General features: G+C 44.3%; 4 protein-coding genes across 6 annotated transcripts in view; all 4 read right to left on the reverse strand.

The window, feature by feature from the left end:
- Positions 1-484: 484 nt before the first annotated feature.
- Positions 485-21128, reverse strand: LOC117038852 (transmembrane protease serine 12-like). Its single transcript, XM_033135807.1, has 10 exons — positions 21049-21128; positions 19736-20004; positions 17690-17832; positions 16722-16959; positions 12993-13104; positions 12790-12908; positions 9274-9475; positions 6716-6984; positions 5311-5453; positions 485-1159 (listed from the first exon to the last, which is right to left on the reverse strand). Exons 2-10 carry the CDS (start codon positions 19983-19985, stop codon positions 914-916), a joined length of 1722 nt encoding a protein of 573 aa, XP_032991698.1. The 5' UTR covers positions 19986-20004; positions 21049-21128; the 3' UTR covers positions 485-913.
- Positions 21129-26725: 5597 nt separating this feature from the next.
- LOC117040734 (transmembrane protease serine 12-like) lies at positions 26726-40762 on the reverse strand. Of its 3 annotated transcripts, none has more exons than XM_033138703.1 (5): positions 40645-40762; positions 36598-36685; positions 31788-32053; positions 28499-28641; positions 26726-26992 (listed from the first exon to the last, which is right to left on the reverse strand). In XM_033138703.1, the coding sequence occupies exons 1-5, from the start codon at positions 40745-40747 to the stop codon at positions 26756-26758; spliced, it is 837 nt and encodes a 278-aa protein (XP_032994594.1). In that variant the 5' UTR covers positions 40748-40762; the 3' UTR covers positions 26726-26755. The 3 variants fall into 3 exon arrangements, with proteins under 3 accessions (XP_032994594.1, XP_032994592.1, XP_032994593.1); XM_033138701.1 differs by having other exon boundaries at positions 36481-36685; XM_033138702.1 differs by lacking the exon at positions 40645-40762 and adding an exon at positions 36864-37191 and having other exon boundaries at positions 36481-36725.
- A 1852-nt stretch (positions 40763-42614) lies between these two features.
- On the reverse strand, positions 42615-45012 carry LOC117040736 (methyltransferase-like protein 7A). The gene is made up of 2 exons (XM_033138706.1): positions 44269-45012; positions 42615-43211 (listed from the first exon to the last, which is right to left on the reverse strand). The coding sequence occupies exons 1-2, from the start codon at positions 44767-44769 to the stop codon at positions 42975-42977; spliced, it is 738 nt and encodes a 245-aa protein (XP_032994597.1). The 5' UTR covers positions 44770-45012; the 3' UTR covers positions 42615-42974.
- A 19560-nt stretch (positions 45013-64572) lies between these two features.
- The window catches only part of LOC117042888 (methyltransferase-like protein 7A), a 9650-nt gene continuing 2704 nt past the window's right edge, over positions 64573-71518 (reverse strand). The window contains exon 2 of the mRNA XM_033142530.1: positions 64573-64824. Within this exon, the coding sequence (XP_032998421.1) occupies positions 64588-64824 (237 nt within the window). The 3' untranslated portion in view covers positions 64573-64587. The remainder of the gene's footprint in view (positions 64825-71518) is intronic.

Here is a 71518-nt window from a genome sequence, read left to right on the forward strand (position 1 = left end):
TTACGTAGGTTTAAGGTGCCCTTTAGCTCCTAGCTTTCATGTCTCAGGTTTAAGTCTGCCATCCAAAGTACAGATAATAAGACTCATTCTCCTTTTCACACTCAGACCTTGCTGAGTTAATCTGCAACTAGAGGTCTTCCCCCTACAGCTCGCCTTACAGGAGCAGTAGTTTCGATTGCAACATCTTGGCCCAGAGCATTTTTAGTAATAGCTTCTGCAGAATGCAATCTTACCACTATGAAATTACAGGATTGCAAAGGACCCCCAAACCCATTTAATTGAACACCAAATCATTAAATATTTTGCTTTGCTGTAAGAGAAGTTGCAGAAAGCAATTACCGGTAATAACAATAAACATGGAACTACATATAGACAAAATTCTCATTTGTAGATTCTCCATTGGGGGATAAGGAATAAAAAATATTACACTAGAATTTCAAATACAACTGTATTCAACTGAAAATTATGTTTTATTTTTTAAATGATACAGAAAAGCATGGCAATGGTAGGCATCTATCATGTACATTTCTTATAGAATATGGAAATATACATTTGGGATAGGGTCATATGAATTTTGTAAATTAAGCCTCTGAAGAATTAAAACATTTCTTTCACATATTAAATTACAATTTTCTGCATGTTTTTGAGACCATGCTCTTTTTTCATATTGCAGCCTAGCAGTACAATAGTCACAATATAACTTACAGCCTCCAAAACATATAAATGTAACTGCACAATGCCTTTTGGAATGACATTTTTAATGAATGATTTTTCCATTCATTTTGGACAAGGTTAAACAACTGAGTACAAAGTATTCATTATTATAAAAACAAATGACTCCATATACTTGTTTTCAAGAGGAATGAATACATTTTAAAAGGAAAAGTATAAAATTCCAAAACAACAGGACTTTTCATAGAACAAGATGGAAGGTTACCAATCCAATGGTCAAAAACATGAGAATGTGTCGAATGCTCATAGTAGAAGTTCTGCTGAATATTGCGACTGCTTTATCTATCCATGGTCGATAATTTTTTGCACGTATATAGATTCCAGGAAGTTTGGGTCGGCCACAGCCAACACCAAAACTGGTGATTCCTATCAGATAAAACTTGGTGTAATCTGGAAAGTAACACACCAGAGGTCCTCCACTGTCCCCCTGGAACATGAAAAACAATAAGTTTTAATTTGCATCTCATGAACAGGCAAAACAAAATACTGTACAGTTTTCTAGGAAATATGGATCAATTGGGAAAGCCTGAATCAGTAATCATGCTCTGCCATGTTTCTTTGCCATGTTGCTGTCTGATACAGGTATGCACACAAATGTTTAAAGCAAACAATTTTTATTTATACACATCAGAAACACACACATGCATGCACCCTTCAGCTTTCAGGGCTCGGACATAGGACAGATATTAACAACCGACAAGCTCTTTTCATCCATCTGTTCAGTTAAATCTTCCTTTTCTTCATACTCCATTTTCTCCTGCAATTTCAAAAGTACTCTTCCATCTACTGATGCTTTATCAAAATTACCACTAGTTATATAGCACCCTGTAGAAAACAAAGAAGCTCTTTAGTAACAAGGGAAACCAACATTCTAATAAAACACAAACAAGCACATCATTCAGATACAAAACTCTCACCTGCAGAATCTCCTCCAGCTCTTCAGTTAAAGCTTCCTTTTCTTCATGCTCTATTTTCTTCTGCGATTTCAAAAGTTACACTGCCATTCACAGCCTCAGGTAGTGAAATGGATGTGGCCTCATCCATTGGGATTTGAGCATTAATATTATATACTTATATATCTACAATCCCACTCTAGACCAGAATTGCTGGAATTTGCCAGGAACATGGTTTCAGCGTTTGGATCCTGTCCTGCTGTAAACATTGTTGCAGGTAAGCATGTTGATGTGAAGTCGTCCTCATCCTTCAGGAAATGGGTACACACACACACACACACACCCCCCACAATAGCCTTCTGGGTCAGAATCACAGCATTTACAAGGATTGCAGCTTCAAGTTCAAGGTATGGTCCCACTGCAAACATTGTTACAGGTAAGCTCTGGGTTGAAACAGGTATTCCCCCACCCAACATCCCTGACTCTCCCTTTTCAGGTTCAACAGTGATGGCTGCCAGGGAGTATGATAAACTCAAAGTATCTGCCTTCTTGACCTACTGTACTCTCCTGGTGCTCTTCTTCAAAGTGCCTAGTAGGTAGGTTAAGTCCACAGGAGCAACAGCCGGCTTTGATGCTGCCATGTTCATCCTCAGAACATGTCTGGGTATGCAACTAAGCCCTCCTGCCTCAAGCCCAAGTTCCTCCACCCTCCTGATTGGTTGAGGATTTCAAAACCTCATACTATTGGTCTGCAGTAGCATGCTATCATCGGAGAGGGGTCACATGACACCCTCCCCCCCCAAAAGGCATGTCACGGCAGTAACTTTTTCTTTTTAATAGGTTTTATTAATGTTTGACATGTTCCCCTCTCTATTTTCATCTTCCGTGGGCACACGAAACAAATTGTAATTATCTTGATTTTCTACTGAACCCCCCAGAAAGAAGGGCTTTTTCGTTGGCCAGGTTCAACGCAAATCCATCGAACCTCCTATGGGGAAGGTTTTCAGGCAGGGTGGAGGGCGAGAGGATTTGTCCATGCGATGACCATCAGGTGGAAAGCCTTGTTTATATGGTTTTTCACTGCAAACTTTACGTCGATCTCCGCCGGCAATTCCTGGACCAGCTCTGTATCCCTAGAAGGAGACCAGAGCGGGAAGTCTTGCATTTCCTACTAAAGGGAACTGACCAGGAGCTTACCAAATTGGTAGCTCAATACCTACATTTGCTCTTTTCTCGTCGTAATATTCTGCAGTCGTCTGAGTTATCAGGAGTCCCAGAGATGTGATCGTGGACAGTGGAGTGTTGTCTCTTTTCTTTTCTAATATAATTTGCCCCACTGTGAAAGTATTATTTCGCTACTGTTTTGTATGTATGTATGTTTGTTTGTTTGATGCCAATAAAAGGTTGATGATGATGCTTTATTAATGTTTGAAAATATATATACAAAGTATAATCGATACTTGAAAATAAAATAGCAATAACATTTTCCACTGATAATTTGGTTAAGTTGCATTTTCCATTCTCTTGGAAAGTGCCGTTGCCTCTTCCCAAGTGGGAAATCTTGGTCATCTAGAAAGGTATTTCAATTGTCTCAGGGGCCCCTTGTAACAGGAGATCATGTTGTGCCTGGTGACAACTCGTTACCTGTGTCCTTTGTCATGTTGCAGTCCTTCCATCCATCTTGGACCTTAAGATGGTCATCCCTTGGTTCTAAAGCACCATCCATCAGATTATCTTTTTCATTTAACTGGATTTCTCTGAGACCCCAAAACTGCCCAGCTTTTTTTAGTTCTTCCCATGGAAGTAAACCTCGTTAAACTTAGATTGCCCTTTTTGACCCTCTCCAAGTTTGCTATTTTCTTTGGGTTAGTCAGGGCCTCTGAAAGGAAGATTATCTTAGTGTTCTCCCTTAAGGAAGCTTTTAAAAACGTATTTTGAACCGCTTTAGGCAAGGAACCCAGGGTTGGTATATGGGCCTAGCAGCTCAAGAGCAAACTACAAAGGCTGGCTTATCTTGGACCATTATATCACTGCTTGAACCTTCCCCCCCCCAGATGTTTCTTGACACATAGGTAGAATGGCCAACAAAATACAGTGGTACTTTGGTTCTCAAACTTAAACCGTTCAGGAAGCGTTCCAAAACCAAGGCACACTTTCCCATAGAAAATAATGCAAAATGGATTAATCCATTCCAGACTTTTAAAAACAACCCCTAAAACAGCAATTTAACATGAATTTTACCATCTAACGAGACCATTGATCCATAAAATGAAAGCAATAATGTACTGTACTATACAATAAACAAGACAATATTGTAGATGATAAATATTAAAATTATTATTTTTTCTTACCTGCACTGATGTTAGTCATTGTTTGGAGTGGGAGGCGGCTTTTATCCATTTCCGCAGTCACACAATCAATCAGTGGCTGAACTAGGTTCCACACAGTCACAAAAAAAAATCAACCGAAAAAGCCTCAAAAACAAAAACGCAAAATAAATAGCAAAAACAAAAGCACCAAACTTAATCCGTTCCAGACGTCCATTTGACGTCCGAAATGTTCGAAAACCAAGGCACAGCTTCTGATTGGTACAGGTGAAACAATAGCCGGCAACCACATTGGACGTTCGGCTTCCAAGAACCGGAACACTTACTTCTGTGTTTTCAGTGTTTGAGAATCAAAGCATGTGAGTACCAAGGCGTTTGAGAACCAAGGTACCATTGTATGTGCGCCTAACACCTATCACAGACACGACCTCACACCTTCAGATCATAGTAAAATTCAGGGAACCAATCCTTTCCTCAGGACAGGTAACTATTAGTGTTTAATAATGTCAGGGTAGGCTGGTGTATCTGCATGAGAAAAGGGTAGATTAGTGAGGAACCTCCCAGTGAGGTCCTTGTGCTGACCTATTGATATTCCCTCAGTGTTAGACCAATACTCTTAGGGTTGCTGGCCTCAATTCCACCTCTTTCTCCATTCCTCATAGTGGGGAAAGAGTTAGCTATTCGAGATAGAACTAGGATCTTTCCTATCATGTATGTATTTCCTACAATGAATACAGCTTTCGTGTTTTTCCAAAAACCCTGAGTCTTAATGTGATCATATCCAGGATACTCACCTCTAGCAGGGATTCAGTATTCAGTTCAGCTTCGGTCAGCTTTTTAACTCAAAACACCAACATTTTATTCGTTCCTTTGATTTCTGCCTTCTTCATTTCCTAAACCTTGCTGTCTTTCTGCCCTCCCCATTTTCACAAACATCAGTCATTGGCATCTGAGCATTCCCACTGTGCATATATGCTGCCACTTGCAGTCTTGCTACTTAAGTGTAGGCTTTTGGTCTAGGCAACGTGTGTTTGAATAGTAACTTACCCATTTTATTCTGTACCATTGCAACTGACACTTCTAGCTACAAAGCCACTTTCTCTGCCATTTTGTTAAAATAAATACTATTTATCTCACAATCTACGAGTCTTTTGCTAACTCTCCCAAGTAAGAAAAATAGCTTGGCGGCATGCAATGATTTCCAGATTAAAGATTCCCAAAACCACATTTCTGTGAGTGCAAGCATAACATGCTAGTTTGCGTACACATGCAAATAGGGAGATGGGAAGCCTGGTAAAAAATGACACGCTAATATATTTTTGGCAGTATGTTTTTAAATATAATTATTTCCTTTTTACCTGGCAGCTATCCACATGTCCAGTTTCAGAACCAGCACAAAGCATATTCCATGATACTACGCCTGCATACCAGTCATATCTATTGCAGATATATAGTGGAATAACGTCAACTTGAGCTTCTTGTAATATAAATTTTCCTCTACCTGTAATGAACACAAAACACTGTTAGAAGTATGCTTGTGTTTCTTTAGCGCTGTGTAATATAAAACTGCTAGCTATGGCAGCTCTTGGGACAGGACAATGATAAAACTCATGAACTGTGCTACACATCCCCTGTGAAGTCTATTTCCAGTATTCCACAGAAGATTGAAGTCTATTTCCAGTATTCCACAAGAAGCTACAGTTAGAACTGGATATGGAATAACTGATTGGTTCAAAATTGGGAAAGGAGTACGACAAGGCTGTATATTGTCTCCCTGCTTATTTAACTTATATGCAGAATTCATCATGCGAAAGGCTGGAGTGGATGAATCCCAAACCGGAATTAAGATTGCCGGAAGAAATATCAACAACCTCAGATATGCTGATGACACAACCTTGATGGCAGAAAGTGAGGAGGAATTAAAGAACCTTTTAATGAGGGTGAAAGAGAGTGCAGAATATGGTCTGAAGCTTTTGCATTATGGTGCTGGAGGAGACTCTTGAGAGTCCCATGGACTGCAAGAAGATTGCCTATCCATTCTGAAGGAAATCAGCCATGAGTGCTCACTGGATGGACAGATCCTGAAGCCGAGGCTCCAATACTTTGGCCACCTCAAGAGAAGAGAAGACTCCTTGGAAAAGCCCCTGATGATGGGGACAACAGAGGACAAGATGGTTGGACAGTATTCTCGAAGCTACCAACATGAGTCTGACCAAACTGCGGGAGGCAGTGGAAGACAGGAGTGCTTGGCGTGCTTTGGTCCATGGGGTCACGAAAAGTCGGACACGACTAAACGACTAAACAACAAATATAAAACTGCTAGCTATGGCAGCTCTTGGGACAGGACAATGATAAAACTCATGAACTGTGCCACACATCCCCTGTGAAGTCTATTTTCAGTATTCAACGGAAGATTAATAATTTTTTAAAGCATTTTTAGAGTACATTTAAAAGCACACAGTGTGAATGCAACGAACACACACACACACAGAGAGAGAGAGAGAGAGAGAGAGAGAGAGAGAGAGAGCTTGAGCTTTGACAGGTACCAGGAATCCTCCATACATTCTACAGCAAACTTAGTTTTCTTTCTGTGCATTGTGCAACATAATTCTGAATGTCCTCACTGGAGTGAATCCAATGCTACTCTGAGAAGGGTTAGCATTGAATACAACTCACTGCAAATATGCTTCCTGAGATCACCAATCTCAATTAGATCACTGAACTGATTTTTAACACAGATTAAAGAACACGTAAGATATTTACCCTTCTCCTCTGTGTTTCCCCATCCACTTATGAAACATGGGTTTTCATCTGCCACTAGTTGAGTAGTGCTGTTAGGTAAGCAGATAGGCTGAATATAATTGCTGTAGCTGATAGGCCTTTTTAGTTTAAACAAGGCAACATCATTTTCATACGTGCTTCTCTTGAAACCAGAATGCATCACGATAGCTCTGACATGGCGCTTTACAGTAGAAGATTCATAGTTATAAAGATGGTGCAAGCCAAATACAACCCTCCAAAATGCTGGATCCCTAAGAGAGAATAAAATCAGGTCATGTCCACATACAGGCATTTTCTTACAAACGGGTGGTTCAGAAATGATTTTTCTGCACATGTGATTGGTTCATAAGACACTTACATACCTTTTTCAGTCACCATATTTGTTGCTGTTCCACTGCTTACTGTCCACATCAGTAGGCAGATCCTGATGAAAAATATTCTGTATTTTATATTGTCCCTCACCCCAACCACTCTTTCTCTGTCCTCCACTACATTTTTGCTCCATTGCCTTGTAAAAAAATGTTCAGAAGTGTTTCCACACTGCAAAATGCTAAAGCAAACGCTACCACCTTTACAACAACAGGCTTGTGCTTTGTGTGTGAGCAACATCTATTTCCATTTGTTTGTTTGTTTTATACCTTAATAATGGAGATCCTGTACAAAAATATTTATCTGCATCTCCATCATGAATGTGGACATGTCTTCTCAATATAATTACCACCTCTTAATGAGACTTCTTTATCACAGTGCAACTGCATCTACTGCTCTTCGATGCTGATTATTTTATTTGCAGGTGTAATTATAAATACTTCTGGCTAAATCATAGTTTCATTGAGCTAACATAAAGGTAAAGGTAAATGACCCCTGGACAGTTAAGGGCCATCAAAGGCGACTATGGGGTTGCAGCGCTCATCTCGCTTCAGGTCGAGGGAGCCGGCCTTTGTCTGCAGACAGCTTTCCAGTTCATGTGGCCAGCATGACTAAACCGCTTTTGGCATAACAGAACACCGTGATGGAAGCCAGAGCACATGGAAACGCCATTTACCTTCCCGCCACAGTGGTACCTATTTATTTACTTGCACTGGCATGCTTTTGAACTGCTAGGTTGGCAGAAGCTGGGGCAGGAGTTTACCCCGTTGCACGGCTTCGAACTACCAACCTTCAAACTATCCCCGTTTGGAGTTGAAAAGTCAAATACACCTTTGGTTAACAGTCAAATGCACTAACCAATTGTACCAGAGACACCTGCAAGAAACTGAATTGAAAAGTATGATTTTCTGCAGTAAACAGAGCCACACCACATTTAAACAACATTCATTGCACCCTTACAGCACACGACTCCCCCCCCCCATAATCCTGGGGACTGTAGTTTGTTTAGGGTACAGGGGCAGTGAGGAAGCAAACTATAGTTCCCATGATTTTGGGGAGAAGTACTGTAACGTGCTTTAAAAATATGCTGTACATAAGAGATAAGGAAGTAACTACTGAAGTTATTCTTTTGCAGTATAAGATGTCTCCAATCGGATCCATGAATGAATCATTCAGGAAGCAGGTTTCATTGCATCTGCTTTGCTGGTGGCCCAGTTCCATCAGGCACCTCCAGCCTCTGAACTATGCTGGCGGGTCAATACAGAAACTGTCTAGAAATCGGTGCTTGAGTTTTGTTTTCCTCTTCCCTCTTCCTCCCTTTTCCCTTATGTGTTGTATTTTTGTTTGTTTGTTTGTAAGCCTACAAGTAGGGAGTGTCTTGATTTGATTTCATGTAAGCCGCTCTGGGAGGCTTCTTGGCTGAAGAGCAGAGTACAAATACTCTAAATAAATAAATGCTTGGCATTTTTCTGCAAACAGATGTGAACTCATTTTGTACACAGAAAGCAGAGTCCTTGCCCCACCCCTCCCATTTCAGATCTGAAAAACCACAACATTCTAGTAGATTTCTGTCCACCACCTTGCCCAAGAAGGGGGTATTTATGACTGGGTGGTAGTTATTTTAACTGCAGGGTCCAGATGGGCTTTTTTTTTTGTAATGAATTCCGCTGTAGAGATCTGGTTATCCATGCCTTGTATTGATCTTTGCAAAGTGTTTGGATGTCTGTGCTGGAATTCACTGCCTGGTGGTTGGAGGGATGTGAGCCTTTGTGTGTGTGTAGAAACCTGTGAACTCCGGAAAAGTATGAATTGCATCCATTGTTCAATCCACTTTTTGCATCTGGTTGCCCATGGGCTGTGAAAGGTTCCCCACCCTTGCTATCAAGCATAGCAGGGAATGGTTTCAGGTGGGGATGGGGGGTGAAAGGAAAAAGGGCCCCCAATTTCTGAACTATCCCCCTGCTTCTGATCTCTGGATTGATGTTACAGGCCTATTGCCTCAAGTGGGTTGCTCCTTTATTGATACAGTATACTGAAACGTTTTGTTCCAGGTCTTTAGCTGTAGATATGGATTTCAAAAACAAGCTAATGTCGTTTTAATGAATATACTTTTCTCACACCTATAATTGGCAAAAAAAGAAGAAAAAGATTGAGAACAGAAATATACCTACGTCCATTTTTTAATGCAGTGTGCTGCTGTCAGCACTGAGTAGTTATTAATCACGGATCCACCACATATATGGTGATATCCTGTACCAAAGCGGTAAACTTGAAGACTAACTTGCCATGGCCATGCCCCTGGCTCAGCGTCACGTCCACCCACAATCCGATTCCATTCTGTCATCTCACCCATCAGAGGCCTTGTCCCGCAATCTAGAAATCAAAACACAGTTATGTTAGTGGTGAAATACGTCCCTCAAAATACAGCAGGCGTTCAGCAACAAATACATTTAAAGCAGATCCTTAGAACCGTTGTTTTGAATGGATCGGTATGGCACAACAATTCTGTTACCGGATGACTTTCTGTTGGGCATTGTGGAGGGAAGTATTTATTTACTTATTGGACAACAAAACCCAACTCCCACTTCTGCTGGCCACTTAAACTTATGCTTCTGCCACCATTCAGTCTCACTCATTTTCTCCAAAACTTTAGCTTAACAAAACTAACCAGGTTTCATTAGCTGATCATATAGTGCAGGGGACTTTTTTAAATATATAGGTAATTTGGCCCAGAGTTATACAGTCGTACCTTGGAACTCGAACGGAATCAGTTCCAGAAGTCCATTTGACTTCCAAAACGTTCGGAAACCAAAGCACAGCTTCTGATTGGCTGCAGGAAGCTCCTGCAGCCAATCAGAAGCTGTGGAAGTCCCATCAGACGTTCAGGTTCCAAAGAACATTCGCAAACTGGAACACTCACTTCTGGGTTTGCAGCGTTCGGGAGCCAAAACGTCCGAGTACCAAGGCATTTGGGATCCAAGGTAGGACTGTATAGGGTTTTGTATGTAAGCAAGCAGAAACTTAAAACTAGCTTGGTGGCTATTAGGCAGTCACTGCAACATCACTCAATGCTGGCATGGTATGTGCCCACTCGCCACCCAAACTGTGGTCTGCTCTGCACTAGCTGCAAACCCCACATAGAGCACATTACAGTAGTCCAGATGGGAAACTTCCAATGCATGTGTCATAGCGGCCAATAAATACACCAGCCATTTGGGCCCCCATGAATAAGGATGATTCCAACAATACCACTAAACTGTGTGCCTGTTCTTTCAGAGGGACTACAAACCCATCTAGAATGGGAAGAGTCCCCAATTCATAGCACCCGGTATCTCAGGATTCAGTTGATTGTCCTTCGTTCATGGGATCATACATTCCACCTCTGCATCCAGGCAGGCACTGATTCAGATTATGCATGGCCTCTCCTCAGATTTACTGGAAAAGTAGAGGTGAATGTCATCAGCACACTGACAACACTCTGCCCCAAAACTCCCGATGACTGCTTCCAATGGCTTCGTATAAATGTATAGCACTGGCGGCAGAACTTGTGGCACCCGGCAGCTAAATTGCCAAGATGGAGATATGTTGGCCCCTTATGCTATTCTCTGGAATTGGCCATGCAGGTAGGAGTGGAACCAAACCACAGAAAAACAATGCTTCCAAGTCCCAACCCAAAGAGACAGTTCAAGAGGATACTATGGCCAACGGTATCAAAAGCACTACTTACAGGCATCTGATTGGCCACAGAGAGAACAGGTTGCTGGGCTTAGATAGGCCACTGGCCTGATCCAGGAGGCTTTGCTTGTGGTTTTAAGTTTACACAATCAACTGAAAGCTCCTTGCTTCACTTAGGTGCTATTTTCTCCCCACCAACACTTTAACTCTACTTCGCTGAGAACTGATCGCAGAAAATCCAAGCCATCAGTCATGACACAACAGCATGCCTACCCCACCCCCCAACCCAACAAACGATTAAAGTCTGCTTTAGAAAAGTTTGAGTATTAAAAAAAATAACAAGCCTATATTCCACATGAAATGAACGTCAGTTAGAACATTAATTATTGTATTCACTGCCAGTTATTGTTTGGTCATGGTTGCTCCACCACAACTTCCTTAAAATCCTGTTTCTCTCTTGTGCCAATGCATATAAAGCCGGAGGTATGAACTTGGCAAAATGCGCCCATTACCATGCATAGGTTCTGGACTACACAGCATCACTTAAGCTGAGACATCATTTGTGAGAACCAGCACCTTCACACACCCAGATTTCTGCTATAACGGAGGCTCTTCTACATAAATTGCAGCGGCCATGTGAGCAGCACCCATTTGGAGGCGGCAAGAGGCCCCCGGAAAAGCTTTCGCATGTAACTGCTCTGCTCCCGATTCGCTTCCCATCTGAACTGCATAAATGTGGGAATGAGAGTGGGAAGCAGAAACCCGCATGTAGGAAACCTGCAGAGCTTGGCTTCTGCATTCGCACCCCCCCCCCAAATCTCCTGGCAAGCGGCTCTGGGGGTGGCATTTGGGTCCCCATGGAAAGACCCATCATGGCAATACAAATCAGGAGGGATGCTTCCCCCCCCCTCCAAAAAAAATCTTTTATTTCCAGCACTGGGCAGCTCAAGATGGAGGGGTATTTTATAAAAATATATATATTTAAAAACATAAAATAACACATCATGTGATCCAATCTCATTAAAAGGAATACATTATATCTACAATAATTTGAAAGGTTAAAATGTGTATACTTCAACTATTCCAAACTATGCTACCCATCCCAAACACAGGGGTGTGTTTGCATGTAAACTTTATTGTGTGAGGAACTCCAGAGTGGCTAGTTAGGACTGCAAGTTGGGTTTTTGTTTTTCTATTATAAAAAGACCAAAACTATTGTGTGAGGAATGCCAGAGTGGCTAGTTAGGTCTGCAAGTTGGTTTTTTTTGTTATTGTATTATTAAAAAGGTCAAAACTAGGATATTTATGGTAACTTGTTTCCCAGTACATTAACAGAGTGTTTAAATCTTGCACAACACCTTGTGAAATCTGTGTCAGCTAGAGATAATAGATTTCACAGCAGAGCAGAAAGGACAGCAACAAAGAAGTTGGCTGGGTGGTAGAAGGTCGCCTGAAACAAGAGGCAGCAACCTTCAAGACTGACTAGTTTTGGGGGGCATAAACCTTCAAGGGTCAGTGTATAGTGCTATAAGTATTTAAAGGTCTCAAATATAGAATAAATATTCATAAATGCACACATATCTAAAAGTAGCCTACAAACAGTGGTCGTTTCCAGGACCCAAATGCCAGGAGACGGGGAGGGATGGGAAGGGGGTCCGCGCTCCTCCCAGCCCAAGCCGAGCCTCCATGAGCCTCGACCTGCAGGAAATAAACCGCCCGCTTGATTTGAGATCCAATGATTGTTTTCCGAGGAAATCAGCGGAGGATCCCTCCGAGGTGCCTTCGCATCCTTCCCTCCCTAGCGGCGACTCCGATGGCGAAGCTGCGCCGCGGCTCCGCTCACGTCCCACCGGAGGTTTTGAAGCGGCTTCCCTCCCCGCTCCCCGCCTTCCTCGGGGAAAGCGCGCTCCACGCGCAGCTCCGCGCCTGCTTTTTGGCGGCGCGCTGGGCGATCCTAGACGCTTCCGACGGTCAGCGCACCGCTCGGGGGGGACGAGGAAAGCCCGGCTCACCCTCCGAGGGAAGCAGAGACGTTAGGTTCAGGGTCACGGCTTGACCCAGCACCAGCGCCAGCAGCGGCGCAGCGGCTGCCCTGCGACGGCTTCGCCGCATCGTCCGTCGAGGAAACTTTCTTCTCCAGTCGAAGTGACGTTAGCGCGGGGGAGGGGGAAGTGGGGGGAGATGCGCGCAGCGGGAACTTCCGCGCCTTCTTTACGCCCGTCGGTTAGATCGCTTGTTCCTCGGGGCGGGAGTCTCCTGTCGGGGATCGATAAGAGAATCCCGAGAGCCGGCAACGAGGGAGGATGGGGACGACCTCTCCCCAAGCCCTACAAAAGCGAAGCTTCCTATTATTTAACCCGACGTAAGGAAAGCAAAAAACCGCCTGGTGAAATGTGAAGGCGATGGCAGCTGATGTGGACTTCACCCATTACAATAAACCGTATTTTACGAAAGTAATCGGGGCTTAGAGAGGCAAAGCGGGGGGACATGGGTGCTTTTAGCAGTTAAAGGGATTTTGATAAACGAGGATATGGTTTTATTATTTATACCCCGCCCATCTGGCTGGGTTTCCCCAGCCACTCTGGGCAGCTTACTGCACATAAAAAATTGTAAAGGTAAGGTAAAGGCAGTGGCGGAGCTTCATACTCATGGAGGGGGCGCAATAGGCGGGGGCGTGCCTGGCGCACATCCCGGGGGCACCGTGCGTCGCCTGCAGGGACATGGCACCCAGCGCGCGCGGGGGGGGGGGGGGGACACAGCCATGATGGCACCCCACCGGGGTCACGCTGCGGGGGCGGGGGTGCGCTCCTTCAGCATTCCTCTTCCTCTGCCAGTGGGTAAAGGACCCCTGGACGGTTAAGTCCAGTCAAAGGCGATTATGGGGTGCAGTGCTCACCTGGCTTTCAGGCAGAGGGAGCCGGTGTTTGTTCACAGACAGCTTTCTGGGTCATGTGGCCAACATGACTAAACTGCTTCTGGCGCAATGCGACAGTGATGCAAACTAGAGCGCATGGAAACCTGTTTATCTTCCTGCTGCAGCGGTACCTATTTATCTACTTGCACTGGCATGCTATCTACATCTACTTCTGCTTCATTGACTACGCAAAAGCATTTGACTGTGTCGACCACAGCAAACTATGGCAAGTTCTTAAAGAAATGGGAGTGCCTGATCACCTCATCCATCTCCTGAGAAATCTGTATGTGGGACAAGAAGCTACAGTTAGAACTGGATGTGGAATAACTGATTGGTTCAAAATTGGGAAAGGAGTACGACAAGGCTGTATATTGTCCCCCTGCTTATTTAACTTATATGCAGAATTCATCATGCGAAAGGCTGGGCTGGATGAATCCCAAACCGGAATTAAGATTGCCGGAAAAAATATCAACAACCTCAGATATGCTGATGATACAACCTTGATGGCAGAAAGTGAGGAGGAATTGAAGAACCTTTTAATGAGGGTGAAAGAGGAAAGCGCAAAATATGGTCTGAAGCTCAACATCAAAAAAACTAAGATCATGGCCACTGGTCCCATCACCTCCTGGCAAATAGAAGGGGAAGAAATGGAGGCAGTGAGAGATTTCACTTTCTTGGGTTCCATGATCACTGCAGATGGTGACAGCAGTCACGAAATTAGAAGACGCCTGCTTCTTGGGAGAAAAGCAATGACAAACCTAGACAGCATCTTAAAAAGCAAAGACATCACCTTGCCGACAAAGGTCCGTATAGTTAAAGCTATGGTTTTTCCAGTAGTAATGTACGGAAGTGAGAGCTGGACCATCAAGAAGGCTGATCGCCGAAGAATTGATGCTTTTGAATTATGGTGCTGGAGGAGACTCTTGAGAGTCCCATGGACTGCAAGAAGATCAAACCTATCCATTCTCAAGGAAATCGGCCCTGAGTGCTCACTAGAAGGACAGATCCTGAAGTTGAGGCTCCAGTACTTTGGCCACCTCATGAGAAGAGAAGACTCCTTAGAAAAGACCCTGATGTTGGGAAAGATTGAGGGCACAAGGAGAAGGGGACGACAGAGGATGAGATGGTTGGACAGTATTCTCGAAGCTACTAACATGAGTTTGGCCAAACTGCGGGAGGCAGTGAAGGATAGGCGTGCCTGGCGTGCTCTGGTCCATGGGGTCACGAAGAGTCGGACACGACTGAACGACTGAACAACAACAACAACTGGCATGCTTTCAAACTTCTAGGTTGGCAGAGCAACGAGAGCTCATCCCATCACAGGGATTCGAATCACCGACCTTCCAATCCGCAAGCCCAAGAGCACAGTGATTTAGAGCACAGCGCCATCCATGACCCCAATATAAAAATGGTAAAACATTAGGCATATTAAAAAATTGCCTTCTGATGTCTTTTAAAAGTCAGGTAGTTGTTTATTTCCTCAACATCTGACTGGAGGGCGTTCCACAGGGTGGGTGCCACTACCAAGAAGGCCCTCTGCTTGCCTGGTTCCCTGTAACCTCGCTTCTTGTAGTGAGGGAACCGCCAGAAGACCCTCAGAGTTGGACCTCAGTGTCATGGCTGGACAATGCTTGTGTAAGAGTAACACAAGTGCCCTCCTACTATTGCCTCTTATAGATGACCATTATGGGGGGAGGAGCGTATCTAAAGGATTTAGTTATGAATCAACTCAGGTGTTTGGGGTGTGTGTGTGTAAAACTCATGGAAGGTTGACTTTGCATCTGGCCAACTGAAACACAGTACAGTACAGTGGTACCTCGGGTTACAGACGCTTCAGGTTACAGACTCTGCTAACCCAGAAATAGTACTTTGGGTTAAGAACTTTACCTCAGGATGAGAACAGAAATCACGCAGCGGTGCGGGAGGCCCCATTAGCTAAAGTGGTACCTGAGGTTAAGAACAGTTTCAGGTTAAGAACGGACCTCCAGAACGAATTAAGTTCTTAACTGGAGGTTGTACCACTGTATTGTAATTCTACAACACTCTTTGTGTAACTTTTCCCATGGATGGCGGTGTATATTGTCCCCCCCCCCCCAATATTATCACAATAACTCTATGAGACAGTTTAGGATGAGAGTTCGTGACAGGCCCAAGGTTACCCCATGAGCTTCATAGCAAAATTTGGATTTGAACCCTGGTTTCTTAACTACTAGAGCACACTAGGAAGAAGGACTTATGGTAGAACGAGAATGTTTCAAGATTTATATGCCACTTTTCCACAGCTGATAAAGCACTTGTGAACAGTTCACATCAGTATTAAACAATAAATTACAACAGGGTGTGATAAAACACTGAAACAATAATGCATCACTCAACAAACCGGTCTACCTTGTACTGATAAAGCTTGGTCCTAAACACAGGCAACTTAGTATTAGCTACCAATGATCTTACTACCGTAGCTTTTAAAATTGTAAATAATAATAATAATAATAATAATAATTTTATTTATACCCCACCCATAAAAATGTAAAATGTACATATATGTACATTCCGCATGTGCTGTGCCTAGAAAGCACAAGTCCTGGCAGTTTCCAGCTTGACCCACGCTTTCTAAGCATGGGCCCTGGAGTTTTCCCCTTTCCAAGGGAAAACCTGCTCTTTAGTGATATATCAGAATAAATGGCAATCTGGGGGAAACCCAGATTCCTGTTCACTCCGACTGAGCACTAAAGAGCAGGGTTTTTTTCCCAGGAGGGTGATGGAAGCAGCTTAACATGGGGAGGTGTGGATAAACCAGTCTGTATATACATATGTTTTTATTGGGAAATCACTTTGGGAAGCGATTCATAAAGGAAATTAAATGAACAGTGCTTCTGGGTTTACATCTTTGCGGATTAAACTTATTTTTGAATTTGTCAATTCAAAGTAGATTATAAAGCATAGTGACTGTTAAATATTGCATTTTGGTAAAGATTTGCAGGAGGAAATAATTGAGTTTAAAAGTGCAATGGAAGCAGAGTTTGCCTGTTCACAGAACAAGATGCATGGTTACCCACACCACAGCTGAAAAAATCAGAACACATGGAATGCTCACAATGGAGGTTTTGCCACGTAGGCGTGAATCTATCCAACTTCTGTATTTAGCTGTATGTATATAGATTCCTGGTAATTTTGGTCGACCACAGCCAATACCATAGCTCGTGATTCCTACCAGGTAAAACTTGCCATCATCTGGCAAATAACACATCAGAGGACCACCACTGTCTCCCTGGAAAGTGAAAAATAAATAAGACAATCTAAGTGTTGTTGACAGTATTCGGAAGGTTTCACATGCAGAGGGATTGAGATACAATCGTTTTCAGTTTTGCCTTTCGGAAATCATCAACAGAAAATACTCACTGCTGGGAAACAAGGATGAGTCTGGAAACAATGAATTGGGTAATCTTCCTTTGTGGCTCAACAGCACTACCAACAGGTAGGCCACTTTAAAAATGTGATCATTTGGGGCGGGTGGGGAGAGGAATTCTAGACATAGGCTCAATATACCTACCCTGAAAATCAAGCTAGTCATACAATAATAGTACTGTACATGATATTCCATTTAATGTTAGCTACCATAACAAGAGCCATGTATTTCTAAAATAAACTCAAAAGTCCCCACTTTCATTCCTCAGCTACTAGTATATTTCAGTGAACCAAAAAAAGGACCAAAAAAGAAAATAGTGGTAACAGGTTCTGTATCTTAACTGGAATTATGTCGTATGCAATCTCAAATCAATATTAGGCACATGAAATTATGGTATTACTTGAATTTTACTGTGATGTGTCAATGAAACCATTTCAGCAAATGAAGAAACAGCAACTTATTTCTATTAATTTTCCAGCTGCTTTGGTAGTACTGTGACTAGTGTTATCCTCATCCATTTATGATATTTGAGCTACCAACAATACAACATGTTTCTTCAATTTGTTTTGAAACAGAATTATCTTCATTTTACCAGACAGGTGTCAACATGTCCACTTTCAGAGCCAGCACAAAGCTGATTCCTTGATAGTCGTCCATTATACCAATCGTAACTATTACAGACTTTGAGTGGAAAAACTTTTATTTCAGCTTCTTGTAATATATAACTTGGTGTACCTATAATGAATACATAAAATACAGCTGGTAGTATGCCTCTGTTTAACATTCTGTAATATATTGAACAATATGAAAAAATGCTGGCTACTGGGACATCTTTTGGTCCAAAGTAACTTTCTTAAGCCTCATGCACCGCAGCCACATCCCCCTTAAAGTGCAAAGAACCTACGGTATGCCAATTGCTAAAACGAAGCTCAAAAGTCATTCCACCATCTTGGAGATGTGATGAATTTTGGTACACTGACCCAAGGTGAATACAGAGCTGCAGATACAGATATTTTTCTTTATGATTTTCAATTATATACATTTCAATAATTTTACAATCATTTTAACATTTCAAAACTTGACTTCCTTCCCCGCTCTTTCTGCGGTTCCTTAAATTTGTATTTTATATTTTCTGCATATTCCAAATTAACTTAATCATTTATTCATCTACTTTCAATGTACACTCTTAGCTGTAGATGCAACCCCATTTATCTTTGAGTGTGCTGCATTCTCCTTTAAATTTTCTACTGGCGCAACCTTTAAATGAGGAATCTCCATGGCTGGGCTTAACGATGGTGCAATGGGTTTAGGCATCAACATGGTTAGGGTTAGAAGTCATGGCAGCAGTGTACTAAGTTGTAATCAAATTAATTACAATAGGACCACAACTTATATGGGGATTATGTGGGATGTCACACAACCTTCCCAGAGCCCAGAATGCAAGGCAGAGGGCTTAAAAACTATTTCTGTCGCGGGAAAACCCTTTCCGGAAAGAGCTTTTAAGTCCTCCACCTTTCTTACCAGGCTGCGAGTCACACAGGTTCTGGAGGTTCTCACAAGTCTCCAGGACACTGATAAGCAAGGCTGCCCCACCCCCCTTTCTAGTCGTCCCCCCCAGTCACAGTGTGTAAAGCTGTGATCAAGTACAGTAGTACCTTGGTTCTCAAACACTTTGATTCTCAAACTCTGAAAACCTGTAAGTAAGTGTTGCGGTTTTCAAACTATTTTTGGAAGCCAAACGTCCAATGTGGCTGCCAGCTATTGTTTCCGGGACGCCTGCACCAATCAGAAACTGCGCCTTGGTTTTCGAACATTTTGGAAGTCAAAGGACTTCTGGAACGGATTAAGCTTGGTGCTTTTGTTTTTGCTATTTATTTTGTGTTTTTGTTTTTGAGGCTTTTTTGGTTACCGGTAATTTGTTTTTGTGACCATGTGGAACCCAGTTCAGCTACCGGTACTGATTGTTTGTGTGACTGCGGAAATGGATAAAAGCGCCCCATCCAAACAATGATTATCATCATGCAGGGAAGAAAAAATAAATAAATTTTCATTTTTATCATCTACAATTCTTATTTATTTTATAGTACAGTACATTGATTATTGCTTTTTATGGCTCAATGGTCTTGTTAGATAGTAAATTTCATGTTAAATTGCTGTTTTAGGGGTTGTTTTTAAAAGTCTGGAAAGGATGAATGATTTGCACTACTTTCTGTGGGAAATCGTGCCTTGGTTTTGGAACAGACTCCCAGAATGGATTAAGTTTGAGAACCAAGGTACCACTGTATGTGAAATGTGCATATGTTGTGGTCCTAAGTTTATTCTGCTCATGGTCAGTTTATTTGTTTTGGCCATGAACACCTATTGAGTGTATACTTGTTAGGAAACCTGGGTTTCCTTCCGAGTAACGTGAAATACTCCCAATGTATTCACAGCAAGGATGTATTCTAAGATCACTAAACTAATTCTCACTCTCAATAATAGATTAGTTGATATATATATATATATATATATGTGTGTGTGTGTGTGTGTGTGTGTGTGTTATATTCTGATTTTGTTCTGTGAACTGCCCTGAGACCTTCAGGTATAAGACAGTATATAAAGTCAATAAATAAAAAATAAACGAAAAGGAAATATTTACCATTCTCTTTTGTCAATCCCCATCCACTTATATAACATGGGTTCCTGTCACTCAAGAGAAGAGGAGTGCTAGGTAAACAGATGGGCTGAATATAGTCATTGTATGTGATAACCTGGCTTAATTTCAACAAGGCAATATCGTTTACATTACTTCTTGTATCATAACGACAGTGGGGCCTGATTTCCATCACCTGGCTGTTTACAGAATGACTCTTGTCTCCATAAAGTCGTCGCAAGCCAAACACAGCCATCCAAAGCTTTGGTGTTGTCCTAGGACAAAATGAAAGCCCTCGCAGAGTCAATCATTAAGACAGGATTGTAACTTCAGAGCAATGAATTTTGTGTCTTGCTTCACAATCTGTTCAAAAACAAACATGAAGCTAGACTCATCAAACACCAAAAGAACCGAAGAGATTGCTGCAGATAATAAAAGCAACATATCCAGCAAACTGTTTACATTCCAAACAGATATAAAGATAGGTAACACTAGTCAGAACAAGCTCAAAACATGCTCAACAAGAGTTTCAATTTAGTTCCCAGAGTCATCCATGACTGGACCTAACAGTCAGTGGTCCCTTTACCTTTACCTTTTTAACTTGGAATCTGGCAAAACTAGGTTTTATTTCACCCAGGTCAAAGACAAGAGTTTGGCACACACACACCATGGTGGGAGTTTCAATGGCACCCCTCTCGGGGCTAGCCCCTCCATAGCTATTACACTGCTTGGAATGCCACAATGACAATTGTGTCTGTAAATAGAGCAATGTTATTTCCTTTCCTATCTGTGCCTTTTTTGCAGGGAGTTGATTTTATGGTGCTCATTATCCCAGGGGGAAATTACATTCAGAAATTTGCCAGAGTGGACTGGGGGACATTCAGTGAATAGGATGGATCCTCCCTCTGGACCGGATAGGCAAAGCATTTCAAGTCTTTTGCCTCTTCCAGGGTTAGGAGCCATTCTCCCCTCCAGTTCTGCCCTGCCTCTGGTCAGGTTGGCAGATTCCCTTTTTCTATGGGTAAAGGGGTGTGTGTGTTCCTTATTCTACCGGTATATAACACTGTCTTTGTGGTTTCTCTTTTGCTTAGTTTTTGCCTCTTCCGTGTGTTTGAGAGGGTTTTCTCCAACAGATATCCATAATATAGCTATAACACTACAAATCACCTGGCCTTGAAAAAGGCTGAAATAAGATAAAGAGTCACATGTATGGATACACATACAAAAAATATTCAGTAAGTACATATACTTCTATTTGATACATATACTTTTCTCACAACAGACACAGAAAAAAGTTAAATATATAAAGATCTGTATACCTGTTTTCAACGCAGTGTGCTGCTGTTAGCACGGAGTCATAATCAATTAAAGATCCAGCACATACATGAAGGTATATTCCATTAGTTTGGCGAACTTGAAGACTAACTTGCCAAGGCCATTTTCCAAGTTTAGCATCACGTCCACCTACAATCCGTTCTTCCACTGTGGTTTCATCTACAAGTGGCCTGGTTCCACATTCTAAATATCAAAATTTATATTGGTTGAGATGCAATCCAGCAATTGGGTTGCATCTTTCTATTTAAGCAAGGACTTCTGTTTGTGCACTGGTACATTCATTGAATTGTTCGGAATACCCAAAACACCTGATGGAGACATTATGCAAGCCTGGAACGGTTTTTTCTGTGAGCCCTAAATCCCCCTGTATCAGAAATTGTGCTTGCTTGACTCAAAAGTTAATAGGGTGAATACTTTAAGAATAATGAACTAATTTAAAACAGAATGGTAATCACTGGGACTTGCATATGCTTTGTTTTGATGGGAATGTTCATATTATATGAAAGGCCCATTTAATACTTGTCAGCCTGAGGCTGTTAGTCCTGGGAGATTTCAACATTCATCCTGATGTCACTGGATCTAGGGTGACTCAGAACTTCATGACCATCAAGGGAATGTCCCAATATGTCATCAACCCAATGCATGTGACTGGACACACTTTGGGCTTTGTTTTCTCGGTGGAGCAGGAAGAGGGTGGTCTGAAAGCGGGAAGAAACTTACCACCATTCCCTTGTCATGTTCAGATCACTTCCTGTTGATATTTAAACTTACACCATCAAAATGTGCAGGATCTATTAGGATGGTCTGATAGATCCAGCTGGTTTCCAGACAGTTCTGGGGGATTTTCCAGTTGAGAGGACTGGCAACTCCTGCTGAAACTATAGTCAATCTACAGAATGCACAAATGACACAATTGCGCCTGAGTACCCTCTCCCATGGTACAGAGCCTGAGACCTCTTTTAGAGCAGAACTTCCAGCCCACAGGCCAATTGTGGCCTAGCAGGGGTTCAATTTGGCCTGCCAGGCCGTTTTCCCCAAACCATGCCCACATGTCCATATGCTGACATCACTGGTGACATCAACTGATAAGTGGGCAGCATGGGCAAAGCAGTGGGGCAGGGAGGGGCAGCTGCCCCCCCATCAATAAAAATACATAGCTGAGGTTCTGCCCACCCCCACAAAAGGCCTGCCCCCCCCCAACAAAAATCCTGGCTACACCCATAGTGGGCAGACCAGGTTTAATGTAAAATAAAAATTAAAAAAAAAATCCTCTTCTCTCAGGCAAAAACATTCCTCTTCCTCCAGGCCTTTTAAACTCTGGAGGGGTGTTATTTTTGTTAAGTTATGTATTTCTGTTGTTTTATATTATAAACCACCCTGTTATCCTTAGATGAAGGGCGGTATAGAAATTTAATTAATCATCCTCAACATCCTGCATTGGCTGCTCAATCCTGATCCTAGCAAAGAACATATTTGTGTAGCCAAGGCAGCAGGATTTAATTCCTGCTCATCATGCAAGAGCTACTTCAAAGAGGCTATTGCAAAGGCTTTAAAACAAGTCATGAACTCCCCTGAGCTTTATTCTATTACTATGTGGTAACAATAGAATATAATCAAGATACCTCTGGACTACGTTCTGTCCTTCCCACCCTCAGCATCCCTCTTCCTCTCTCCACATGGAGCTTTCATTCCTTCAGGGATCATCCCTTCTCTGTCACTCACATCGCCTCTAAGGAATGCTAGGCCTTGGGCAGGGGTGACACTAGGCTTTATTTCATCGGGGTCAAAGACCCAATTTGGCACCCCCCTGCACATGCATTTGCACACACACAGGCCTGGCGCCTCAATGCTCTAGAGGCTTCACCTGGGGTTAAAAAAATATATCCAGCTACCCCCCCCCCCCGCTGTAACTATGGCTCTGCCTAGGGGACTAATAGATCTTTTAAAAACATATGGAAAGAGAAAGAAAGGGATAGCATCACCTCTGATTGCCGTCATGTACTGACTGCTCTGTTCTACATTCACAGTGTGGGGGGAAATAACCCTGGTTATACTGTATTGTTGGGTTGCAAACCACAGCTAGCCTCTGCAATATCACTGATTTTAACCTATCTTAACAGAAGTTAACAGAAGTGTTAACGGAGTGAGCTCCCATTGCTCGGTCCCAGCTCCTGCCCACCTAGCAGTTCGAAAGCACGTCAAAGCGGGAAGGTAAATGGCATTTCCGTGCACTGCTCTGGTTCGCCAGAAGCGGCTTAGTCATGCTGGCCACACATGACCCAGAAGCTGTACGCCGGCTCCCTCGGCCATTAACGCGAGATGAGCACCACAACCCCAGAGTCGGACATGACTGGACCTAATGGTCAGGGGTCCCTTTACCTTTAACAGAAGACTACAGGTACATTATACAACTATTGTAAGATGCTCTCTCTTTTTACCCCAACAGGGCAAATAAGCTTGCAAGAAGATGGGTAAAAATCACATGTTCTAAATTGAGTAAGATCCTATTTCCAAGGAAAGATCCAGAGTTCATGTTTTCCCTCTCCCCCAAGGGACATCAAGAAATCTAAGGCTGTTCTTGTTTTGTATGTGGGTAGCTCATTCCTTCTCTTGAAGGTGCTCTCCATAAAAGGATCTAGCATTGTTTCCAGTCAATTAGGTAAAAAAAAAAGTAAAGGTAAAGGTTAAGTCCAGTCAAAGCAGACTATGGGGTTGCAGTGCTCATCTCATTCAGGTAGAGGGAGCCAGCGTTTGTCCGCAAACAGCTTTCCGGGTCATGTGACCAGCATGACTAAACCACTTCTGGTGCAATGGGACACCAGAGTGTCCACAATGGAAGCCAGAGGGCACGGGAACCCGTTTACCTTCCCACTGAAGCGGTATCTACTTTTGCTGGTGTGGTTTGGAACTGCTAGGTTGGCAGGAGCTGGGACAGAACAACAGAAGCTCACTCCATCGCAGGGATTCGAACCGGTGATCTTCCAATCGGTAAGACCAAGAAGCTCTGTGGTTTTTAGACCACAGCACCACCTGTGTCCCTCCAGTCAATAGTCGCATACTCAATAGGCTCCACAGTCGCCTTTGACTGGACTTAACCGTCTAGGGGTCCTTTACCTTTAACTTCCAGTCACTTTCCCCACCCCACCCCACCCCTAAAGCACTGCAGATAATTTTGCTAGCTCCAGTAGGCTAGAAACCGAATCCCCTCGTTCTCGTTGGCCTTATTTTTCGGATGGCGGCCAAGGGTGTCATTGTGCAGCCCCCAACCCCAGCCTCATTCTTTATGGGTGGTTCTCACCGGACGGGAAGCCCGTGACATCGGAGGCCACTAGCAGCCCCTTTCCAGACCCAACCTCGAAGGGCGCGTGCCTGCCCGCTCCTGACACGTGAGAACCTGACACGTGAGAATGTGCCCGCGGGTTCCGCCGCCCAATGCCAAGCGAAGCCAGGCTTACTCTTTTGAGAGATCTCGGGCGAATCATTCTCTCTAGAGAGATCTCGGGCGAATGCGTCCAGCAGCACGAGCAGCGCCAGCCAGCCAGCAGCCGCCCCACGAAGCCGCCGCATAGTCTGTCAACGACACAAAATGGCGGGCGGCGGGTCTTCTCCCGCTTTTCCCCCGCGCTTTTCTGCTAAGCGTCACGTGATGGCCGCGCGCTACGTTTTTCAGTCGGTGGCGCCTGCGCGTTGGCGCCTCAGCCTTCGCTCCCAGGCAGCGGATGTCCCGACTCGTCCCTCTGCAGAATGGGTCTCCCCTCCCGTCTGCGGAGGTATCGGGAGCCGGTGGAAACGCCTTGCTGGAGAGAGGGAAGGCGTCTTCCATTCATTTCCCTGCTCCCGGCCTTCGGGGTCACCTTGCATGCTGTTCTGGAGGACGGAGACCGCCTGTCCCCTCCTCCCCCAATACTTCTGAAGCAGCTTTTAGGGGGTGGGGACTTAACTCTTATTTATAGATCTTCACAATACCAACTTTATGTATTCCCCCCCCCTCCTTCCAGTCATGTGAGGTAGGAAAGAGATTCGCACATAGTGACCCAAGGTATCTATAATGGAGATTCGTAACTTAGCAGGAGTTTGAACTTCGGTTTCCTCTGTTTCATTTTCTGGCAGGTTTACTGTGCCATTAACAAGCTGAGAGGCAGAAACGCAACAGATTGAGTTTTCCGCTTTGCCGCCTTTACACTCCAGAAACAGTATTCTGGCATATAGGTGATTTTTTGTTTTATCCAACATTCATTACTGGAACAAGCATGGGAAGCTGCTCTGGGAACGCACTCGTTTATGGTGACACAAGCTCTTGTCATGTTCAGAATCAAACACTGTACTTTAGGCTGCTGTATAGAGATGGTAACAAAACAGAATAATTCTATGCCACAGCACTTTTTGACCTCTTTGTATCAAAAGAGCAAGCCTGTATTCAAAAGGGACTGACTCAGCTTACCTCTTGCCAGGGACACAGGTGTATCGGGAAGTTTTTAATGTTTGATGATTTATTATGTTTTTATATTCTGCTGGAAGCTGCAAGAGTGAATAATATTCACCGCACCCCCATGCCCAGTTGAATAATATTCACCGCACCCCCACACGCCCCGTCTTTAAGTTGGGCACCAGCAGCGGAAACTGAAGGATTCCCATAAATATTACACTTGAGTTTCAAATAGGTTGCTGTTCAACTGCAAAATTTATTATCGAACACGGTATAATTGTATGGCATTGTTAGGCAACTGTCATGTACATTTTTCTAGAATAAAACATTTTTTCTAGAATAATAAAAAAATAATAAAAATGGGGGGGGGTAAGATTTGAATTCCATGAATTATGAGTCCTCTGCTTTAACATTAATAAAAATATGTTTGTATCGTATGCTGTGTTTTCAGTGCACGCCTGTTAGCACACTTTGAAGAGTGTGATGGTTGCAATGTAAATCACACACATTAACTGAAAAGTGCATTTTGGGTTCATATTTTTTTTAAATTAAGGGTGAAATAATATATTTGAATCTATTTTATTCTGCGAGCCACACTGAGGTGTCTGGGTATAGGGCAGTATATAAATTTAATAAATAATAATAAAAATACAAAGTATATAGGTTGTTTAAAAAATAAAGGCCTGGATGCAAACTAATAACACAGTCCCTTACATAAACACACGTTGATGGGGATTGGATGAAATGCAATCACCTCTCTGCCATGGGGTGGGAGTTGCTTTGCAGATGCCCCAGAATCATTCATTCAAAAAGTTACTGCCAGTGGTAGCTAGCAGCCACAAAGCAGGCATTACAGGGCAGAGTCAGGGCACTGGCAGTTTTGGGTCTGTTGGACGCAAAGTCCCACAGACTCCCTGAGAGGTTTGATATTAAAGGCCTCTCAACTATAGCAGATGGGAGCTGGCACAGCAAAAAATATCTCTCCCCTCCCCCAACATCTGCCCTAGTCAGCATGAGTGTCAGCAGGACTTTCATTGTGACAACGTATATGTCACTCCACTGCTGTTTCCAAGCCCAGTTTGGGTTGCTCTGTGTGTCACTTTTCATTCCCAATTAAATCCATGGGACAAACTACTGTACACTTTGATTTCAATGGGATCTTAAGGCCTGAATCCAGATCAATGAATGTTGCTAAAACACATTTGCCAAGAGGAAGAATTCAGAAAACAATTTATTCTAGTTCAGTGGAGTAGAAGTTTGCCTCTTTAGAGAATGAGGTGGAAAGTTACCCATCCAGCAGTTGAAAAGATCAGGACAAACTGAATGCTCACAGTGGTGGTTTTGTCAAATACATGTGAATCAATCCAACTTCTGTAATTTGCTGCACGGATATAGATTCCCGGTAATTGTGGTCGGCCACAACCAACACCACTGCTGGTGATCCCTATCAGATAATACGTGTCATCTAGGAAAGAACACATCAGAGGACCACCACTGTCTCCCTGGAGGATAAAAAATAAAGAAGATAACTTGAGTGCTGCTGAAGGTATTCTGGAGATGTAGTGAGCATAGGAATTATGATATTGGGGGCTGTATCTAATGATGGAGCTTTACTAGTGCAATAGGCTTCCATGCACAGTGGAACTTCCTCCCTTCCCTGTGCACCCACAGAAACAGTTCTGGAGGGTTGAAAAACTAAACCGATTTGAGGCATTGGAGGGGAGGAGAGGAAGTGGAAGTCCTGTTTGTGAGTGGAACTCTACTCACACAGTACTGGATATAATTCAGTAAATCCGAGCTATGCCTTCCATGTTATTTACAGGTAGGTAGCCGTGTTGGTCTGCCATTGTCAAAACAAAATAAAATAAAAAATTCCTTCCAGTAGCACCTTAGAGACCAACTAGGTTTGTTCTTGGCATGCACACGAAAGCTCATACCAAGAACCAACTTAGTTGGTCTCTAAGGTGCTACTGGAAGGAATTTTTTATTCCATGTTATTGTAAGCCTCCCAGAGAGCTTTGGCATTGTTGAGCGACGGATTAACTAACTATAAACAAAAGTTATCAAAAGTAAAATACTGATTGCTAGAAAAGATGGATGTGGGAAAGCTGGACTTTGTTGAACAGCACTAACCATAACTGTGTCACTTACAAAAAATGGGTAATGCCTATTCTGGGAATTCCAGCTACAAGCTCAGTAAGCCTGATGAGAAATTTAGTCTATGCATTGAAGTGGGCATGGCGCTCTATCCAGTCTTTGCTATCATAACAAGGCATTATATATACAGGTGTTTAGAAGAATATTCTTCACTCTCTATTTTGAATGCAAATAATATGGTCTAAGTGTTCTGAATGGAAGAAAATAAACACTCTCTGACTGTTCTATAAAGTTCCTCTGTTTTTATCCCCTACCCCACCCCTTAGCAGTCTTTACTGAGGTAAACAAGTTATTAAAAATCACGGTGAAGGCTTTTCTACTTCAGCTGGAAGTATGCCCAGATTTGCACATTCCTAGAAATCTAGTTCCACTAGGGCTGCCATACAAAAAATTGTGGTTCTTTTGGTGTTTTTGTCACACAGAAAAAGCTCAACAAAACAACTTAGGGGTTTGTCTTTTAAAAAGCGCAAGAATTTCTGGGTTTTCCTTTTAAAAAGCTCGTTGGGGGGGGGGATCTTCCTAAAAAAGCCTCAACAACTTTCAGGGTGTCCTGGCTTTTGCTTTTGGCAACCCTAGTTCCACCCTTTCTGCAATTCTTTTGTATTTTCAAGTGTATGCTTGCAAGGGGGAACTTTTTATTATTATTGTTCAGTGTCTTAAGGGATACTTACGCACTATTGTAAATAATAAATGTTTTAGCACATAAATATGAACAAATTTGTATGTTTCTGGAACTGACTGACTATGATGTTACACTGACATATAATTGTGTTACTACCAGGTAGTAAAGTTTGACTTAGCAACCACACGGCAGGAGGTTTCGCCAATATGTTTTTCAAATGGAATTTTACCTGGCAGCTATCGACACTCCCGTTTGCAGTACCAGCACAAAGCATATTCAATGATACTGCCCCAGCATACCAATCAAATTTGTTACAGATTTGCTGTGGAATAATGTTGACTTGAGCTTCTTGTAATATATGTTCAGCTTTGCCTATAATGAAAACACAAGACAAAAGTGGAAGTATGCTATTTTGTTGTTTAATAATCTGGAATGTACAGGGATATTAGTAGCTCTTGGGTCAATACATCTTTCTTAAGCCTACTGCACCAGACCCCCATTCTCCATGTTGCTAAACTAAGGTTCAAGAGTTATGGTGTGTACTTTTAAGAAACTAATGCAGAACTCAATTCCCTTTTCATTTTTCCAGTAGTGCAATTGTTGAATGAGTGTAGCTATGTGTAAAGATAGTACACTGAATTTAGATCCCACCGCAGAGTGTTAGTAGTAGTGTCTACTGTGCAATAAGATGTCATTATGGCTTGGCAAACAGATGTAAATTCAGTAGATTCAGTGTCACATTATTTGCTTTGGCCAGTTGTAAACTGTTTGCACTGCTATACATATCAAAATGATTTTATTATGGCTATCACTATACTATGCATGGTAGTTCAAACAGTTTACGAATTAGCCAGGTTTACAAATTAGCCAGGTTAGTCTGGTGCACATTATGAGAATGATGATGTTTGCACAGGTTTGGTCAGAGCAAAAGCCAGAGTAATTGAGTATCTGAATAACTGGCATATTTTTTTTGTAGAATAGACCAGCATCTACTCCTCCTTGCCACACAAATGACTCATTATATATTGAGATATGAATTCTATCATGTATTGTGCCTTTATCCTCAGATTCCACTTAGAAATACTAGAAGAAACAACACAGCCTGATGGAGGAATTTCCTACAGATGTGCAAGACCAAACCTTTACATATCCATCTCAGGAGCTCTGATCAGGCAACTTCAATCTACTACCCAAAATACACAAACCAGGAAACCATAGGGAACTCATTTTTTTCAGGCATTAGTACCTGCACAGTTGGGGGTGCCTGGATATATAGACTCAATGCCACCAGCAGAGTAATCCTTAATCCTACACACATTTGACTTGTGCAATTTCAATCATATGCAGTTGAAGGTGGGCTAGTTGAAATTGTGCAGGTAAAGTCCCAAGCAAGGCAGAGAGCTTACTTATTTTGTGCTGGGTCTGCTTGGGGTTAAAAAGGTAAAGGTAAAGGGACCCCTGACTATTAGGTCCAGTTGTGTCGGACTCTGGGGTTGTGGCGCTCGTCTTGCATTACTGGCCGAGGGAGCCGGCGTACAGCTTCCAGGTCATGTGGCCAGAATGACTAAGCCGCTTCTGGCGAACCAGAGCAGCACACGGAAATGCTGTTTACCTTCCCGCCAGAGCGGTACCTATTTATCTACTTGCACTTTGACGTGTTTCCGAACGTAAAAATAGCTTTAAAGCTCTCTGCCTTGCTTGTTGAGCGAGACCCGTTCAGCATGCTGGCTGTGAGATGTTCTCATGCGATCTTGCAGGGGAAAATGAACACCACTATCCTTTCAGAGCCAGTGCAGTGAGCAGAATTTACCACCCACTACCCCTGCCTCAGCAGGGCAGAGTGCTTAAAAGCTATTTTTGCTGCAGGTCCATTTGGGTTACATGGTACAAAAAGGTTTTAAACTCTTCACCTTGTTAGGAAAGGCCCACTCAGCATGATGGCTTGGTTTGCTGGGGTGGCCCCAACAGTTTGAATATACATGTTAAGATGTGGTATTACTGTACAAGTTACATACAGATGAAAATCGAAAAATTAGAATATTGTGGAAAAGTCCATTTATGTAAGCAATTGTTTTCATTGGCTACTGGAGTTTAATATATGAGATAGACTCATGACATGCAAAGCGAGATATGTCAAGCCTTTGCTTGTTATAATTGTGATGATCATGGCGTGCAGCTGATGAAAACCCCAAAGTTGAAATTGTTAATTTGGGGTTCTCATCAGCTGTACGCCATAATCATCACAATTATAACAAATAAAGGCTTGACATTGCTTGCTTTGCATGTCATGAGTCTATCTCATATATTAGTTTCACCTTTTAAGTTGAATTACTGAAAGAAATGAACCTTTCCACGATATTCTAATTTTTCAAGTTTCACCTGTATGGGGTACCACTAATTCCGATGAAACTACAGTCCATTGACAATGTCACCCTAACCACCATACCAGCTACCATGGATGCTACAGCTCTTTACACCAACAGCTCCCACAAAGATGAACTGCAAGCCATCAGAAACATCCCCGATGAGGCTACAGAACATCTAGCCACCAAGCCCTGCTACTTTGTACTTTGTCACAAATACTTCAGCTTTGGAGAGAACATTCATTGTCAGATCACCTGCTTGCAAAGCTCCATAAGATGTAAACATCTCCATGGCTGACTTACAACAATCCTTCCTCAGGTCCTGTCCCTCAAAGTCTCTCTACCTGAGGACACCACAGTGTGTAAGTGGCAGCTGGAAGCATGTAAGTATGTGCAGCAGTTAGTGAGTTTCCGATATAAGGTGGTGCTTATATTTCTACTATATAGTTGCACAGTAGTGTCCAGTTAACCTATTGTATGCAGTGGTCCAGGTCCAGATTAATGATGGAGTGAAAGTTACCGAAGTCCTGGTGGAACTGCTCAAGAGCCTCCTGTCCAAGAGTCCAAATGATAAATGTACACCAGTGTATCTCAGACATTCACTTAATGTTGCAAATGGGCTACTGGCAATAAACAGCCTCGGCCCTGTACACCCTGCCCAGGGCAAGGTGGCTGAGGTATGTATGTATGTATGTCAGATGGCTGAGGTATGTATGTATGTATGTACGTACAAACCAACCAACCAACAATTAAAAAATATTATTAATAATATTTCCCTGGAAATGGCAAATCTAGATTAAATGAGGAAAATACAAACTGGCACTGGGATAATGACATCATGAGGAACCTACAAAATACTTGCAGACATGAAGAACACTGATCCTGCAATAACAGCCATCTGGAAGCACCTGTAGGTAAAAGAAAAGCTTTTGGGGATATCCAAAAGTGTTCTTAAGTCAGCCAGGAAAAGGCTGCTATATTGTAGAGCTATGTAAGTGCTCGTGGCAGTGCCACTGATCTGAAGATCCATGTTCTCTCCATGTATGAAATAAGTTGCACTGCTTCAATGGGACTTACTTTCCAGGTAAGTATGCACCTGAAGATAACTTAATTCTCACTAGTAACAAAAGTTAAAAGGAAAAATAAAAGATTTACCATTTTCATATGTGCTTCCCCATCCACTTATGTAACACGAGGTCTCATGAGACAGGGGAGGAGAAGTGTCAGGTAAGCAGATGGGCTGAATATAGGCATTGTACTTGACAGACTTGGCAAGTTGAAACAAGGCAACATCATTTTCAAAGGTGCCCCATTCAAAGTCAGAATGGATTGTGATAGTGCTGACCTTCTGTATTACAGTACGAGAGTGGGGTTTATACAGATGATGCAAGCCAATCACTGCCCTCCAAGATTCTGGACTCCTAGGACAGAATAAAATCCCTTCTAGAGTAAAATAATTAGTGCAGAAGTTCCCATTTCAGACTTTAAAATTTGAGAGTACGGTAACAGCAAAACGTAGTTAATACACATGCAATCATTCCCCTTCAGGAATTCTACTCAAACCATGAACTTGGAATCTTGTCATGGCTCACTCTTCATAGCCTAGGAGTTTTGCTATCTCTGTCATTTAAATAGGATATTAGTTTCATGGAAATTTATTCAGAAATTCTATTCAGAATCAAAAATAAAGTTAAGTGGAAAAAATACAAGAAAATAGGAGGTAATTGAAAGATCGTCCATTGACACAAAGAACTGCACAGATAATTTTGCATTTGACACAGGAACTTTTGAGTAGAAACTATTCCAGAGCACTTTTGAATGGGAAGAGCTGCATAAGCAATTTATGATTCAGTATGTACACCTGTTGCTCAAAGTAGACAATCCCTTTGGACATGCCATAGTGAATCATGGAAGCCATAGAGAAAAAATAAGTGTCATTTGTACTCTACAATGGTACAAGTTTCATGATACGAGGCTCTTTTAAAACCTGAACCTATGGTGAAATTCCTTTTGCTGATAAATCCTACTGTAACTTGTAGATCAGAGCTTTTCAAACTTTTCAAGTTGGTGGCACACTTTTTGGACAGGCATCATTTCACAACACAGTAATTCAGTTTTACTAGAAACTGGAGGTTAAACTAACCCTTTCCAGCCCCTACTTAAGCCCAGTCAAAGGCAACTATGGGGTTGTAGTGCTCATCTCGCTTCAGGCCAACGGAGCCAGCGTTTGTCCAGACTGCTTTCTGGGTCATTTGGCCAGCATGACAAAACCGCTACTGGCACACGGAGGACCGTAATGAGTGCCAGAGCGCATAGAAACGCTTTTTACCTTCCAGGCGCAGTGGTACCTATTTATCTACTTGCACTGGCGCGCTTTTGAACTGCTAGGTTGGCAGAAGCCAGGACAGAGCAATGGGTGCTCATCCTATTGCGTGGATTTGAACGGTCAACTTTCCAATCGGGAAGTCCAAGGGGCTCAGTGGTTTAGACCACAGCACCACTGGTTCTGCTATCTGTAGAAATGAGCCAGAGTCAACAAAAGCTTATGCCGGTAACACTTGTGAAGTCTTTAAGGTGCCTCAATGCTTACTGTTTCTCCTGCAAGAGGCTAACATGGCTGTTCTCCTGCAAAGCCTACTGATGATACATCCAAAAAGAGTTCATTGGGGTGTGCATGTGACCTTTTCATATAATTGGTTGACATGCAAAGTGCACCAATGATGAGCTCTGATCTACATGTACTTTTCATTGCTGGTTCTCCAGCCCCTGCAATTCTGTTGCTCTTGGTCACCAAAGTATGTTGGTGATACAGATATTATTTTTGTGTTGCATGCCACTTAGGTTTTTAGAATACTAAGCAATTTAGAAATGCTTTTAAATAAAGAGAAAGTGCCCTTCATAGCCTCCCCATTCTCAGCTGTCACACTGCACGGCTGAGGGTTAAAATGGCACATTTATGTTGAAAAATTCCTATAACTATGTACTTGCGATGGTGTGCTTTCAAACTGCTAGGTTGGCAGAAGCTGGGACAGAGTCATGGGACCTCACCCCGTCCTGTGGCTTTGAACCACCGTGGATTCGAACCACTGCCCTTCCGATTGGCAAGCCCAAGAGGCTCAGCGGTTTACACCATTGCGGCACCCGCTTCCCTGCAACACACCTCCACAGTGCAGCCAGCACACTAATGTGTCGCGGCACAGTTTGGAAAGTTCTCTTCTAGATATTGAATCCTAAATGAGCCTAGCTGTGATTGAAAAGCAATTAAGTTTCCAACTATAAGGTTAACAGTGGCTTATTAAGGTGGGCTAAATTCCGATTTGAAGGCCAATGTGGGGTGGGGGAGGTAGGCCAAAGGAGTGTAATTTGTTTAGGTGGGGGCAGCTGCTTCATGTGGTGCAGAGCTGCTACAATCAGTAGCCAAATAAGCCATCATATTTCCCAATACTGCAGTTGAAACACCGCTACAAGATCATAACAGAATGTCATTCCTGTCAGGGCATTTTGAAGTGCCACGGTGGCCCACAAAACAACCAATGACAGCAGCTATGCTCTGCTTGAAGTAGTAGGAGAAAATTGTTTTTAGTAAGGCACCATTCTCCCAAAAAACTGTTCAACTTTCTCCCAGAAATGAAAATGCCTTCCTGCTTTGAAGGTTATTTAAAGGGTTATTTTAAGGGTAACTGAGATAAATAATGCAAGTATGTGTGGATAGAAGAATGACACTTGCTTCTGATGTCACAGAAGCATACAGACTGCACCTAGACAGCCTTTCTGTGATTCTGCTCACAGTCACAGATTTTGTGAACCTTCCAGGTGAAAATGGCACGTATCGAAAATTTAGCCTTTACCCTCACAGTATAATGATACTATTCTTATATATGGACTGACACAGCAATTCAGAGTATTTCATCATTATGAGCAACATCATTATTTTTTCTCTAGAACTTGGGCGATTGAGGGCCCATCTGTGTGGAAGAGAATTGCTACCACTCAAAAATAAGTGAATTATTTCTGCATACTCGAGGACTTCCTAGATCTGCAGTATTTAAGTTAAATGAAAAAAGTTAAATAAAAATATATTTACAAACACAAAGACATATTTACAAATACAAAGAAGCAAAAGACTGACATGAATCTGAATTTTCAGGCCTAACAGAATCTTAACATCTTAGCTGAGAAGGAAAAGAAAAAAAAAAACCTGAGGTGGGAAAAAGAAGGAATTGGCATGCTCAAGACCAAATGGTTTGGGACAAGCTTCAAGTGATGCTAAATGATTTCTGCCTTCACTGTGCATGCAAATACCCATGATGGAAATGTGTAGGTAGGAAGCTGCCATACACCATGAATCTACTTGTCCACCTAGATCAGTATTGTGCTTATTGTGATTCTTGGTGGCTCTCTCAGGCAGAGGTTTTTCCCTGCAGCAGGGGTAGGTTGGGAGATGAGGAGGCCCCTCCCTCCTGACAACTCCCCCCCCCCCTACCAGCAAGACCTGAAAAGGGCTATAAGGTTTTATTCTAAGCTGGATAGAACCTTGAACAGGATGAGGCCTTTTAGGGACTGAGGATACACTGCAACATTTTGATTCTTGCTTGTTCTGTCCAATAGTGAACTCAGTGGTTAAGTTCAGGAGTCAAACAGGGATACTGTATTAAAAAAAAATAAAACAAGAACATTAAAATAGCCTGCTGGGCAACATACACTCCCACCTCACGAGAGAGAAAAGAAACTTCAGTAAATGGATGTTGGGCAGATTGTGTGAGTTTAGAAATCGGATCTATCATTGAGTCTAATTCAGCTGTCGAATGGTGAAGATGTCAATTCAGAGGGCAAGATGGCCTGCTTATAGGTAAAGGGACCCCTGACCATTAGGTCCAGTCACAGACGACTGGGGTTGCGGCGCTCATCTCGCTTTATTGGCCGAGGGAGCTGGAATACAGCATGACCAGCATGACTAAGCCGCTTCTGGCGAACCCGAGAAAGAAAGAAAGAAAGACTCCTTTCCTGTGCTGCCCTCCCCACCCAGATTTCTCACCCTTCACTATAAAGTCCCAGGTAATTAAAAACAGGTAAATGTGTAAAAAATAACCATAGTAAGGTGGCATTCCAGTCCATCTTGAAAAAGACACTCTCCTGGAGTGTGGATATATCAATTGTGGGGACTCAAAGCTTGAGGTACACATCTCCACTTCTTTTGTACCTATTCTGAGTATTATTAGCATAATTGTATCACTTTAATAAGACTGCATTATTATACAATACTATATAACCTATTAAGAAAACAACCAAAACTTAAGTACATAACTGTTATGTTCATGAAATAGCTGCTGCAGGAGGACGGTTGGTGGCTATTTTGGAAAGAAGGTTTCCATGGACATATGCCAGCCTGCAGATTCTGTCTACCCAACTTTTTTTCTTGACAAGCTATGTATTCTATATCAACCACATGGAAATTGCCATCAGTAAAGACTGTCCTACAGAAGTATTACAGGGATTGGATTAATTTAAGTGTTCAGGTTTATGTCTTGCAACCAGCCTTGAACTTGAAAACCATAGTATTATATAGCATACTGTAATGGGGAAAGGTTTCAGAAACGGTAGGAAAAATTGAAGTCTTCCCCTCTTCCTCCTCTTTTCCCTGAGCCATGGCCAATGCTATAGGGCTCCTGCTCTGGTATGGTTCAATTAGGCTAGTTGAAGACACATGAACCAAAACACCCCCATTAAGGGTTGGCAATACACAGTACGAAAACATTTTGTTCCAGATCCCCCTTTGTGGGTAGAGACCAATACATGTCCCTCAAGCACAAAACTGACAGAAAAAGATTCAGAACAGAAAAATACATACATATTTACTTTAATGCAGTGTGCTGCTGTCAGCACTAAGTTGCTATTAATTAAAGATCCACCACATATATGGTAAAAAGGTTCTCCAGGAGCGGGTTGAGCTTGCAGACTAACTTGCCATGGCCAAGCCCCAAGCTGAGCATCATGTCCACCTATAATCCGAGATCCTTCTGCTGTCTCATCCACAAGAGGCCTTCTTCCGCATTCTAGAAATAAAAAAAGTTGTACTGGTATTTCAGTGTAATAATAATAATAATAATAATAATAATTAATAATAATTTATTTGTACCCCGCCCATCTGGCTGGGTCTCCCCAGCCACTCTGGGCGGCTTCCAACAAATATTAAAATACATTAAAATATCACAGATTAAAAACTTCCCTAAACACAGCAGGCATTCAGCAACAATACAATATAGCCATTGTTTCAACCGTCCAATCTGACACAGCAGTTCTGTTATCAGACTGCTTTCTGTTGGAGATTATACAAGCATGAAGGCTTCTGTGAACCATTAAATAATCTTATTGTCAGATGCCGGCCTAAAAGAACACACCAACTTGTTTGATTGAGGTTAACAGAGTGCATGCCTCCAGGATGGTGGCCAAACATTTAATAGAAGCCAAAACATAAGAGGCCAATGTGACTGGGACAAGAGTAGCATACAAATTTCTTTCACATTCATCCACCCAGTAATTTAAATGCATCCCCTTCTCTCCTTCTTCTTCCCTCCCCAGATGCATTCAAGTTTAAAAGAAAAAGTCAGTCACACAAATGGAACGTACGTGTGTGTGTATATACAATTTTATTAAAATTATATCCTGCTCTTCCTTACAAAGGAGTTTTATTTACTAAGCTGAATTGCTGCCCAGACTCCAGGCAATGTGTTGTTGTTGTTGTTGTTGTTGTTGTTGTTGTTGTTGTTGTTTTGGGGGTAGGGGTGATTAACCTTTCCCTCCCAACTGCTCCTCACAGCAATTTAGCTTCAGGAAAAGGTTCCAGTTGTTGTGTATGGGACCTTTATTTCTAACTGGGGTGGGGGTGGCAGCACATGGGAAAGAGGATTGTTAAGTTTTCCCACCTCAGCTGCCACTGTTCCCTGAAAATTTCCCCCACAAGGCAATTTGAGTTAAGGGAAAGGTTCCATTTCCACAGATGCTTCTTCCTCTTCTTTTACTACAAAAGGCACACATTTATGAACAGATACAAAGGAGTACAATTTTTAAAATATATTATGGAAGGTATTGTTATAGAAAAAATTGGGGTTGGCTTTTACAGCCCAACTCTCCATCAAGAGATTCAGTGTCCCTTAAGACAATTATCGGTCACAGAAGAATGGATGGAGGCAGGAACCAGTCAAAGCAAGGCAGATCTTTATTTTCCTGTTGCAACAGAGTCCTCCCACAACACCAGTGTGTAACAGCTTTTGAAGACTTTAGAAATTGCCCACGCCTTATTCAAAGACCACCCAAAAGCATCACACAAGCATCACAGATAGAGGCAGTCTACAACAGAAATTTGAGAGTGTGGTTTGTCAAGATTCCTATTTGTCAAGATTCCTTGATGTGTGCTGACTGCCTTATTTTGGTTACAGGTAGGTAGCCGTGTTGGTCTGCCATAGTCAAAACAAAAGAAAAAATTCCTTCCAGCAGTACCAAGACCAACTACCGTAAGTTTGTTCTTGGTATGAGCTTTTGTGCATCCACACTTCTTCAGATATCTGAAGAAGTGTGCATGCACACGAAAGCTCATACCAAGAACAAACTTAGTTGGTCTCTAAGGTGCTATTGGAAGGAATTTATTATTTTTTATTTTATTGCCTTATTCTGGCTAGTTTGGGCCATTCTCTTGAAATGGTAAATACCATAGTTTCTGAAATGATGGCCACAGACCTCCCATATTCATACACAAAATGTGCTCTTTTGATTTGGATTTGAAGGATTTGTAAGTAAAAAGAACTATTGGGAGAGGTTTTTCCAATATATTTTCTCTGCAGAGGAAATAGCTGGGGTCATTAAGAGTCAAGATCAGGCATAGGCAAACTTGGCCCTCCAGATGTTTTGGGACTACAACTCCCATCATCCCTGACTACTGGTCCTGTTAGCTAGGGATAATAGGAGTTGTAGTCCCAAAACATCTGGAGTGCCAAGTTTGTCTATGCCTGGTCAAGATGGCTTCAGGATTGCTCTCCTGTACTATTTCAGACATGTAGTTTATGTATTTATGTATGTGTGTTTACCTTGTGCACTAATGAACATTCATTTTATTTATGACACCTTAGAATTCTTATAACAGTACATAAAAGACAGACACACACAGGCATAAAAAAGACACAGGAAAAGGAAAAGGTAACAATACAATTCAACGAGCTGAGTACTTTTCATTACAAAACAAAATGCTTGATGTAAATTACTACTGTAACATGGTATAAAGTCTAGATCAGTGGTTCCCAATTAGCTAATTACTGAGAATACCCTATTTTTCAAAAGCCAAGCCATGGACCCCCTACTTTTGAAATTTTGATAACGCTATGATAATTGCCTCCGCAAAGCAATTTTTTAGGGTAGCCCCTAATAAGCAAAGATATACAAAAACCACAGACCATAAAAACTGTGATATTACCATGCAAAAACTTAGTTGGGAGGGAGGCAGGGGATGGGGGCTGCGGACCCCCTGGGTGCATTTCATGGACCCCCAGGGGTCCCCAGACCCCTAATTGGGACCCACTGATCTAGATAAAAAACTCACGACTAATCTGAAATCTGATAAGAGTTTCACAATCCTACAACAGAATTAAAAAAAAAAATCTGAGAAGTCCCAGAGCAGATCCAGGCCTGTTTATTGCTGCAACAAAATGACAAAGGAGAAACAAAGTCTAAACAGAGTTGAAGAGGCAGATCTCATTCCATAGAATAGAATCATAGAGTTGGAAAAGACCACAAGGGCCATCCAGTCCAACCCCCTGCCAAGCAGGAAACACCATCAAAGCATTCCTGACAGATGGCTGTCAAGCCTCCGCTTAAAGACCTTCAAAGAAGGAGACTCCACCACACTCCTTGGCAGCAAATTCCACTTCGTCTTTGCCGCAGCACCCTACAAAAACTTGGATCAGAATCCCCACCTGGAAATACCACAATCTCATCTATGCTCAAGATCTAGTTTACAAAATTAAAACTAGAACTTGTTTTTCTTCTTCACATGATTACACAGCATTAAATTAAAACAACAACTGAACACAGAAGGCTTTTGGAAAGGCAATTCTTCTTAAACTTTTCCATTATGAAGAATTATGGAAATCGATTTAATGGGCTATGCGGCTTGCTTCTAAAAGGGAATAACAGCCTTACTTACTGAACAAGTCAGAGATGCTTACAAAACTGATTAAATTTCAAGCCAATATTGCTTGAACTGCTACACTTCAAGTGCATTCTTAAATTGCTGAAAGTGTTATCTTACACCGTTGCAGCCCCAAAGCAGCGCTGACAACCTAACAAAACCTCCGTTCTTCCAGAGCTTAGAAAAGGAATGAGAGAATCTGATGTTACAATCATATGAATTTTAGGGGCAGCGATCGACACCGACCGTGCGCCTGTGGCATTGTTACATGGTAATTCAGAAAATTACTAAATGGGGGAATTACTCGAATGAAATCCACTTTCGCGGGCGCTTCCAACCAGGTTTGAGCCCCGGGGCCTTTTACCCCTTGGGACCAAAACTCCACCACGAACTGCAGAAAGCGCCGTTTGACAGGAGCAGAAGGGAGGGAAAAGGGTAGAGTTTTCGCTGCTTTTTTTGCCTAACAGTAGACGCATGTGCTTCGACCTCCAGGAAAAACAGTAGCCAGGCAGAGTGGCAAACCGAGGGCCGTTTAACTTGGGAAGACATCACAGTAATCGGGAGAGTAGAAGGAAGAGCCGCCCGTGAAGAAACAGCTGAGGATTCCACCACGCCAGGTGGCATTTCCTATGCATCCACGTGCGCGACTCTCCTTGGCATGTCCCTTATGCGCTCTGCGTCCGTTGCACTGGAGGATGCCGGGAGTGGTAGTTCAGAGAGGTACTCCGCGCGCAGGCGCACTTCCGCCCCTCGGCCCTCAACGCGTGAGGGAACCTGCCCTGCCCAAGCGCCCGCTGCCAAACCCACGGGAACTAGGGGGGACGCCGGGCTCACCATGTTCCGGGAGCTTGGAGGGCAGAGCTCCGGGCAGGGGTCCGTACAGCAGCGCAAGGAGCACCAGCGAGGTCCTGGCTGCAGGGTGAAGGCTCCGCCGCATTGTCCGTCGAGGGAGAAAAAATGGCGGCCAACTTTCCCTCCCTCGCCGTCTTTCCCTCTCCTCGGCCGGAGTGACGTTGGGAGCATCACGTGATGGGGGCGCGAGGAAGCTGCGCGCGGCGCTTGCATTTGCCTGCGGGGAAAGGGCGCACGGGACGGAAACGGGGTCCACGCGAAACTCTGGCGGGACGAAACCTCCCTCCCTTTTAACAGCGAGGCCGATCGAGCCGCGGTTGCAAGGGATTTCTGCGCGATTTAAAGCCCATTACAAGAACGCTGAGGGAATACATCCCCAGCCTTCGAGAAATCTTTTTTGGAAGTAAAATTTAAAGTTAAGATTTGACTCAGATCCTTCTTTTTCTGTTTCGTTTTCGATAAAGAATTGCATTGCAGCCGCACCCCCCACACACCTCCTTGCTTTACCAGGTGGTTTGATTTGCGGCAATTGCAGCATTATTATTATTATTATTATTATTAGGCCTTTTTATTGAATTTATATACTGCCCTATACCCAGGTGGTTTGATTTGCAGCAATTGCAGCATTATTATTATTATTATTATTATTATTGAATTTATATACCGCCCTATACCCGAAGGTTCACAGAAAAGAGCAACATAAAAACCACAATATAAATATATTAAAAATCAAAATGAAAAGAACAACCCAATAACCCCCCCCCCAAAAAAGAGCCACATTTTAAAAGGGCATAGGATGTCAATAAGATCAACCAAAGGTCTGGTTAAAAAAAGAATGTTATAAATTAAATTTCCAATAAACAACAAGTCAGCAGTAAGCAGGTGTGTATACAGACTCCTTTGTTTTGTGCATGGAAGCGTAGACCCCACTGCATATACTTTGGTAGGTATATGAAATATAAGTCAAGAAATACCAGAAGATCATGAACATTTATTAATCATCAGCCACCATTACCAGGAACTGCAACATGTAAAAATAAATCCGGCATACTGTTGGATTGTGAAATCTTATTAAATACTGTATAAAGGTTGCACATTGGCAAGGAAGGTACATGTCCATGCCGTTTATTTATGAGGCTCATAGATCCTGGTGATTATTATTCTTTTGTACTATTCCTCATTAAGATTTCCCACTGCTAGACCCTTTTCAACCCCTGGCTCTTTATTCACACTCTTAAACTGTAGGGGGTCAATATGAACCATTTCCAGAACCCAGGTATAAATGCATATTTAACATGTAGAATAAGGTAGTCCTAAAGGCATGTTAAAATACCTTTGGGATAGAGTTTTATCTATAAAATATGTACTGCTATGTCATAAAAAATATATATAAAAGTGGGTTACAGCAATAAAACAACCGCACAGCAAAAGTGATAAAGTTAAATACTGACATCAATTAGCTATTGCTGAAGTAGGCAACTTTTGAACTGGTTCCTGTACCAACCCCTTTACTAGCAGTTTCATCAACAAAAAATTGTAATAGCTACATTACAAACTCACCATTTCTTAATATAGGTAGCCTTATATAGGGTCAGATTTTTTGTCCAACTCTGCCCATGTTCACTACCAGAGGTCTCAGACAATATTTTTTTCCATGCCACCTGCAATTGGGTCCTAGCAGGAAGCCCAAGGATTGCACCTTGTGCTCAGTCACTGGGCGAGGGTCCCTTCCCCACCAATTCATCTGCCATGGCTCTGCCCCTCACAGTCCTGGAAATGTTTCAAGCAAGTGGTGAGAATTCTCCGATCTCTACACCCCACTCACATAATATTTAGGTGCCTGTCAGTAAAAGCTTCACCAGCTGATTTCTGCACATCAAATCTGCGCACAGGCTGGCCAGGTTGATTTCTTTTTCTGGCCAGTTAGCAATGCTATGTGTTTACATTGGGGGGGGGAGGAGAAGAAGCATGCAGAGAACTTTAAAACGGTGTCTTAGTGGTGCTTTAATTTGCAGTTAATTGATTTAAACAAGCTGTAGTTCAATATATTCTAAGATTTTCTCAGCCTGCTCTGCACTTTGGAAAGTAAAACTGAATTCCTTTCAGAGAAGGAAACTTCCTTTGAAATGTGTATATAAAAGGAGAATCCTTAGCATGTTTACTCAGAAATAAAAATTCCCTGAGTTCAGTGGAGCTTTCTCCCAAGTAATTGAGCATACTACTGTATTGCAGTCCGACACAGGAGCTGAACTCAGTGGAACATATTTTTCAGTAAACATTCATCTGATAGGATTGCACTGGTGCATTGAGAATTACTTTACAGCATAACCAATGATATGTGGCTGAATCGGTGTCCAGTGTAAGGGGACGTATATATGTTGCAGCTTTACATCTGAGAAATTTGCTTTGTCAAGATCACTCCAGATCTCTCTTGTTAAGCAGCATCCGTCAAAGAGAAGTTTCCATGTTGGGAAGAGAACTCGCTGCCAAAAGTAGCACCAGCTTGAATGGTCTGCAGCCACATGTTCCAAGAAATAAAATGCTCCACCCTAAAGGAAAGGAGGAGACCATTTGAACAACAAGTATTTCAGGGAAATCAGCGTGTAGGATGTTTTGTGTATGATATAAGACCACTTTCAGTGCCTTAAAATCATGTTCACCAGATATTTATTTCCCCCCAAATCTGACTGACCTACTTGTACTTTGCTTGTTCCTTGCATAAATACCTGTGAAAATGTCAATATTCCAGTAGCTCAAGGGTCTAAGGGCTCCTGGTTTGCAGGTTATACATATGTATGTTATTGAAATCTGTTGCAAGCTGCCTTGAGGATCATTCAGTCAAAAGGCAAGATATACAACTTCTAAATGAATATTAGACTCGGGGCATTCACAAACATGTAAGCCCAAGATCTGATTACCTGCCACTAGCAATCTCCCTTCTGTCTGACAGGGAAATTTAGCACAAGGTTGGGGTCCGTAGTCAGTGGTCCCAAAAGGAATGCCAAATAGACACATGCTTCAGTGAAGCTTTAGGCCTTTGTCAAAAGGAACATACATACAGTCAGTCTGGTAAGACAGATGTCTTCTAAAGGTTGTATAGTAATTGGCTCAGGGATCGCATAAATCCATACCCGCCAACATTTCTCCGATGAAAATAGGGACCTCCTAAGGAAAAATTGGACATTCCGGGATCAAATCAGAAACCAGGACGGCTTCTGTAACTCTGGGACTGTCCCTGGAAAATAGGGACACTTGGAGGGTATGCAATCCTAGGCATGTTTATTCAGAAGCAAAGTCCCATTTAGTTCGATGGAGCTTATTCCCTGATAAACGTGCCTACAATTGCACTGTAACACACAGCTGCCTATGAGGCCTGTTCAGAGCTTGTCTGAGGTCTAGGGTGGGAGTCTTGTTATTGGCATGACAGCATAAGTTTGGCAGGCCCTGGCGAGGGCCCCCTAGCCATCTTTCAGGTCCGGGGCAAGTGAACCCTGCTGCTCCCTTCCTTTGCATTGGCCTGCTGCCTACTACACCCCTTTGAAATTGCATCTCTACCCCACCATGTCTCTTTTGCTGCCCTCTCCCATCTCCCCCTCAAATACTCACCGGCTTGAGGACTCTGCAGACTTCGCTCAGAACACTTTGCATGTCCCGAACGGAGCAGAGGACCAAAGTGGAAACAACAACATCGACGGAAGAATTGGCCACCTCGTGCAGATTCTCTGCTGGGGTCACCAAGAAGCTGTCAAACTGAAGGTGCTGGTTCTGGGCCATGCTTTTGGCTAGACTCCGTTGAAAGTGGGGGTTGGGGTCTGTACAGGTGACCCTGCAGTTGGCCGGAAAGAACTGGAAGTTGGAGCCCGTGCCGGTTCCTATCTCCAGCAGTCGCAGCTGCCCCGAGGGGCCTGCAAACTCCAACAAGTTGCGGAACAGCTCTTGTTTCTGCCTTGACATCTTCTTGTTGTAACTGGCTGTAAACTTCTCCATGAAGGAAGGGAAGATCTTCTTGCAGTAGGGCTGCCATACGCCCAAGTACGAGAGCACGTATATGGGAAGGGCTAGCACCTGGAGACAGAGACGGAGGCAGAAGACCAGGCCTGTTACCATTTCAACTCCTCCAGCCCAGTCTTGATCTTTCGCCCTCTTTTCCCCTCGGAAGTCCAGAAGCAGGGGAAATAGCTTTGAATTCTGTGCAAACGTCGATATAGCCTGTCTTGGAAAAGTTAGGACGTGGTTGGCTTTCTTTCCTCCATCATCGCTTAGTTCCAGTGCAGATCTCAAAGCAAGCTTGTGGACGAGGAGAGAGGAAGCTGCAAACTTCTTGCTGACTTCCTCGATTCAGCCTGAGCCTTTTGATTGCCAAAAGCAGTCTTTGGAAATGTGCCGGAAGGGAAGGAGTGTGGTTGCGTAACTCTTTCTCCTCTGGTGTCCTGAAGAACAAAAGCAGTTTTTTCCTCTCTTAACCCACAGCTTACTCAGATTTCTCCTACCCGGTGTTGTACACATTTGTATGAGAGGGAATAACTTGGGAAGGGCCTGGAGCTGGGGGTGTGGGGGATATCTGAAGGCACACCTATTTAGGGAAGTTTTTAATGTTTGATGTTTTATAATGTTTTAAATATTCTGTTGGGAGTCTCCCAGAGTGGCCGGGAAAACCCAGCCAGATGGGCAGGGTTGGTTATTTATTTATTTAAAGCCTTTTCCATTCACAGGCAGCTTAACCCAAGGGTTTTTTTTTGAGGGGGAGGAGAGGGTTTACGAAAAAAAATCTGTGGAGGATATAATTACATAACTGATTAACATGTAGCCGAATCTTAAGTGTTTAGAACAACAGACCCTCAAACATTTATCTGGTGAAAATACAGACATCCTATTTAATTTTAATAATAATAATAATAATAATAATAATATTCTTATTTATACCCCGCTCATCTGGCTGGGTTGTCCCAGCCACTCTGGGCCACTTCCAACATATATAAAAACATAATTAAACATTTAAAAAACTTCCCTATACAGGGCTGCCTTCAGATGCCTTCTAAATCTATCTATATATAAATGTTCAAAATGGGTCATTTGATGTAGCCGCAATGCTCCGTAACCGCTTGACCGATTCTCTTTGAATTTGGACACAACATTCCATGGGTATATGGGAGTGATCTTGCGTACCTGGATTGCAAATATACCACACCTTTCATAGGTAGAAATATGATTTTACGTCAAAAAATTTTACCCCCTCCAGTGGACGCTTGAAGGTATAGCACATTGCACCCGTTTCTAGCCCCTCCTCTTTTTTGACCGGCATTGCCAGCAGCCAATAGAAAGACAGATCGCCCTAAGACATTGCCCGACCTGTGCGGACCTGCAAAGCAGCGGCGTCCGCTATTTCCGACCTCACGTCGCCCACGCACAGAGTTGAGGCGCGCAAACTGCAAACCGGTAAGCCCCCGTCCACAAGTTGCTCCCTACCCTCGCCCACCTACACAGGCAGCGACTTTTACACAGAGCGAGCTTATTGTGTCCCCACCACCCCCTGTGCAGAACCAAGGGCCGAAAACAAAACTTGACCCCCATTCCCACTTTGTGCTACTTCCTCCGTCGCCTCCACACAGCCAGTCCGCCAGAAAACCACACCTCCGCAATTGCCGCACTCGCCTCACACGTATCCACAGTCGCGGAGCCAAGGCGCACAAACTGCAACCCGCAAAGCCCCCCACCTCAAGTTGCTGCCTCCCCTCGCCCACCTCCACAGGGCTCGACTTTACAACAATGGAAACACTGCCTGTAAAGAGCAAAGGTGGAGAAAAAAGCCGCGGCCGCCATTTCCTCCCTCACCTCCACAACCAGGACGCCGAAAAACAAAACTTACCCAAGTCCCGATTTCGGCCGCTTCCCACGCCGCCTGCACAGAGCCACTCCACCACAAAAACACACTGCCCCAATTGGGGCACTCACCTCGCACACATCCACAACTATGCCGGTCAAAAAGACAAATTTTACCCGCCACCGCCTCCCGACGAAGCCTCCACCGCGTGCACAGAAACAAGCCCGCCCCAAAATGCACTCCATGGCAACACCTTACCCGGCTACACCAGGGGTAGACAACCTAGGGCCCGTACCTGGATGCGGCCCACTCGCCTTCTAACTCCGGCCAACGGACGGTCCAGAAATCACCACGTTTTTAAATGACTAGACTGTGCCCTTTTAAATAAAATGCATCTCTGGGTTATTTATGGGGCCTCCCTGCTGTTTTTACATGAGTAGAAGGTGTACTTTTTATTTAAAATGGATCTCTAAATTCTTTATAGGACATAGGAATTCATTTATATTTTTCAGAAAACATACCCCGTCCCACCACAAACACCTCCAAACTGCACAAAGACAACAACTACACATCAAAACACACTGCAGACATCCTACACTTCAACAAATTAAGGTATAAAAACCATACATTTCCTCTTTTCCACTATACTTCCTTTTCCAATCCACATTATTAGCCACAGCAACGCGTGGCCGGGTCAGCTAGTGTTGTATATTTACTTATCTCCTTGGCTCGAGGGTCACGTAACTCCATACCCTGCAAAATTTATGGGACGTGCTAAGGAAAAGCGGGATCATATCACAACCCAGGACGGCTTCTGTAAATCTGGGAATGTCCCTGGAAAATAGGGACACTTGGGAGGGTCCAGAACAATTTGTTCCTACTCTAACTCGTCCAAGTTGTTCAGCTCAAGTACCAGTATGTACAGTTCTCTCTCTGAAAGCAGCCTTGCAATTTCTTCCCATAGCTTTCCCTTGATGATGTCAATGGAACCTTTTCCCCTCAGGCAGGGATCTGAAGATCTACCTTTTCTGCTCCTGTTTTATGGAGAGTTCTTTTGTGCAAAGGACCGCAGTTACAACGGCAGGTCATTTGGGGCTAATTTGCTAGTTTGGCAAATGTAGCATTGGGATGAAAGGACCTTTCAAGGAAAGTTCAGTTTACCCCACTGTTCACCAACTCACTGCCCAACCCCCCTTCAAAAGGCAGTTTAATTTCTGGATTGTCTGTTCCTTCCAGACATAATCCCCCCTATTCCGCATTCCCATTTTGCACCTGTTTTGATCTTCACCCTCCTGTCCATAGCTTCCTTTTTGCCTCCTTTTCTGCAACCCCACTTGTGCACAGACAACCCTTATAGTAACTGCCAGAACCTTCATCCCCTGCCCCATGCCTCCTGTTCCCTCCTTTTTTGCAGCCCCTCCTTTTCACTTCCACCCCTTTCTCCTTTATTTTTTCAAACTCCCCTTGCACAATCCTTATTTCCATGGCTCCTCCTCCCTCCTGTTCTGCAGATATGTTACCGTACTCTTAAGAGGAATGGAACCTTAACAGCAAATCTGCCAGTTTGTTCAGTTAGAGAAGGCTGTGCGGAGAAGGGAGAGCCTCTCATGCCCCATTCCTTTCCCGGCTGCTCCAAAACAGCCCTGCAATGCTGCCAGTTGAGTCTTAAGTCTCCACCAGTTGCTGCCACCACCACCCAATAAGGGGAGCGGGTGGTGCTGTGGTCTAAACCACCGAGCCTCTTGGGCTTGCTGATTGGAAGGTCGGCTGTTCAAATCTGCTCGACGGTGGTGAGCTCCCATTGCTGTGCCCCAGCTCCTGCCAACCTAGCAGTTTGAAAGCACCCCAGCGCAAGTAGATAAATAGGTACCGCTGTGGCGGGAAGGTAAACGGCGTTTCCGTGCACTCTGGTTTCCGTCATGGTGTCGGTTGCACCAGAAGCAGTTTAGTCATGCTAGCCACATGACCCAGAAAGCTGTTTGTGGACAAATGCCAGCAACCTCATCCTGAAAGCGAGATGAATGCCACAGCCCCAGTCACCTTTGACTGGACTTAACCATCCGGGGGTGCTTTACCTTTTCACCTTTTACCACCAGACCCATTTTTAGGCACCACCCACAGTCCCAGAACCCAAGAGGTGGAAGGGGGGGGACTGGGGCTGCACCAAAGCAATTATTATTATTTTATTTGAAAAAAAGGCTCCTAGCCACTGCACCCTGCACTTCTCAGTTCAACTTGCACACAATCTAATGGGGAAAGGAGGGCTAACTTCCAGCTGCCTTATCCCACTCCAAGATCAAAGCAGCCCCACCCACCCACATCTTAAAGTCCTGGAACATTGGGACCAATGCATCCCCCATTTCCCAGACCTTTCGCTTACACGTTGCTCACAGCGTAAAAGCAGCCCACGCTCCCCAAGTCTCTCCGAGATCAAAGAAGAATGTGCTGGTTTCTTACGACGCTGGTCCTAAACATTCAAATTAGCATGAATTCCATGCACATGGGGATTCCAGAATCCTGAGGTTGGTCACTGCACGCACTTAAGCGGTCAAACTGTGAAGCTTTATTAGGAATAAAAGGCAAAGGGAAGCAGGTGACACAGAATACAAAAATAAACCACAGCACTGCAGGGCAGGGGTCACCAGGGCCATCTGAAGGATATCTGGCGCCGTGGTTCAAAGATCCCTCTGGCGCCCCCCCCGTTCAAAGATCCCTCCGGCAGTACCCCCCTTTTCACTTTTCTACAGCGCTGCTGGAAGCTGTGCAGGGCTGGAGGGTCCCAAAAATTAAAAAGTAAAAAAAAATTATACACACACACAAACCCAGACACTTCATGTAAAATGCAAAAATCTGCCTGGATGGGCATGCTGGCCCCAAAAAGAGGACATGTCTGGGAAATCCTGGACGTATGGCAACCCTACTTCTAGTGTGTGTAATGTAAAGTTCATCAGATTTGTTCTTCCTATGCGCAGCCACTCAGAATCACTAGGAGTTGCAGTCACATTGGGGGAAAGGGTGACCAAGAAGCCAAAGCAGAATGGTTCCTTCTCCTTGAGGGTTTTATATTCTCCACTGATAGGGAAATTTACCCGCCACCACCTTCCCCCACCGCTATGCCTCCCCGGTAGCGAGTGCGGGACTCGTGAACTCGCTAAAAGCCCGACGATGAGCGGGCATTCTTTCCCCCTTTTTATGTCCATCTCCCTACACTTTACATGTCACACAAGCACCACATAAAACCCTCGTGATGAAGGGTTCCCCAAAATCCCAATCTGCGTTCCAAAAAAGCCCCTGGAAAAGCGCTTCTGTCAAACAGCGCTCCGCTGGTCTCCATTTTCTCAATGAACGGGAAACCCACCAATCAGGAGCATGCATTCAGCTCAGCCTGCAAAATGGAACGTTCAGATCAGCTACTATGATTCAATCATCACCTTCACGCTTGACTGAACACTAAGTGGGTTTTGACAGGCTCCCTGCTGGGAGAACAATGGAATCGAAACCAAAATGTAACCAGTTGGGGAAACTATTAATTATAACTTGCAACAATGTATCAAATGGACAATTTAGACGCTGGGTGGCCCAATTTTGACAGCTCGAAATATTTATTATTGCAAAAATCCACAACTCCTGAACGCAGTGTCCGATTTGCCTGGTTCGGGTGTCTATTTGCTCCTTGTAAAATAACCTTTCTAACCCCTCGGTCCCCGCCATCCTCCGATCATCAGAAGTATATTATTTCGATACTGCATAATTTTTGGACTCTCCACTCAGTGGCTTTCATAATCCCCTAAGCAGCGAGTCACGTCCGCAGGAGGAGATACACCCCTCCCGATAATCCAGTCAAGCACCCATCCATCAGCTACCATGGCAGCAGACATCCTCCTATGAGCTTTCTATTGTCCTGACGCAGAAGAAACCTTCAATGTGTATTACACCCACCCTAGATCCATTCACCGGTTCCTGCCATCCTTCCTGATATGCAAAACTTGTTTTTCCCCTATGTAAATTTTACTGTAACCTCCTCTCTCCCCTCCCCATCTCTGACGTTTCTGTGATGTATTTCGCTATGTATTCTGGGCTATCGCGGGAACTTTTAAAAGTCCAGGACACCCTTTGTTCGGGGTTTCGGATCCTCCTGAACCTTGTTGCGCAATAAACTCCTTTGCTTTTGCTCCAATCTCCGGCTGGTCTCCATTGCCTCCGCAGCGAACCACGGGCTTCCTCCGTAGGACCGGGAGCTGAGCCTTCTCGACCCGGGAATTTCCGTAACAGTCTTGGTGCCGAAACCCGGGATCTGCGTTCTCCCGTGGTGGCCGGGGACCCCATCGAGTCTTCAGCCGGCATCGGGACCCTCTTCTCCCGTGGAGACCCCATCGGACCTCCGGCCATCCTCCGGGCGGTAATTGCAGGTCCCAAGGGGAGCCAACCGGGGAGCAAAGGCAAAGCTCAGCCGGCTTCGTCTTCAACGATCCAGCGGATCGCAGTGGAAGACGCGTAAGTATAAATCCAGTGCACTGGTGTGTGTGGGAAGGGGGGAGGAAATCCTGGCAACCGCAACTCTGCTTTCTTACCTATCACTTCTTGACTGTTTCTTGGTCTGTCCAGTGGACCACTGCTCGACTCGAAAAGGGGAGTTCTGAGCTCTATCTCTTTTTCTACAATACCCAGTCAGCCGCCCCGTTAGCTGGTCTAACGAACGCAAGGGACTGGGCTCTTTTTCTACTTTGCCAGCTGCCAAGGGGCAAAGGACTTCTCTGCACTATCCCAGACCTCAGCCGCCCCGGTCGGGCCATGTAAAACACGCTGGTCGTGCGTGAGCCCGCTTCCGAACGCAAGGGAGGTTTTTCCGGACCGTTTAAACTCTATCTAAAGGGCTGCCCGATCTGGCACTGCAGTGGCAGGCGTCCAGTAGGGCTCCCTTCCTTAGCTGTTGATGATAGGTAGGAGGTTGCCAGGCGTGGGGTTATTTTTGCACGGGTGGAAATGGGAAATGAGAAATAGGAATAGTGAGAAGGAATAGTGAAAAGAGGAACACGGAAGAGAAAGGAAGAGGAAGGGAGCTCCAGAAGAAAAAAGAGGAAAGGAAAGAGGTAGTTTAGTGTAGATCCCCCTGGTCAGCCGCCCCGCTAGCCGATCTAGTGAACGCAAGGGACCAGGCTAGCTTATTGCAACGTTGTGTATTATTTGCTGTTAGAAAACCCCTCTGTCCCACTCCCCTTTGTGAAATTCCCTTTTTACTGAGATATCTCTCCCACCCCTCTTTCCAAAACCCCAGGTTCCTCTTAAAAAAACCAAGGAACAATGGGCGCCAAGGCTTCGAAGCCCAGTCGTGCTTCCGCTGGGAGGAAGGCTTCTTGCAAGCCTTCTTTTGCCCAGCCGGAACCCGACTCCCCCCTCGAGTTTGTACTAGATCACTGGAAAGAGATTCCGGGCTCAGAAATATTATCCAGGCAGAAGTTGCAAGAACTCTGCGAAAACACCTGGCCATCTTTTACTGATAAAATGACATCTGAACTCCGCTGGCCACCGGAGGGATCCTTCAACCAGGATCGTTTGAATGCTCTAAAGAAGCACTTACTAGAGGAAAGACCCCGCCAATTGGACTACCTAAAAGCTTTTGAGGTCGTATATCAAATCCTCACTACTCTGAAGGATTCCCCGGCTCTCCAGATGCCTATGATAAAACCTCCTAAGAAAGCCTCTAGGAAACCCAAGGGAGGTCCTGCACCGCCCCCTTATGAGGATCCATCGGACGATGACTCTATGGATCAGGCCATGGCGCTATACTATAATAGACCCAGACAAGCACCCACAGCTCCCCCTGCACAGAATGATGTCCCTGGGCAAAATAATCTCCCGGGACCCGAAAATGATGCAGACCCGAACAATCAGGCAGGAGCTCAAGGCGGGCAGCTAATAGTCCAACCCATGGACCAGGAAGAGATAGCCACAGTATCCAACGACCAAATGGAACCTGACCCGGTCTTAACGCCAGTCAGTGACCACGCTGCTTATACTCTGTCGCCCCACTCCAATCTTCTTGAGAACGTGGAGGGCATGACCACCCGCTCTATGGTGCAGACTGCTAAGGACCTTGCCATCCGCATCCAGGGTGCCTTTTCGCCATCTGCTTCCCGGCAGCCAGTAAAGGGAAAGGCTAAAGGGAGTGGGGGAATCAATCACCAGGCGGCCTCCTACCAGATGCCCCTACGTGCCTTCCCCATCCCTCCTGCAACTCCGGATGGGGCCCCACGGATGATTTACACCCACCAGCCCTTCCGGACTGCAGACTTAGTAAACTGGGCAAACGTGATGCCCTCTTTGAGGGATGACCCTGACAAGTGCCACCGGCAAATCGCTACAATCTTCTCTTCCCATCACCCTTCTTGGACGGATGTCCACGTACTCTTAAATGCCCTATTCAATGAGGCTGAGAAGGCTGACATTCTCAGTAAGGCTGAAGAAGCCCTAAACCAGGAAAACTACCAAGAAGGAAGACCTCAAGGGGTGGAGGCCCTGACACCTAGGGATCTCCGTATTGAACCCAACCCTGCTTGGGACTTCAATACCCCTAATGGCGTCTGGTGTCTGAACCTGTTTAAAAAGGCCATCTTAGACGGCATTAAAGCTTCAGGGCAGCGCTCCATAAACTGGACTAAAGTTCAGACTGTGATCCAGGGTCCCAATGAACACCCGTCGGACTATTATTCGAGGTTGGTGGCGGCTATTAAAACCTGGGGCGGAATAGACCCCGAGAATCCGCACCATGATATAATAGTAAAAGGCTTTTTTAAAGACCAAGCAACGCCAGATATACGGAAAGCCTTAAATCTCCTGGTTGGCTACGACGGAAAAACTTTTAGCGAAATATTGTCCATCGCCAAGTCCGTCTTTAATAACCGGGACGAAAAGAAAAAGAAAGACACCAAGGCTGAGGATGAGGCAGTGCTTGCTCTCAGCATGGAACCCCCTTACTTCCCAACCCCAGGATTCCCGGCAAGAGGGCGAGTAAGAGGAAGAGGAAGAGGAGGGGGACCAACCGCGAATCCAGCAATGCCACGACCTTGGGGCCCCTCTACTGGCCTTTGCTATCTGTGCTCCCAGCCAGGGCACATAAAACGAAATTGCCCATATTTGTACCCGGGGAGCCCTTGGGTTGAAGCCACCACTCGCCCAGCCCCTGAAGGAAATCCGCCCTACGCAGCCTTTCCTCAGCACCCACCTAGGCACCAAGGGTACATCAACCAACAGATGGTGCAACCCCCTCCACCAGGAAACTGGCCTCCGCAAAGTGCCCAGGGCCCAACAGTCCAGCCAACTACTGGATCACAACCATCAGCACCCTTCAGTGCTCCTCTGCCAGTCCAACCAACACCCCAATCTGCTCAAACCCTTGCTTCCGAAGCTAGAAGGAACCCAGCTAACCCATATTGACAATCAACAGGGGATCTCACCCAAGCCCAAGCCATCTGTCCCGTGTTAGCTCTATCTCCAGAAGATCCCGTCTGTACTATTGAGATAGACGGACACCCCTACTCCTGTCTCTTGGACACCGGGGCTACTTATTCAACTTTAACCAGTAGCCACCTAAGACCCGGAGAAGAGACTAGGAAAGTAATGGGTTTGGATGGGATACCCCGCACCTGCCCTCTGTCACAACCAGCAAAGGTTACTTTGGGACCCTTATTGGCCGAACATACTTTCCTCCTTACCTCTAGCCCAGTTAACCTGTTGGGGCGAGACCTCCTGTGCAAACTAAATGCCACCATTACCTGTTCCCCTGATGGCATCTACTTACATATGCCAGATGAGTCAGTGGCATCTTTCCAGGGGATCTTGCAAGAGGCTAGAGATGAGCGCCAATTCCCCGACCTTCCTTTGGAATTGGAGCAGGAAATGCCACCCTGGTTGTGGGGGACCGAGTCTACCTCTGTGGGGCTTTTAAAATCAGCAACCCCAGTGCGAATCTCCTTCAAGGCTGACCAACCATACCCGTGCGCAAAACAATACCCCATACCCCCAGAAGCCATTGAAGGACTGACACCTATGATACAGGACTTTTTGGAACAAGGAATATTGGTTCCCTGTGCCTCCCCTTGCAATTCTCCGATACTCCCCATTAAAAAACCGGGAGGTGAAGGAGCCCCTGTGCGCTACCGCTTTGTACAGGACCTTCGGTTAATAAACCAATTTGTAATACCCCGGCATCCGGTGGTGGGAAATCCAAACTCCCTCCTAAATGCAGTTCCACCAGATACCACATGGTACAGTGTAGCTGACTTGTGTTCTGCATTCTTCAGCATACCTGTTGCCCCGGAGAGCCAATTCCTTTTCGCATTTACTTGGGGACCTGGCCAATTAACCTGGACCAGATTACCCCAAGGATATGTGGAATCACCGGCCATCTTTTCAGCAACCTTGCACCGTGACCTCCAGGATGTCAATCTCCCTGCAGGCTCCTCCTACTTGTTATATGTAGATGATATACTCATTTGTTCTAATAGTGAGGAGGCGTGCAGGAGAGACACTAAATACCTCCTTATACAGCTAGCCTTTAAAGGGCATAAGGTGTCCCCCAAGAAACTTCAATTCTGCAAACAGGAAGTCAAGTACCTTGGGCACATCCTTGGGATTGGAACCAGAAGCCTGGCTACCGATCGCGTGGAAGCTGTCGCCAAGATACCCTTACCCCAGACTAAGAGACAGTTGAGGGGGTTTCTAGGAATGTGTGGGTTCTGCAGAGATTTCATCGTAGGATACAGCCAAATTACCAAGCCCCTCTCTGCAATGACACGCCAAGACCACCCAGATAAACTGCAATGGTCAGAGGAAGCCTTTGCCCAATTTGAACGGCTGAAAAGAGAGCTCCGCTCCGCCCCCGCTCTAGGGTTACCCGATTATCGGTTACCCTTTAACCTATTCGTCCATGAGCAAGAGGGAGTAGCTTCTGGGGTCCTAACCCAATCATTCCGGGACCGACAAAGACCTGTAGCTTATTACAGTCTCCAATTGGACACCACAGCAAAGGGATCCATTAGCTGTCTAAGGGCAATTGCTGCTGCTGCCATTTTACTCCAGAAGGCGCAAGATACAGTACTAGGACATGAAATCGTTGTGCACGTCCCACATGCAGTAGCCACCCTGCTGACTCTCAAAGGAACTCACAATTTCTCAAATCCCCGCCAAAACCGGTACGAAGCTCTCCTTTTAGCCCCGTCGAATGTAACCATAAAAAGGGTTAACTCTTTAAATCCAGCTACCCTTCTCCCACTACCCGAGGATGGCACCCCGCATCACGATTGTACCCAAATAGTCAGACAGGCAGAGAAACCCCGTGAGGACTTGGACCATCTACCCCTGCAAAACCCAGACCTCATCCTATATACCGATGGGAGCTCAAAGATCGTAGAAGGGGAACGGAAGACGGGGTACTCTGTGGTGTCTGATTTCGAAGTGGTGGAGGCAGAGCCAGTAAACCCCCAGTATAGTGCTCAAGCTGCTGAGTTAATTGCACTCATCAGGGCTTGCGAGCTAGCAGAGGGACAGCGAGTGACAATCTACACCGACAGCAAGTACTGCTTTGGTCTAGTCCATACCACCGGACAAATTTGGCTTCAGCGAGGCTTTCTTACCGCCTCAGGCTCCCAAATCTCCCATGCTGCCTTAGTGGAGAGACTCCTAAATGCTATCCACTTACCAAAAGCTATAGCCGTAGTCCATTGCAAGGCACACACTAAAGGAAGGGATCCTGTCTCAAAAGGAAACAGACGGGCTGATCAGGCCGCCCAGACAGCTGCCCTTCAGGCCATAAGCGAAAGCACCCAGTTCCAATGTATTCAACTGCCTGCCGAAATTGATTTCAGCCTAATGTATGATGGTGCAGGGAAACAGGAACAGGACATGTGGGCATCCATCGGGGCAAAGCTAACCAACGGGGTATGGTCCCTGCCTGATGGAAGAATCATTATTCCTAAGGCTTGGACCCCTAAATTTGTTAGAATCCTACATCAACAAACCCATTGGGGAAAGACCAGGCTCATAGACTACGTCCAAAGGTGCTGGTATGCCCCGGGAACTGCCATGGCCGCTACCGCAGCAACTAAGAATTGCCTTACATGTCAGTCCTTCAATCCCAAGAGGGAACCAAAACGTCCACCAGGGGCTAGACCATGGGCTTTTGTCCCTTTTGAGAGTCTGCAGCTCGATTTTATCGAACTACCCCCATGCCAGGGGTACAAGTATGCCCTCATCGTAGTAGATCAATTTTCCTCTTGGGTAGAAGGGTATCCGGCTAGAAGAGCCACCGCTACAGTCGTGGCAAGGGCCCTTTTGCAGGAGATCATCCCGAGGTTTGGGGTCCCACGCAGGCTGGACAGCGACAGGGGGACCCACTTCACTGCAGAAGTAGTCCAACAGATTGCCAAGGCTTTGGGAATCAAGTGGGAGCTACATACTCCTTACCATCCAGCGTCATCAGGACAGGTGGAGCGCATGAACCAGGAGGTAAAGGTACAGCTTGGAAAGTTATGCAACAGTACTGGACTCAAATGGGTGAATGCGCTGCCCTTAGTGCTCCACAACATAAGGAGTGCCCCTACAGGACCCTTAAAGCTCTCTCCTTTCGAACTATTGTTTGGTAGACCCCCCCCTGTGTACAATACACAGTTTCCCCTCTCTGAACTTGACCTGGGGGAAGCGGAACTTACCACTTATGTGATTCAATTCCAACAACAATTACGCCGCCTCCACCAGTACGCGGCTATAGAGGGCCAGAACTTACCAGCTGATATGGCAGTACACTCCTTCCAACCTGGGGATTGGATCCTCACCAAGGTATACCCAAAAGTGCCCCTGCAACCCACCTGGGAGGGCCCCTTTCAAGTGCTCCTCGTCTCACCCACTGCTGTTAAAATTGGGGAGAAGAACTCCTGGCTACATCATACTCGATGCAAGCTAACCCAACCCCCTCCGGACAATTTTGAGAGTGGGGGGGAGGACTATACGTTTGATAAACCCCCTTCTGCTCCAGACTCCTACATCGACGACCAAGATCCCGAAGAACTACAGACCGGACCTGATTCGGAGCCACAGGATCGGGCTCTACAGACCGGACCTGATTCGGAGCCACAGGATCAGGCTCTACAGTCTGGACCGGACCCCGGTGCCACCGAGTGGACATCGGAGCTCGTACCAGACGGCATCCGACTGCGCTTGAAACGCAATTGATAGATCAACGCACCCCAGCATCGTACCCCAGTTCCTGTTCAACGCACCCCAGCATCGCTCCCCAGTTCCTGTTCACCGCACCCCAGCATCGCTCCCCAGTTCCTGTTCACCGCACCCCAGCATCGCTCCCCAGTTCCTGTTCACCGCACCCCAGCATCGCTCCCCAGTTCCTGTTCACCGCACCCCAGCATCGCTCCCCAGTTCCTGTTCGTCGTACCCCAGTTCCTGTTCACCGCACCCCAGCATCGCACCCCAGTTCCTGTTCGTCGTACCCCAGTTCCTGTCCATCGCGCCCCAGTCCCTGTGCCACCGTTCCCAAGTCTCCAGACATCGTTCCCGCCTGTGTTTTCGGACTTGCCGCTATTGACAGCTTTTGACAGCTGTTTGACAGCTCTCCGTGTTTTCGGACTTGCCACTATTGACAGCTTTTTGACAGCTGTTTGACAGCTCTCCGTGTTTTCGGACTTGCCGCTATTGACAGCTTTTGACAGCTGTTTGACAGCTCTCCGTGTTTTCGGACTTGCCACTATTGACAGCTTTTGACAGCTGTTTGACAGCTCTCCGTGTTTTCGGACTTGCCACTATTGACAGCTTTGACAGCTGTTTGACAGCTCTCCGTGTTTTCGGACTTGCCGCCATTGACAGCTTTTGACAGCTGTTTGACAGTTTTCTGCCTTTTCAGAATTGCCGCTACTGAAAGCTTCTGACAGCTATTTGACAGCTCCCCGTGTTTTCGAACTGGCTGTCATTTGACAGCTTGCCTTGGACAGCTTACTTTGACAGCTTTTCCCTAAAAATGAACCCCATCACGATACTCTTCCTTTTCCCTTTCCTGGGCAGGCCCCTCGCTTGGACCTCTGAACACTGCCCTGGAATAATGACTGACTACCAATACCTGGACTTCCACCTTTTGGAACAGGGTGGAAAGCAAAATCCGGACCGGATTGGGGATTTTGACTTTTGCCTTCCCGAAAGCAGGACTCTGTTACGCCACTCACTGGTCCCCAAGATGAATGGGACACAGCAGTGGGAACTGTTTGTACGCTCCAAGGACTATAGGAGGCTGGGCTCAGCCTCCGTCATCCTAGATCAAGGGAGGTATCGCCTTACCTGTGTCAATGGCTCATACCTCCTCTTTAGCCATGGAGAGGTATCCAAGAGCCCTAATTGGACTGAAGTGCAGCAAGGTGGGGGCTCCCACACTTTTACCGACACTTCTTCTCCCCCCACGCAAAACCTCATTTTTGGGTTTCAATGTACCCGCCTGGTACCACCGCCTTCCAGACCCCTGATCCAAGGTATCTGCCTGAGACGTTTCTGTTGCTTATGGGACCTGGGTCCCACTGAGGACTGGAGGGGCTCTGACTACCTGGAGGGCTGGTATCACCCCATCCTGCCCTCAGACCCACCAGTTTGGGATCACACCGGACCCCTGCGATGTGGAGGAATTGCCAAGACAGCCTCCCTTTTAAACACCACTGATCCCCTTCACCCTGTTGGAACTGCTCCACGTCGCCTGGCTGCAGACTCTTCCATCCCTGAGCCAGACTTCCTCTCATCATGGGATCAAAACTCCTTCATCCAACTCCTTGGCAAGGTGGCCAAGGAGACAGAATACCCGAACTGTTGGATTTGTGCCCATGCCCCAAGCCACCTCCGGCAAGGACTTCCCCTGGTTCCTTTTGCAGTCACCCTGGAACAGCTCCGCCTAGGAAACGTGGCTTCATGGAACCTCACTGCCTTAAACCTTACCCACCAGTATCTGTATCTCACTGGTCCTACCCACGGACCCCTCTGCCGTGTTTTCTCTGGAGACGGTGCCTCAGTGGGGACTAGTTCCTGCGACACCTCTCTGGAAATCCACGAGAATGGACAAGTGACTGTTAGTACCCAATCAAAATCACATTTGGTTACTGACCTTCCATCAGCCTGGGCGCTGGCAGTAGGTGCCAATCCAGTGGACCAGACCTCGCGCCCCAACATCGCCTTCCTCCACAGCTTCGCCTCTGGCAGACTCGGGACTGACCTAGCCGGACTGTGGTGGATCTGTGCCCACCGTGCCTACCGATGGGTAAGCCCCCACATGTCTGGCTCCTGCTACCTAGGGTACATCGTCCCAGGGGTACGCGTCACCCAAGACCTACCTACTGGGAGACTGCGGAATAAGCGGGAGGAGCAAGCCCTCTCCGACCTGTCTGATGTGGCTGCAAATGGAGAGACCTGGGGAAGAGCCCTATTCCCAGCATACGGCGCCGGTTCAAACCACGTTGATATCCTGAGGCTCACCGATGTCCTCCTCAAATTCATGCGGGAGGCTGAGCAAATCACGGATTCGCTGACCACCGAACTCTCACAGGTGAGACAACTTGGAATTCAAAACCGAATTGCTACGGACTTTTTATTATCGGCGGAGGGCGGGACCTGTGCTCTGATTGGCTCCGAGTGTTGCACATATGTGACAGATCAAACCCTGAACATTACAGGACATTTGAACAACATCCACCGTCTGACCTCCACTTTGCACGACATTCAACATGAAGGAATGTCAGACTTTGATCTTTGGAGCTGGTTGCCCAACTTGGGGTGGGCGAAACAACTTTTAAAGGGTATTTTTCTGGTCATCATAGTAATAGTGTTGTGCATGTTAGTGCTTTGTTGTATCTCTCGTTGCTGGACCCCATGCTGTTCTTTGACCCGCTGTCCCTTAAACCCACCTTCCTCCTCCATGTTTCCCCTCCGGGCTTACTATCATGGCCAGCCCACCTTCCCTGAATACGTCCAGTTAAGACACCTGGGGGAAGGTGAGTACCAAGTTACGGAGGTGTAGGTGTGGAGAAAAGGATTTGTGGTTCTGCGAACCAGATTACAAATCTTATCTCCAAGTGCGGGACTGATAGGGAAATTTACCCGCCACCACCTTCCCCCACCGCTATGCCTCCCCGGTAGCGAGTGCGGGACTCGTGAACTCGCTAAAAGCCCGACGATGAGCGGGCATTCTTTCCCCCTTTTTATGTCCATCTCCCTACACTTTACATGTCACACAAGCACCACATAAAACCCTCGTGATGAAGGGTTCCCCAAAATCCCAATCTGCGTTCCGAAAAAGCCCCTGGAAAAGCGCTTCTGTCAAACAGCGCTCCGCTGGTCTCCATTTTCTCAATGAACGGGAAACCCACCAATCAGGAGCATGCATTCAGCTCAGCCTGCAAAATGGAACGTTCAGATCAGCTACTATGATTCAATCATCACCTTCACGCTTGACTGAACACTAAGTGGGTTTTGACAGGCTCCCTGCTGGGAGAACAATGGAATCGAAACCAAAATGTAACCAGTTGGGGAAACTATTAATTATAACTTGCAACAATGTATCAAATGGACAATTTAGACGCTGGGTGGCCCAATTTTGACAGCTCGAAATATTTATTATTGCAAAAATCCACAACTCCTGAACGCAGTGTCCGATTTGCCTGGTTCGGGTGTCTATTTGCTCCTTGTAAAATAACCTTTCTAACCCCTCGGTCCCCGCCATCCTCCGATCATCAGAAGTATATTATTTCGATACTGCATAATTTTTGGACTCTCCACTCAGTGGCTTTCATAATCCCCTAAGCAGCGAGTCACGTCCGCAGGAGGAGATACACCCCTCCCGATAATCCAGTCAAGCACCCATCCATCAGCTACCATGGCAGCAGACATCCTCCTATGAGCTTTCTATTGTCCTGACGCAGAAGAAACCTTCAATGTGTATTACACCCACCCTAGATCCATTCACCGGTTCCTGCCATCCTTCCTGATATGCAAAACTTGTTTTTCCCCTATGTAAATTTTACTGTAACCTCCTCTCTCCCCTCCCCATCTCTGACGTTTCTGTGATGTATTTCGCTATGTATTCTGGGCTATCGCGGGAACTTTTAAAAGTCCAGGACACCCTTTGTTCGGGGTTTCGGATCCTCCTGAACCTTGTTGCGCAATAAACTCCTTTGCTTTTGCTCCAATCTCCGGCTGGTCTCCATTGCCTCCGCAGCGAACCACGGGCTTCCTCCGTAGGACCGGGAGCTGAGCCTTCTCGACCCGGGAATTTCCGTAACACACCCCTACCCAGGTTACTAGCATGAATCTGGCTGCCATTGCTGCAACTGTGCAGTCAGAACAGGTTTACTCAGTCAGTGAAGCTTCTTCAGTTCTGTAATGGTGGTGCTTACACCCAAGTAAATGTTCCCTTGATCCTTCCAATATATGTTGGGAGCAAGTCTTCTTGGGGTCAATCATGAGGCTTTGCATGTAAGTATATGTGCGCTTAGGATTGTGTGGGCTTACTCAAGAGTAAGTCTCATTGAGTGTATAGGCCTATTGCAGCATTTCAAACAGTTCTTTTGTTCATTTAGGAGCAAGAGTGCAAACCTAATCCCATTTATTTGAGAGTAAACCCACTTGAATTCAGTAGGATTTTCTTCTGTGTAAATGACACTTGCTTTACACATTGACACATCTACTTGCCTACCCTCTCACTTAGTAGGTCACTTGCCTGGCTACCATTTACCCATTTAAATGGGACTTGCTTCAAATTAAGTGGGTTTATGACATCAGCAAACAACTGCTGCCTCTCTTAAGTTCTGAGAATGCTGAAACATTTTCAGATATTTTTTGTACAGTACATTATACAGAAGGCAAATTGACATAAAGAGAGGACAGATAGAGATACTGTAGGTGATTGTGAAAGAGGGAAAGAAAGGCATCCACCAAAAAACGGAGGGAAGGAAGGAAAGGGAGAGGAGACTCACTTCCTCAGGTAAGGAGAACATGAGTAAACCTTAATAGGCAAATCCTAGACATGTCTACTCAGAGGTAAGTTCTATTTGTTTGAGTAAAACTTATTCTCATGCAAATGTGCAAACTTTAATATTTCAGTGCTGTGAGTGAAAATGGCTTTGTGGTTTTAAAAATAAAATGGCAAGTTGATGTCGCCATTTTTTGTTCATTTTGATTCCGTGCAAGTTGATGTCATGAGGGGGCAGGAGGCACAAAGAGGCAAATTAAAGAGGTAGAGAAGGTGGCACAAGGCAGAAGAAAATGAGCAAAATGAAAAGGAAAGTGAGAGGGGGATAAAAAGAAAGGCCAGCCAGTGAAAGGAAGGAGAAGAAGCAGGAGGGGGGCCTGGAGGAGAGGGCTGTTGTTGCGCAGTGGCTTCGAGCGAGGAAAGCGCTTTCCCCTCCGCCTCGCCTTTGCTCCCACCTCCGGGGTCCCCAGCGCCCCTCCCCGCCTTCAAGGAGGCGTGGCGATCTGTGCCTCGAGAAGAGTACGGCATTGGGTGGCTGGGCTGGGCTAAGCAGGTAGGGGCGCTGCCCCTCGACGGAAGCAGCTCCACCGCCACCGCCTCGTTTCAGGTACCGCTGCCGGAAAAGGAGCGAAGCAGGCGAGGCGGACATGCAGGCGGCTCCGTGTGCCTCAATGCGCCCCTGCTAGGCGGGCACTCTGGCGCAGGGCACCACTCAGCCCAACGGGAAAGACGCCCCGGGGAGTCACCAGACTTTCTGAGTCTGAGCTGTGGCGTAGCATGGATCGGGGTGGTTTCCCTGGGCGCAAAATTTTAACACCAGTTGCTGCCTGAAAACAGCTGTGTGCTTTCATCAGTGACACTTCTCCATGTGAACCAGGAAGTGACCTCTGCAGACAACGGAACGACTCTTCTCATGTCTGCAGCTGCGATCTCCTGGGTGACCCGGATGCCACGAGGCATACATACGGTATCTCACCTGTTTCCCTCCATCCCACCTACCCCCTCCACATGGCCACGGGCACGGACACGCCATGCTCTGCCACTGACCCTGAGGGCACATTAGCAAACCTGATAAACTGTTGTGGGCACACTCCACAACCTGTTATACTGGCTGCAGTAAAATGGTGCTTTAAATGCAGGGAACATTTATTCAAAAGTTACTAAAAAGATACAGAAAACATAGTTCCCAATAACAAGTTACATGCAAAGAAAAACAAGAAAACATTCTTAGTATGCTAGCATTAAAAACTCACTTAATCCCTCTCCCTTAACCGGCAAGGATCTAATACTTAGCTGAAATCTACATCTCAAAGAAAGGCAGTTCTCTTTCAGGCATCCTGATGATGCTTCCTTAGGTTCCCATTCTGACATGTTTCCAAGTTCCTCAGCTGTCTCTAAGTAAGGTGTGAGCGTGTGTTAACTCCATCACAAAAGGCTGGACAATTAAAGGATCTTCCCACGTGTATTCTCCCGATCTTCCAGCTATGAGGGACAGTTTCCTATCCCTCTTTTGACCAATCGACGCCTTTTGACCATTACTCTTCACCTGTCAGGAAGAAAGGCAGCTGTAGCCCTTTTGATGTTCCCTCCCTAATTTTCTCACAGGCTTGATGATTACCAGCTGGCTCCCTAAGTTCTTATCAGGGTATCAAAAGTAACTCCTTGCAGCTGAGATCTTCACACTCCCAGCGGATCTGCCAGTTCTAAAAGCTTTACAGATAACCCTCTACATTCTTAGGCGAGGGCAATTCTTGGTCAGTTTCCCATAGTAGCCCAAGCACCCATGATTCCCCAGCACCCACAGTCCTTTGCTTCAGAACCAAGGATTTTTGGTCTTACACTACAGCAACGTTCACATCTGCATGGGAGCAGATGGAATGTGGAAAGTGAAGGAAGCTGGACAGTCTGTCAAATGGAAATTAAAAATGGATTGACAATAACATACCGGTACATGTGTGTGTGTCCAATTACAGCTTGCGCAAGAGGTTCACAGACCAAAGGCGACATAGTGATGGGCTGTCCTATAATTCTCACGATTAGGTTCTACACCCCATCCCAGAGACACCTGCATGGAGATCTTGTTAAGTAATTTATTTCCAAGCTACTTTACAGCATAACCTATGATATGCGGCTTAATAAGGCACACTATTAAAGGGGCATGTATGTGCCGTAGCTTCAGCTCTGAGAAGCCAGCTTTTTCCAGGTTCTTCCAGGTTTTTCTGGTCAAGTGGCACCCGTCAAACAGACATTTCCAAGTTGGATCATAGATCTGCTGCCAGAAGAGACTCCAGCTGGAAGGAGCACCTGCAACGTGTTCTAGGAAGAAGTAAGCGCCACCCTGGAGAAACAGAAATGGATGCATATAAGTTACTTTCTACTTTGGATTTCCTCAGATATTCCTTTGCACAATCAGTGTTACGGTATCAGAGTGCTGTTAACTTTTCATGGCAACAGCCACTGTCCCCCTGAATTCTGTCATGGATTCGGATGATGATATGGGCGCAGGTACATTATAAACACACATGATTCTACAGCAGCTTTAACCTGTAACAGAGTCCTCCAGAAAAATCAGAGGAAAAAGTTACTCCAGATGTTGACTCTTTCCGCTTGCTTTAAAGTTCAAGCAAACCAAGGAAGAAACACCACAGACAATAATTGCCACACACTGGAAGAACAAGGATATAGTTTGAGTGCCTCACTTGTAGTTGGATAAAAGATATAAAGTGGGTAGTTGTGTCTATTTTTTATCAAACACCAAGCATGTGGGTAAAGGGAGCTGGCGCTGCCACACTTAACTTCATTGCTTTAAGCAATTTTCTTCCCATCTTACTACCCAGTATCAGGTCTGGGTTGGCAGAAAAGAAATTGAAAACTTTTGAGATGAGGTAGGAAAGGGGCAGGAAAGAATAGAACATATGTCAGAAGAACAGATGCCTCTGGGAAGCCCACAAGCATAACCTGAGTGCAACACTACTGTCTCCACCTGCAGAGCTTAGCATTCTGCCTTTGACTGGCATTAGAACATTTGACTACTAGCCACAATGGTGTTGATAGCCTGATCTTCCCTGAATTTGTCTAATCTTTTTAAACCAGCCAAATCAGTGGCCAGCACTCCCTCTTGTGGCAGAATATTCCATCCTTTAACTCAGCACTGTGTAAAGAAGGACTTCCTTTTCTGTCCCCAATCTTCCAGCATTCAACTGCATTGGATGGCTTTGGGGTTCAAGTCTTATGAGAGGAACATGGATAGCTCAGTTGATTAGAGCATGGTGCTGAGAATGCCAAGGTTGCAGGTTCGATCCCTGTATGGGACAGCTGCATATTCCTGCCTTGTAGGGGGTCCAACTAGATGATACTCAGGCTCCCTTCTAATTCTACAATTCTATGATTTCTCTGTCTGCTTTCTCCATTCTGTGCATAATATTACACAGCTCCATCATTTGCCTTTTCTCGCAGCTGCTACAAGCTGGGTCAACATCTTCATCAAGCTATCTGCTATGGCTGCAAAGTCTCATCCCTGGTCACTTACCACCAATTCAGACTTCATGAGGTTATATGTGATTTTTTATTTTATTTATCACCCCCAAATCACTTTACACTTGATTACTTTGAACTTCATTGGCCATTTTTATGCCCATTCGCTCAGTTTAGAGCAGGAGTGCCAACTTGAATAAAATATTGGGGGAGCCAGGTATGCCCCTCCCCATAAAATCGATCACAAGCAGTGGCACACAGACACACTCTATTTTACCGGTATACTGTGAACTGGTATGTAAACTGTTCAAAATTCCAACGTTTATTTATTTTGGGTGCTTTTAGGATTATGAGTCAGGGTAACTAACTAACCTTTTTGGCCCAAGGTTGCAGTCATGCTTAGTAAACCCTTTGAGAGCTGCAGGCCAATGCTGAGAAGGACCAGAACTCAGTATGGATCCATACAGATCAGCTGAAAAGGGGCGATCTATCCCTTTTCCATTTTCTTTTAAAAAGAATCTTTATTGAAAATTATATCAAAACATCAAAAACAAGCAAATAAAACATAGCAAAAGACAACAAAGCAAATCAGAAATCACTCATTACTTCTAACAAACACTCTATCAAACGAAAAAACAAAACTAATAATTCAAACCAAACAAACCACATATATACATTCAACACCCATTCCTATGCACATTCTAGACTTTTTCGACTTCCACTTGTCGTCCTCTCAGGTTAATTCATTAAACCATTTCATTTCTGCTTTCCTTAACCGCTAAATCAATATGTATAGTAAAATTAATATATCATATATCCTTCTTTCTTGTATATCAGTGCAGATTATTAGATATGAATCCAGGTCTTTAAAGTGGGGCACTGTTTTTTCATATATTCACCAAAAGCTTTCCCAGCTTTGACAAAATTTCTGATTGCTACTTCCTCTAATTAATTCTGTTAATTTGGCCAAATCTAAATAACTAAATAATTTCTCTTGCCACGCTCTAATATTTGGAATCTCTTGTTTTTTCCAATGCATAGCAATTAATATTCTTGCCGCTGCAATTGCATATAGGAAGAGTTTCTCATCCTCTTTCTTAATTCCTTCATACAGTATCCCTAATAAAATGGCTTCTGGATTTTTCTTAATATTATATTTCAATATTTTTGTTTAATTTCTTCAAAAACCTGGTTCCAGAAAATTTTGATTTTCTCACAGTGCCACCACATATGCATGGATGTCCCTGTCTCCTTTCTGCACCTCTGACATATATTATCTTTAGTTTTATACATTTTATGTAATTTAACCGGAGTGATATACCATTTATAGAAATTTTTAATCATATTTTATTTAATCCCCTCTGAAGCCGTAAATTTCCAATGTTCCTTCCACAGTTTTCCCCATTGTTTTAACTGTATAGTTTTCCCCAAATCGATTGCCCAATTAATCATTGTCTCCGTCACCATTTCATCTTTAACTTCCCATTCAAGCAATAGATTATACATTTTAGAAATGATTTTTTTATTATTTTTAATAAATGTACTTCCAATAAAGAAGGTTCATCCAGGAAGCCTTTTTGTGTCCTGTCCTTATTAAACTTAGTGTTTATATGATGGTATTGTATCCATCCCGTCAAATATTGTTTAATATCTTCATATTTCTTCAACCTAAGTTTCCCCTCTTTTTCCTCTAATAAGACTTTATACTTCCCCCAGTTACCTTCCGAATTTACCTTCTTCACTGTAATAATTTCAATGGGTGACAGCCATCTGGGTGTTTTGGGTTCGAGAAGGTTTTTTGCTTTTCCCAGGCTCTCAATAGGCATTCTTTTTGATAATATGGGTGTTAAATCCTTTATGCACCTTCACCTTATCTTCCCCCAAATAGGCATGCCATCTGAACTTATTTTCGTGGCCCTCCAAATCTAATAAATCATGATTTTCTAATATAATCCACTCCTTCAGCCACAGAAAACAAGCAGCATCATGGTATAAATTTAGGTCCGGCAAAGCTAGTCCTCCTCTGTTTTTAATATCAATTAATAATTTATATTTTATTCTTGCTGGTTTATGATTCCAAATAAATTTAGTAAGATCTTTTTTCCATTGCTTGAAATATCCAGACCCTGTTCCTAGAATTGGTAATATTTGAAATAAGAATAACATTTTGGGGAGGACATTCATTTTAATGGCCGCAATTTTCCCCAATGAAGATAATTTTAATCTATTCCAAACTTCCAATTCTTTTTAAAATTTCATTCCATGTTTTTGTATAATTATCCTTAAATAGATAATTTGTATTGTTGGTGATCCAAATGCCTAGATACTTTGTTTTATTCACTACTTTCAACCCCACCTCCCGCTGTAATTGGTCAATTTCTTCCCCAGATAAATTCTTGGTTAGCATATTAGTTTTTTCATATTTAAATCAAATCCTGCCAATTTCCCAAATTCTGTAATTATTTCCAAGGCTTGGGGTATACTTTCAAATGATTCTTCCACCGTGATTATAACATTGTCTGCAAACTCTTTAGTTTAATGGATACTTTTGCTAGTCCTAATTCCCTTAATTTTTTCATCATTTCTTATATTTTCCAATAAGAATTCAAGAATCAAGATAAATAATAGTGGGGAAAGGGGACATCCCTGTCTGGTACCCCTATGTATTCCTAGCTCGTCAGATATCTCATTATTTATTATAAACTTGGCTCTTTGCGATCTATAAATTGAATATATAACATTAATTTCCCCCGAGCCCTAATGATGTTATAGTCTTTTTAAGAAATACCCAAGATGCCTTGTCAAATGCTTTTTCTGCATCAAGGAATACAAATGCCACTCTTTTATCAATTTTGCCATTCAAATAGTCTAATAAATCTAACACATTCCTCAAATTGTTATGGATATATCTATTTGGTAAAAAGCCAGATTAATCCTTATTTTTTAATTTCTTCTTAATTCTTTTCAACCAATTGGCTATAATTTCTGCGAATAATTTATAATCACTATTTAACAGGGAGATTGGCCTAAATTTTTTAACTTGATTATTATCTACACCCTGTTTTGGGATAATGGAAATATATGCCTCTTCCCAAGATTTTGGAATCTTCCCTTCCTCACAAATTTTATTCATTAATAACTTCAAAGGTTCTGCTAGTAGTTTTAAAAAAAAATTTGTAATATATGGCTGGCAGTCCATCAGTTCCAGGGGAGTTTCCTACTTTGGCTCTTTTAATTGCTCCTTGTACCTCAAACAATGAAATTGGTTCATTTAAGAATTTTACATTTTCCTCATCTATTTTAGGCAATTTTGTCTTTTTAAAATAATTTTCTATATCCAAATGGCTGGGATTTTCAGATTTATATAATTCTGTGTAAAATTTAACAAAGGAATCTGAAATTTCTTGGGGGTCTCCTATCACTTACCATCCTCTATTAGTTTATCAATTATTCTTTTGTTTGTTTTTTAATTGCCAAGCCAGGTATCTCCTGGCTTTATTTTATTTTCAATTTCATTATCTAGAATCTTAGAAATTTGATTTTGCAATAATTTAATATTTCCCTTTAATTCCTCTTTCCTTTGAGTTTTAACTTTTCCTAATTCCATTTCAGATTTCCTTATTTCTTTTGAAAGATTTTCTAATTTCTTTTCCTTCTCTTTCCTTTGCCAAATGCTCTGGCCTATGAAGAACCCCCTAATTACAGCTTTCCCTGCATCCCAAACTGTATTTATATTTATTTCTTGGTTTAAATTTCCCTCTAGATAACCTTTCAACACAAATTCTGCTTTGTTAACTATGTTCTCATCCTCTAATAATGTCTCGTTTAGCTTCCATCTTTTTACTCCCTTTCTTTTTCCAATTATTTCCATAATGAATATTACTTCTTGGTAATATTTCTATTTTTTTGCATCTCAATAATAAATCTTTAGTTGTCCATACTGAATCCAATCTACTTTCCGAATCATTTGCATGGGAATAAAATGTGAATTGCTTTTGGGAGGGGTGTCTACACCTCCAGACATCTTGTAAGTCTAATTTATCTGCCAATTGAAAAAAGGACTTTGGGAGTCTTCCATCATTATTTCCATTAATCTTACTCATCTTATCCATTTCTATTGATACAATTCCATTTAGGTCCCCCATTAAGATGATTTTTTGATCACAAAAATCCAATAATATATTTTCTAATTTTTGGTAGAATTCTGCCTTTTTTTCATTAGGAGCATATATTCTTACTATAATGATTTTCTCCAATTTCTCTTGAATTTTAACAAATATAATTCTACCTTCTTTATCTTTGAAGATTTGCTCTGGCTTTAATTTAATTTAATTTAAATTGTTTCCCGCTGCAATTAATGGCTGTACCCACTCCGGGGCCCCTGCCTCCAGGTGTGCTATGATGAAAGCCACCCTCTCTCTATCGTGGGTAAAATCGTCCTTTTGCAAGTCCAGAGTATATTTGATCTCAGTCTTAAAGCTCAGGTACTCTACAGGGTTCCCTCCAAACTTGCTCACCAGCGTCGCTAGCCTCCGTCCCACAGGTGCCGTACGCCCTTCTTGGCCACGTAGCCTGTGCTCCTCCAGCCTTGCCGTGAGGACTTCTGCGTGTGCCTCTAGCTCCTGTGTCCTTCGCGTGAGCGCCGCTATTTGCTGAGCAGCTTCAGCAAACTGGTCTCCCCCAGCTGCCCCTCCACCCGACACGCCACCTGTCCTGCTCATGGTGTCGTCTTGAGGCACAGGCACTTACTCACGAGCAAATGGCAAGGATTCCCGGATTGCTGTAAGGTTCTCAGTAGTTGCTCATGAGTAACCATTTGGACTCTGCTGTTTCGTTTAGGTTCTTTATCCCCTTTCTTTTCCAGAACATCCCCTCCCCCCAAAGGCTTTTCATATTTCCTCCAAAATTTCTTTATCTCAAATTCTGAGGTTAATTTCTTCCTACTCTGTTTGTAGGTGAAAGAGATCCCTTCCGGGAACTGCCACATGCAGTAGATGTTGTTTCTCCTAAGATCATCTGCTAGGAGCTTATATTTGGACCTTTTCCTCAGGAGTCATGGAGGGACTTCTCTCATAATTATGATTTCTCTGTCCTCAATTCTCAACTTTTGTTTCCCTTTGTGTTGCATAATTTTATCTCTCAAAATTCTTGAATTTAAAAACACCAGACAGTCTCCAGGCCAGCTGATCGCACGTGCTTGTCTGCATTTCAGTCTAAATGCTCTATCTGTACAGATGGATATATCTTCTTCTTGCAGCTGCATCCACTCTGCAAGGCCTTGTAGCTTCTGTCAAAACTTCTCTCGCTTACATTAATCCTTCTTTCTTTGTCCTTCAACTGTCCTCTCTTTCAGCCTGCTTTCAGACCGTCTTGTTTTCTCTCCGTTCCCAATTTACTCTCTACTTCTCTGTTTCTCCTTTTTATGCAACTCTCATTAATACTTTGGTCTTTCCCTTAAAATAATTCTGTTTCTTTTGCGTCACTAGCTTCTCCCTTGTTGGTGTGGAACACCCCCCTTTCCCCATTGTACTCACTCCATCTCACAGCGTTTCGCCATC

This window comes from Lacerta agilis, chromosome 2 (genome assembly GCF_009819535.1).
Source record: "Lacerta agilis isolate rLacAgi1 chromosome 2, rLacAgi1.pri, whole genome shotgun sequence".
In the NCBI taxonomy this organism is placed as follows: Eukaryota; Metazoa; Chordata; class Lepidosauria; order Squamata; family Lacertidae; genus Lacerta; species Lacerta agilis.

Coding starts and splice junctions, on each gene's coding strand:
- LOC117040734 (XM_033138701.1), bottom strand. CDS start 40,747: ATGCGGCGGAGCCTTCACCCTGCAGCCAGGACCTCGCTGGTGCTCCTT. Junction 32,054..36,480: donor CACTGCATTAAAGTAAATAT/GTATGTATTTTT, acceptor ATTCTGTCCTAG/GAGTCCAGAATCTTGGAGGG. Junction 26,993..28,498: donor GGAGTGTCGATAGCTGCCAG/GTAAAATTCCAT, acceptor TTTATCCTCCAG/GGAGACAGTGGTGGTCCTCT.
- LOC117040736 (XM_033138706.1), bottom strand. CDS start 44,769: ATGGTAACAGGCCTGGTCTTCTGCCTCCGTCTCTGTCTCCAGGTGCTA. Junction 43,212..44,268: donor TCTGCAGAGTCCTCAAGCCG/GTGAGTATTTGA, acceptor CCTTTCCTTTAG/GGTGGAGCATTTTATTTCTT.
- LOC117038852 (XM_033135807.1), bottom strand. CDS start 19,985: ATGGCTGTGTTTGGCTTGCGACGACTTTATGGAGACAAGAGTCATTCT. Junction 16,960..17,689: donor GACATGTTGACACCTGTCTG/GTAAAATGAAGA, acceptor TTCACTTTCCAG/GGAGACAGTGGTGGTCCTCT. Junction 6,985..9,273: donor CACTGCATTAAAAAATGGAC/GTAGGTATATTT, acceptor ATTCTCTCTTAG/GGATCCAGCATTTTGGAGGG.